General features: G+C 36.9%; 1 protein-coding gene across 1 annotated transcript; it reads right to left on the bottom strand.

The window, feature by feature from the left end:
* Positions 1–43357: 43357 nt before the first annotated feature.
* LOC145003125 (uncharacterized) lies at positions 43358–44302 on the bottom strand. The gene has a single exon (XM_078962266.1). The coding sequence runs from the start codon at positions 44300–44302 to the stop codon at positions 43358–43360; it is 945 nt and encodes a 314-aa protein (XP_078818392.1).
* Between the last annotated feature and the right edge of the window lie 27787 nt (positions 44303–72089).

The raw sequence follows: 72089 nt of genomic DNA, 5'->3' as shown, positions 1-72089 counted from the left end.
TCACAATAATAGTTATTACATAACAAAAGATATTTTGGGAATTCACCGTTCGGGCGCTGACTGATCGTACACACGTTTCTTCCTGGAAAACCCTTTACTCTTAGAAAATTTTGGTTTTTATTTTGAAAATATCTCTTCATTTCCTCAGTTTGAGTTCAAATACCCCCGAAGGTGTACCCGATTCCCTCAAACCAAGGCTCTGATACCAATTTGTAACACTGATTTTTCAAACAAAAATTTTTGATTTTTATAAAAGCATAGTTCCATCAATATTCATCGAAACAACCCCTTTTAATTGTTCAACAAGATATTACAAAATCCCAAGATCAAAATGTCAAGCTCCAAACGTGTGTGTACGGATCAAGCCGGCGCCTTCCCACGGTCGTCACTAGCATCTGAAACAAATAAAATCAACACTGTAAGCACAAGGCTTAGTGAGTTTCCCAAAATACTACATATAACACATATTAGCCACTCGAGGCTATAACTCTGTGGGTCCATGCACCCAAACTTTGCGAACCCTCAGGTTCTAACTCTGTAAACATGCACAGCATCAAACATATAAAGTAATGCAGTACAACACATAACATACATAGCATACAATTACTCTATCACATAACTCTGGTTACCTACTCAAGGTAAAGTATAGTGAGAAGACTCACCTCGTGTGTCTCGGTAAACCGTAACCCTGAAATCGCTAAACACTCGATCTGCCGAGATGAAGTCCCCCTATAGCACAATATATCTCTAATTAACACTTTCCCAACTAGGGTTGACTATACCATAACAGGACAATCTAGGTCAACGCTGGTCAACGGTCAACTTGACCGGACTCGGCGAGTGCACTACAGCGACTCGGCGAGTCTGAGCGAAATCACCAATTTCCCTGGAATCCTCTCTTGACACGTCGAGCATCCCTTCCCAACTCGACGAGCTCCACCTGGCACGAGTTGTGGGGCCACCACGACTCAACTCGCCGAGTCTCAAGAACGACTCGGCGAGTCCGGTTTGACTCGGTCCACCTGTCCATCCTGACCCCCCCTTGACCCACTGAGTTCACTCATCCCAGCTCGGCGAGGCCACTCGCTGAGTGGTCGTGTAGCATTCAAGCTACTCGCCGAGTCTGTTCTTCGGACTCGGCGAGTCAGAGCCATGCACTGACTCAATCTCGCTCTAAAGGCCAGATCCAGTCCACTAATCCATAGATCCAGTCCCCCCATGCTTATTTAGCACGTAAAGTCACAATCTTGATGCATAAATAACCTCTACATGATCACAAATGATGTTTTTGACTCTACTACTTCAACACAAGGCCAAGGACTCCATTTCCACCCATAAAGCTTGATGAGTGAGGCCCTTTGGACCTCTATGGATCCAGATCCATGGTCTCAACTCAAAGAGGGAACAAAAGGGCACCAAATCACCCCATAATGATCATATTAAGCCCTAACTTGCATCAAGTTTCACCAAACAGAAAATGGTCCGAAAATATTACCTTTAAAGTGATGATACAAGCTCCAAATCCACGAAATAGCAACCTCCTTTGCCTCCTCTTGCCTAGAGCCTCCTTCTTCTTGCTAAACAACACTCACAAGGTCAAGATTTGCTCTCAATCCTTCACCAAACGCTCAAGAACTCTAGGGACACACTCTGGGGGTTGGATGAGCGCAAATGACGGCCATAAGGCCCCTTAAATAGGCCACAAATCCGGGGATTTAGGGTTCCATAACACAGCGCAGACTCGCCGAGTCCATACCCTGGACTCGCCGAGTCCAAGCGCGCACCTTCGCTCAATCCCACGTACCTACTCGGCGAGTCTGAGCCCTGACTCGCCGAGTCCCTCATACAAAATAATACAATTAAACTTACATTATACCTGGTAAAAATCCGGATGTTACAGAAGTGGTGTGAAAAGTGTAAGAAAAAGCACTTCGGGAAATGTAGCGAGGATGTAACTTGCTACAAGTGTGGAAAGGTTGGACATTTTGCCAATGAATGTCCGAACAACAAAAGGATGTGTTTTGGTTGTAATGAAGAGGGGCATATTTTGAAAGACTGTCCGAAGAAGAAGGAGGCAGCTAAGCCCAACATTCCACCAAAGCCGAAGGCGAGAGCATTCCAGATGACACTGGAAGCTGCTAAGGATGAAGCTGATGTCGCTTCAGGTACCTTTCTCGTTAACAATTTGCCTGCCCAAATTTTATTTGATTCTGGAGCCAACTACTCCTTTATATCGCATGAATTTGGTATAAAACTAGCTTTGCCTGTTGATAGACTAGATAATGCTTTATTAGTCGAAGTTGCTAGTGGCAAGTTTGTACCTGTTAGCCATCGTATGAAAAACATCTTAATCGACTTGAATGGGAATAAGTTCCACGAGGAACTATTGCCTATCGAACTTAATGGTTTCGGCATCGTGTTGGGAATGGATTGGCTCAGCGCCAATGATGCCGAAATTTTATGCAAAAATAAGATAGTTAAAGTAAACCCGCCTGGAAATGAATCGTTTATGGTGTATGGGGACAAGTGCCGAGTAAATTCTGGAATCATTTCCCTAACGAAAGCCAGAAAGTGTTTGACCAAGGGATGTACATCATATTTAGCATTCGTGATTGATGCTAAGAAGGAAAAGAAGGTGATGCAGAGTATTCCTGTGGTGTGTGATTATCCGGAAGTATTTCCCGAAGATCTTCCTGGATTACCACCTGATAGACAAGTAGAGTTCAGAATAGACTTGCTACCAGGAACCACGCCAATAGCAAAAGCACCTTATCGATTAGCACCAACGGAGATGAAGGAGCTGATGATGCAACTTCAAGAGTTGTTGGACAAAGGTTTCATTAGACCTAGTTCATCGCCTTGGGGAGCTCCGGTGTTATTCGTGAAGAAGAAAGATGGAAGTATGAGAATGTGCATTGATTACAGAGAGCTGAACAAGGCAACGATAAAGAATAGATATCCGTTGCCAAGGATTGATGACCTATTTGATCAATTGCAAGGTTCGAGCTATTTCTCGAAGATCGATCTTAGGTCAGGATATCATCAGCTGAAAGTAAGAGAGCAGGATATAGAGAAGACTGCGTTCAGAACTAGATATGGACACTACGAGTTCTTGGTTATGTCGTTTGGACTAACCAATGCTCCGGCAGCATTCATGGATTTAATGAATAGGGTTTGTAATCCGTTCTTTGATAAATCCGTGATAGTGTTCATAGACGACATTCTGATTTACTCAAAAAGCCAGGAGGAGCATGGCAGACACTTGCGAGAAGTGTTAGAAGTTTTGAAGAAGAAGAAGCTATATGCTAAGTTCTCCAAATGTGATTTTTGGATTCGTGAAGTCCAATTCTTGGGTCATGTGGTCAACCAGGAAGGGATAATGGTTGATCCAGCAAAGATTGAAGCTGTAATGAAATGGGAACAACCGAAAAGTCCCACGGAGATCCGAAGCTTTTTAGGATTAGCCGGATATTACCGAAGGTTTATCCAAGGCTTTTCTTCGATTGCTACTCCATTGACAGCTTTGACCCACAAAGGAGCTGCTTATGCTTGGAGTGAGAAGCATAAAGAAGCATTCGAGAAGCTAAAGAAGAAACTATGCGAGGCACCGATACTTTCTCTACCCGATGGAGTTGAAGACTTCGCTGTTTATAGCGATGCGTCTGGGGTTGGATTGGGTTGTGTTTTAACCCAAAGAGAAAAGGTGATAGCATATGCGTCTCGACAACTGAAAGAGCATGAAAAGAACTACCCGACTCATGATTTGGAGTTGGCAGCAGTAGTTTTCGCTCTGAAGATATGGAGGCATTACCTCTATGGCACTAAGTGCAAACTTTTCACTGATCATAAGAGTCTACAATATCTCTTTAATCAGAAGGAATTGAATATGAGGCAACGACGCTGGCTGGAATTACTCAAGGACTACGACTGCGAGATACTTTACCACCCCGGTAAGGCTAATATTGTTGCTGATGTTCTCAGTTGGAAAGTCAATCTTGAAAGGAAAAGGCTAAGAGCGTTGAGAATTGAAGTTGTCTCGACCATTTTGGAAAGTATAAAGAAAGCTCAAGAGGAAGCTTCTGAGAAAAATGACCGAAAGGAGGAACGTTTGGGTAAAACGTTGGTGTTTGGTACAAACGGTCATGGACTGAGGGTATTCCAAGATCGTATTTGGGTACCTAAGTCAGGAGGAATTAGAGATCTTCTGATGGAAGAAGCTCACAAGACCATGTATTCGATTCATCCCGGTAGCACTAAAATGTATAGGGACCTGAAACCCTACTACTGGTGGCCGACGATGAAGCTTGATGTTGCAAAGTATGTGGCCGGGTGTGTGACTTGTGCGAGAGTCAAGACACAACATCCGAAACCGTACGGGAGTTTAGAACCTTTACCTGTGCCTATGGGTAAGTGGGAAGACATTGCCATGGATTTTGTCACTAAACTGCCCAGAACAAAGAATGGTCACGACATGATTTGGGTGGTCGTTGATCGATTCACTAAGAGTGCGTATTTCATAGCAGCCAATGAGAAATGGTCTATGGAAAAGCTTGCGAATTCTTATGTGAAGGAAATTGTGAGACTTCACGGTGTTCCGCTAACAATTGTGTCGGATCGTGATAGCCGTTTCACCTCACGATTTTGGAAAAGTCTACAAGAGGAATTCGGTACCAAGTTGTGTTTAAGTACAGCTTACCATCCGCAGACTGATGGTCAGAGCGAACGAACGATACAAACACTTGAAGATATGCTGAGAGCGTGTACCTTGGAATTCCTAGGTAATTGGGATGAACATTTATCTTTGGTAGAATTTTCCTATAATAATAGTTTTCACTCGAGCATAAAGATGGCACCTTATCAAGCCTTGTATGGACAAAAGTGTCGTACGCCGTCTTGTTGGCTTGAGGCTGGGGAAAAGCAGTTTATGGGACCGGAGATGGTTCATCAGACTGCTGAAAAGTTGAAAATAATTAGGGAAAGAATGTTAGCAGCTCAAGATCGTCAAAAGAGTTATGCTGACAAAAAGCAAAGACCGACGACTTTTGAAGTTGGGGATTCGGTTTTGCTTAAAGTCTCGCTGTGGAAGGGACTTATAAGATTTGGTAAAAGGGGAAAGTTGAGTCCAAGGTTTATTGGACCGTTTAAAGTTCTTCAGAGGATTGGGAACCAAGCTTACAAGCTCGAACTACCAGAAGAACTGAGTGGAATTCATAACACTTTTCATGTGTGTTATTTACGAAAGTTCACGGGGGAAGTTCCCGACGTGATTCCACTTTCGGAGTTGAGAATCGATGAGAACAAAAGGTTGATTGAAGAACCAGAGGCAATTGTTGATCGAAAGACTAAGAAATTGTGACGTAAGATGGTGGAGTTAGTGCTTGTCCGATGGAAACACACGAATGGGCCAAACCTCACCTGGGAGACGGAGAGTGACATGATGAGTCGCTATCCGCATTTGTTTGTTGATGTGTGATTCCGGGGACGGAATCATTCTAAGGTGGAGAGAATTGTAACGCCTGTGTTTCTGGGCTTTCCATTTTTAGCAATGTAATAGTCTAGGTTAACCTTTGTAACTCAACTTGAAATAATAAGAATGTATTATTTGTGAATTATGTGAATTATGTGATTTATGTGTTTATTTTCTTGATTTTTATAATTTAATGAATTAAGAATGAAATAAGCGTCAAAATTAAAGTGTGAGATATGCCCGATATCTTTGCATAAAGTTGTAGTGGTCGAAACAAGGATTTCGGAGATATAAGGAATGCCAAAATCCGAGTTATAACGAAGAAGTTATGACCTGTCGAAGTTTCGAGACAGAACCGGCACGACGCCGAGTGACGTAAAATATGAATTTAAGATAGAACAATATTTAGCCTTAGCGATCTAAACGAAAGTCGTAGATCTCATTAAACCGAGAGCGTGCATAAAAGGAACGCCCAAATCTGACTTCGTATGAGGAAGTTATGATTTTCTGAAGTTTCGACGTGGCAGTATGCAGCCCGAATACTCGATTTGAGATCGAGCGGTTTTTAGCTGAAACAATCTAAATGAGAATTGAAGATCTTGTTGTTAGTAGCGAAGCAATGAAAAGTTAGGCGAGAACGGACGTCAGACGAAGAAGTTATGAATTTATAACGAAGTTTTTCTGTCCCGGCCTTCTAAAAATAAATAATAAAAATAAAAGTGAAAATTAGCCGACGGAGTCTAAATGAAAGTTGTAGAGTACGGTCTGACCTTCGCGTGGATATAAAGAACGTCGAAAACGGAGCTCGTATGCGAAAGTTACGCAATTTAGAAGTTTGACAAGTCAATTACGCCCCGCGTAATTTGAGTACGCCCCGCGTACTCAGTCGGTTGCAACTTGTCTGATCAATACTCGAGTGCCACCAGTCGACGCACGCAGTGACGTCAAAGTACGCCCCGCGTAACCCGAGTACGCCCCACGTAATTTGAGTACGCCCCGCGTAATCCCAGACCCAGCAGCCTATAAATAGAACTCGAATTGAGCCATTTTCTCTTGTTAAAACTCTTCTTTCTCTCTAAGTTTTGCCTCGTTTTGCGTGCCGTTTATACCCCGAAGCCCCGGTAATATTCTCGAGCCCCGAAGCAAGATCCGAAGCCCCGAGAATCCCGAAGAGCGTTATTCCCGAGCCGAAACGCTGCCCGCGAGGAGCCCGGTTTTGTGAAGATCTTCCAGATCTACGGAGAAACACCTCTTCTGCAAGCCGTAGTGCTGCCCGATCATCTTCTGATCAAGTGAGTGTGTAGTTACTTTCATTCCAACACAATATTATGAAGTATTTCCTATAAAATACGTGTTATGTGTATATACTTGGTTGTTATACGTGTGAGTGTATATTCACTCTCTTCTATCTTATAGATCTGAAGTATTCTCTATGAAATACGTGTTATGTGTGTATGCCTCATATGTTATGTGAAAAATGTTTTGATTGAGCATGCTATACAGGATTTGAAACTACGTATAAAAATGTATATTTTATCTACTAATATGTTGGGTAGAATATGGGTAGATAGTTGGTGTGTAATAAACAGATGAGAGGCCTCGATGTTGTTTTGATCCAGTCATCTAGCGGAATTTAGATGATGACCACGGACTTTTCTAGACAGTCCAGTGGAACGCTAGCAGGCTCATAACCTGTAGGTGTTAATGAACTTGGGTGTTCATTCGCTGTATTCCATCCCCCCCCCCCCCCCCCCCCCATGGTTGCCTTATTTGACTTATATTGCTGAGGAACCCCCGAAGCATGTTTAGTCGCCCCGATGAAATATTCTTAGACTAGGTCCCTTGTGTTAGTTATTTTAGGGACATAAAGTGATAATAACGGGAATGGGTAACTGGGTTATTGTTGGTTGATAATAATTAATTAAATTATTTATTGTGGGTTGAAAACCCTACATGCTCACCAGGCTCCCAAGCCTGACCCACTCAGTTGATTTATTTTACAGGAAGTGGCGCAAGAGCTTAAGATGGGCGAACATCAAGTTGTTTTGTTTACAAGTCTGTATATGTATATATTTGTTGAAAGACTTGTAATGCTATCGTTTATGCTTTATGATCTGTATCGGAACATGACATCCCGACTTTTGATTATGAAATGAAATCATATTTCTTTATGAAATGTTTTGATAAATATCTATTTTATCATGTTTTGTTTTTGGGAACAAATTCCGCATCTCTTTTAAAATTAAAAGGATTTACTCTGAAAATTATTTTAAAAAGCATAAATGAAATCGGTCTTTTCGGGCCGAGATTTTGGGGATGTCACACATTGGAAGAGAAGCTGCCTTAAGTACCTGTAGGACATCAATGATGGCAAGATTAAGCCTTCCTTGGCAAGTATTTATACTATTTTGTCTAAAAATTCATCGAATTCTAATTCTTGGGTCCTTGATACAGGAAGTGGTTTTCACATTTTCTCTAACTTGAAGGTGTTGGGTTTTGAGCATTCTAACACTCCTAAGTGTACATGCAACCCTAAATACCTTGGATCTATGTTTTCTCTATTATACATGCAAATATGAACTTTCCAAGGTATTCTTCCTAACTAGCATAATAACATTGATTCAAATGAATATATCAAGTTAGAATTACATACCTCTTTGATGCAAATTGTCTTCATGAAGCTTGAGTGCCTAGTGCCCCAAGTGTGACACCTCAAATGGTTCACACAACACCAAATACACATGGAATGACTTGAGAGAAATTTACACTTCATGAAAATCGGCTAGCCCTTCCTATCACTCATAATGGCCGATTTTCTCCAAGAATAAGATCATTATATAGTTAGGGTTACACCATGTAAATCCTAATTGTCATGGCCTTTCATTTCCATGATCCATGGGTACAAATACGCCATGGAACATCCATGGAACATCCATGGAGCATCTTATGGGTTTTAGCCCAACTTGACAATCCATGGAGCATTAGCCCACTATATAAGTGTGGATGATTTACACAATCAACCCATAGATTTAATTAGTCTTCTTTTGATCACTTAATTAATCCTAGGTTAATTCTTGATCAATACTAATTAAATAATCTTATTAATATATTAGAACTTATAATATATTAACCAACCTTAAGTGTTATTTTTCTCATTATAGTCTATTCAAAGGCATGATGCCATGCAACCCAAATGGACCATGTCGGGTCGGGTCAAGTTTTACCAATTATAGTTATGGACTTAGACATTAATCAAATAGTCTCCTACTTGGATAAGTCTAAAACTATTATTGTGTATGACTTCAAGAACCGACTGGCAATCGTAGCTCTCAAAAGCTTCTGTCGAACTCTAACCTTGTCGATGAAATCTGACCTTTGTTAATGACTTGTCCATTAGATAAGGGATCATATATTCCTCCATTCTAGATATCATATGGACTGAGACATGCATTATAATCATTATCTCTGTCCATTTTTTATTTCCCGATTTCCGATTTATTACGACTGACTAATTGAACAAATCAAATCAGTCCAAGCCCGGCCGAGCACTTACATTTGTCATCACCAAATCATTCAGGTGCCCACATATATCACTTTTATCCCGAAGGTAAAAGGAATGGATAAACTTTGACTCATATGGCTTGTTCTACTACTTGTTGAATCATACACAAAGGCACGTTTTATAACATCGAGTTACCAAATGCGTTTTCGTGCAGTCAATGTACAACCAACTCATAGTAACAACTCATATCTCTAGGTTTGAAGAATATAAGATATTATCATCTCATGATCACTTGTGATAAGATCCATGAAGTGATTCCAATGAAAGCGGGTTGAATCTAATACTCAGAACTTATGAGCACTCATGAGTGATGTAGCCCTTTGTCCAACATCTTAGACCTCTACAAGCCAACCCATGACAGTCTTAATTCATATCTACTTCCAACATATGACCGACTGTGGATGGTTTGAATAACTTAGTCATCCAGAACAATGACCTAGTTATTCAGGAAGTTAAAACTTGCATAGTGAAACACAATAATAATGGAATCCAATATGGTATCAAAACATATGAACATAAATAAATCACCTTTTATTTATCACCATATGATTACACATTATTCATTATATATTGTTTCACCTATCAACTTTATTCTTGAATTTAAAACAATAGTTGTCCAATGCTCCAAGCATGTACACTATGTTTTCGAAACACGAGTCATACCATACACCAAGTATGCCTACTATGTTTGTCTATGATCTTGACTTTGTGAAATATATCAAGTGAACATAACTCCAATGATCCTCTTTTCATAGTCCCAAATCCTTACTGCAAATGCAAGAATTCCAAATTCATGCCATTTACTGAAATCTATTAGATTCTAAACTTATATGCATTGATCCTCTAGTAATGATTATGCAGAAAGTCAGAAAGACTTGTCAACAACCATTACAAAGCATTCCAAAGGAGATCAGCTCCTTGGAAACATCCTTCTTGCATTAAGTTTCCTAATATTACATAGATTGAATAATTTCTAACTTTGAAACATTTCCAGATTCCATTTTAACTATCACTTCTAAACAAGAGTTTCCTCATTATAGATTATGTCAATATGTTCCTTCCAGAATTATCACTATACTTCCAACTGTCCTTGAGCAACCAATCTTTGGTAAACCTTAGATTGTCCTCGAAAATTGTTTAATCCGTTTAGTCATATCCAATTCTAGACCTTTTCCCTTCTTAATTCCCCAGGCATTTGGAAAATTTTAGAAAGGATGAATATAGCACATGTAATCGATCCTATATTTAAAGCATATGGGACACGATTCATGATGTCTCACATAAAGACTAAACCAGTCTTCTGATATAATATTTCCATTTCTATTTGCCAAGTTCCATGTAATCGATCCTATATACTAAAAGCATATGGGACACGATTCATGATGTCTCACATAAAGACTAAACCAGTCTTTTGCTATAATATTTCCATTTCTAATTGTTGCGTTCTAAAATTCAAATTATGAAAAGGGATGCCGTAATCATAATCGAATTTTAGAACGCAAATAATGGACCCATATACAGAATTTCCTTATATTGAGCCATTCCAACATGAAACTCATATATATATATATATATATATATATATATATATATATATATATATATCCTTGACTAAATACGATTAAAAGCTCAATCTAAGCTTTTAGACTTGAGATGAAGTATAATTTCCTCTTCATTAATTATAGCAAAACAACTCTTTCCCAAATGAAACTTTTGGTTTTCTATAATTAACATTGCCAATTTGAAATACTTATCATAATTATCATGTCCCACTAACATGATGATTATTAGCATAACACTTATGCTCCTACTAGCTTTGACATGTACTCAGAAATCAACTAGACTTCTAGAAATCAATACTTTATTGACTTTCTTACCAAAGTTTAGATTTCTTATACTAGATTGCTTTGATAAAACTTTATCAATATCATATGCCTTATCTTAGATAGCTAACAGGTGTGTCTAAACAATTTTAACAACTATGAAAAGGGATGTTGTAATCATAGTCTCGATTGTTTAGACCTTTTCTACTTCTTACAAGTCCATGTTAGTGTGCCGGTAAACCACAAACGCTCCACTAACGACTTTGAGAATGCAAATATCACAATTGTTATCTAGCTAAAATCTACTTAGTGGAAGTGTTTCCTCACCATCATTTCCATGAATCGGAGAGAAACCTTATGACACTTAGATTTAATGGCGTATGTGTTCTTATCGATGTGAATTGTCAAAACCATAGTCACAAGACAAGGACAATGACAAATCCAAACTCATATGGATTGAACTCAATCTTAATTTCTTGCCACCTGGCAGCTCAAGGGCTTGCCATTGCTTCCAAGTTTTTGTGCAACCAATTGAGAACTCTAAGAACTCATATGCAAAACCAACTTTAATTGGAATGGGCACAAAATATGTCAACACGATAGGTTATGAAACTCAAGTCATGTGGTAGTGAAGAACTTCAGGTTTTATTCTTGATTAGTTCTTGAGACTTTCAAGACCTTTAAAACTTCCACTATCCTCTTGACATATAAGACTTTCTTGTCAGATATTCAAGAGATAGTGTGGATTCTAATTAAGACAAACACTTCACATAATTGGCCTTAGTTGGTCTTTGTTTTATCCAAAACATCACAAGTTACCAATTTCAAATGTACAAGAGTAGAAAACTTTTACTCTTACATTTGACAAGTGTTTTAAACGTTCTTTAAGACATGTCACTCAAGTTACAATCTTGGAGTATAACTCTAAGAATTGTTTTTGAATGAAGTATGACCATCTTTTTGATTTAACCATTTCAACAATTCATGACTCCTCTTCTTAGTCATAAGAATGCACTAAGATGACCTTAGAGGATCAATTGTGATATGGTATCTTAATCATTAAGATGATCATAAACCTGATACTAAAGTACTTTCCCATCTTTTCAGATTTGATAAACTTTTATCCTTCTGCCTAATTTGATTCTTCTCATTCGTTCTGCCATACACTGAAATCTTTTCAATGCTTCAGAATTATACTTAGGCCTGTAAGTATAACCATATTTACTAGACTTAGTAAATCATGACGAATAGTCTTATCCATCTTTTGTGGTGGACTTTGGCCAGTGCACAAGAATGTGTACTCGATCCCTTAGTCCTTCATTGTAAGGATACATAAAATAAATCAAATCAAAAATTTCCTTTTATTTTTAAAACTTCGTGGAAAAACTTATCCTTACAATCGATATGAAAGCTTGTTGTTATCTATTCCTAAGAAATATCTCATAACTCCTAAGAAGTAGCTCAAGACTCCGATCTTCAAACTATGTGATAGAAATCCATCTACGCGATCATATTCAACATATTCTTTCTTTAAGTTTCTTCACTTTTCTTTGATTCTTACAACATCACCATGTGACCCAGTCACATCATGTATCAAGAATCTAAGAATAAAAACTTAGCGAAGTTAGATAGTGGACTTTACCTGATGTAAAGTCAAACTTATTGACTTTAACACCCTTAGGTAAATTGGCAGCTTCGCAACCAATGCCCCTTCCTTTGGAAATTTTTCATATGGACACTTTGGTAATGGAACATTGGACTATCACATACTTAGCCTTTCTCTTTACTATTTGGTCAATCGGGTTGACTACGGTCGATCCCTTTCATTGGGAAGAAAGAGCCTTACTTGATATCCAATGTCATTATTGTTGGATTAGTGTCTAAGTCCATAACTGTTTTGGTATGTACTTGACTCGATGGTGCATGGTCCTTTTGGGTTGCCTTCACCAAAGCAACTTGATTGGAGAAATAAATAGAGAGAGAGGTTATTATGATTTATTAATATGTTATAAGAATAATATATTAAAGGAGAAATCATATTTGCTTAATTAATATTGGTCAATAATTAATTAGGAATTAATTTTGTGATCAAGTGTAATTAATTAAACTAGAGGGGTTGAATTGTAATTATGTGATAGTTACAAAATATGGTAATGGTTATCCTAAATATGGGTTGAACGAATTCAAGGAGATAAGGATCCTTGAAATCGTCCAAAGGATAAAGGATAAGGGTTTTCAAGGCTTATCTTATGGTTGCTTTGTGGATAAGCAACTAGATAAGGATAATGACTGAAACCGTATCTCTACACCTATATAAAGACCCTAAGGCCTTAGAATTCGTGTACTTGTTCCCAAGGAGTCCTAAGTACAAGTTCTAACCTCTCTCCTCTCTCTTTATACCTTCTCCATTTGCTCTGGGTGTTTGTAAGCCATTAGAGGAGTGACACTTGTGACTCTAAGCATTCCAAAGTCAATTCAAGGAGGAATTGGGATTGTTATTACTACATAACAATCAAGGTAATATCTTAAACCCATTCATATGTTAATATCGATTTCATATACTAGAATTAGGGTTTATAGTCTTGGATTCAAAGCATGTACAATAGAGAAACCTAGATCTAAGCTTTAGGGTTTGTATGAGCACATAGGATGCCTTATGACCAAAACCCATCAGTGGTATCAGAGCCATTGGTTTGGTTTCAATTGTATGAACTTGATATATTAGGGTTTATTGCCAATAAACCCTAGGAGGCTAGGGTGTTTTGAGATTAGGGTTTGCAAACCCTAATTTGCAAGAGTTTGAATAAGATCTTCAAATCCTTTCCTTAAACCCTTAAATTTCGAAATCTAGGGTTTGTTATAATCCCTTGATTTTCAAAATTTGCCTCCTCCCCAAGATAAGATCCTAATTTTTAGGGATTTGGATTATCCCATATCTTGTAATTATCCTCTAATTGTTATATATGGTAATTCAAGATCCTGCATTATCCATCCATATTTTCGAAATCTATATAGATATTTAAAGGATTAGGATAACTTAAATGTATAAATGGTAATTATCCTCAATTATTTAGATAATCCCTTATGATTTAATAATTAAATTAATAGTCTAATTCAAGATAATTATTAAATCAAGAGTTTTAATATTTAAAATTTTAATTTAAATGTCATAAATTCGAAATTTGAAGATAGATTAAAACTAAATTGTTTTGAAATGTTTCAAAACTTGCCCTCAAGTTTTGGAATTTAAAAGTTGATTAAAAGTTTAATTAGGAATGTTAAATTCTAAAACCCTAGAAATGTTTTGAAAAGTTCAAATACACCCTTATGGTTTTATTAATTAATTAAGGAGTATAATTAAAAGAGATTTAATAAATCCATAAAAGTTTAGGTTAACCATTTAATTGAATTAAAAGTGTAATTGTTAAAGTTAACCAAATAGTATTTTAAAAGTGTAAAATGCACCCTATACTATATATATAACATTAAAAGTCTAACATTATATATATGTATGAGTAAAAGCCAGTCTTACCGTTAGTAGGCCTCATTCACGAAGCTGGTCTATAAGGGGTGTTTAAAGAAATTGCCTATAATATGGCGATTGAATGGGTATCCACTCTTACCCACCGCACTCTTGACTAGTGGAGGGTCGTTAGCCGAACGGGTAGGATAGGACGAAACCTTCCATTATAAGTATAATGAAATACAAAGTAACTAAATGTTTTTCAAATTCCCAATCTTAGTTACTTAGGCAAAAGTGAATTGATGCAATTCCATGAAATTACACTTTGTGCCCTTGCGAAGACGTTAGTGGAGCGTGTGTGGTTAACCGGCACACTAAATGGTTCTAAGCAAAGGTAGCAAAGGGTGACTCAATGTTTGTCATAGTTCGGTGGAGCGTGTGTGGTTTACCGGCACATCGAATAGGTGACTGTAACATGTGAGGGCACCATGTAGTTTGCATGGTTATTCACACCCGCTTTGTGATCCTTGGCATCCCAGTCACAAACTAGAGGGGCATATCGAGATTTAAACATGCCATTGAAAGTTCAATGAATCTCAAAGGATCTAGGAATTTTCATAGATTTAAAACCTAAATTTCTTTTTCGTTTTTCATGGTGGAAATTAGTGAATCGTCATTCACTTACCTTCAAATATTCTGCAATTAGGGTTACAGCATCCCTCTCCCGAGTTGTAGAATATTGTGTTGGATCTTAGCCTTAGTATTTCATTTGGGTGATTTACTAAGGACTCAATCTATCAACTAACTTGAATTCGTTTTTCTCCCGTTTTGTAGATGTCAAAGTTCGACAACTATGGTCTTCCCAAATCCCGTGGAACAAGCATTCCACATGAAGATGATATTCCACGAGTCGGTCGAGGAACAAGAAATCATGCTTCACTTCCTCCTCCTCCTCCAATTATTCTCCCTAACCCACAAGTTCAAAGGCTTGAAAAGTTCAAGATCACTCAAGCCCTTTTGGCAAGTGAACATAAAGAAGGAAAGTCGGTGTATGCACACGTCCTAGGGATGAAGTCACACATTGATAGGTTAAGAATGTTGGGATCCGTTGTCTGTGAAGAAATGGCTATTGATTGGGTTCTTCAGTCACTTCCTAACTCGTATAGTGAGTTCGTAAGAGAGTACTATATGATGAACCACGACGTGACCCTTATTGATCTCACCTATATGCTTATTGCTGCTGAATCAGCAATGGTTTGGCACAATAGAAAAGCAAAGTTGATTGGTGAATCTACCATCAAGACCTCTATGGATATAGACAATGGCAATGAAAGACATGCAATGATCGAAAAGTTTGATCATAAGAGAAAGGCGATGTCTGAAGTAGTTCCATGTGTTGTTCCAAAAGATTCAATTTGCTTTTATTGCCAAGAGAAGGGGCATTGGAAACGAAGTTGCCCTATTTACCTAAGAGATCTAAGAGATGGGAGAGTCAAAAGTATGACTACGCTTCAGGTAAAATCCACTTTCTAACTCCGTTAAGTTCCTATTCATTAATTCTTAATACAAGATGTGATAAGATTGCATTTGAATGTTTTGAAGGATCGGTGAAAAGAAATGAAGCTTGATAAGAGAGCAAGATGAATCTAATCACAAGAGATGGATCTTGATCGCATGGACTTGAAGATTGGATTTTGAGCTTAGATAGTTATGATAGAGTTGTTAGAAATTTTCCTTTTACATAGTTTTCAATAGATTTTGCATTGTAAGGACAAATATTTTTCCGCTGCTTTTATAAATGAAATAAATTTTGTTTGACTTATTTATTTATTTGTTTACTTCCTTGCAATGAAATCGTTATGAAAATTGATGTTTGCATGTTTCTACAACGAATGGATATGATTCTTAGTTATGTTATTTATGGGAATGTCGAGAATTTACCAAATAGGGAGAGTTTCTCATCGCCCAAAGTTTCAATTGGACTAAAATTTGGAATCACGCAACTTGGTTGCATGATGAATGAGAAATTTCATATTTGGAAATTAGACAAATTCGTTGACAAAGTGTCAAGTGAAGGACTAGGAGATCGAGTACACAAAGTTGTGTGTTGATCAAGTTCACCATAAGAGTAACAAAGATATTCGTGTGATTCTAAATTGATTAAAGGGTTTAGATCAATAGTAGAACAAATAAGAAGAATCAAGTAGGCAGAAAGATAAGAGTTTCTCCACTCTAAGAAGAAGGGAGAGTAGCTTTTATGCTTTATGATAAGTCTTAATGATTAAGAACCATATCTCAATTGATCCTCTAAGTGAGTTTTAGTACAATTGTATGTTTAAGAAGAGGAATCAAGGATTGAAGAAATGGTTAGATCAAGAAGTCTATCATACTTCGTTCCAATAACAAGTCTTAAAGTTAAGATTGTGACAATGAGTGAAAAGTATTAAAGGTTTATAACATTCATAAAATGTGGAAAGTTGTGATGTCTTGAATAAGACAAAGACCAACTTGGACCAATTTATGAAGTGTTTTGATAAAAGCTACACTAACTCTTGAATATTTGGTTGTCAACAAATGTTTATTAACAAGAGAATCTTATATGTCAAGGAGTCAGTAGGAGTCTTAATGGTCTTGAAAAGTTTCAAGAACAAATCAAATAAACCTTATCAATCATCACTAGCACACGAGTTGAGTTTTACAACCTATCGTGTTGACAATATTTTGATTTTGTGCTATTCCAATTGAGTTAATTATGCATGTGAGTCCTATGAGTACTCATTTTGAACGCATAAAAGGCAAAGCACCTTAATCAATGAAAGGTACATTGATAGGAAAAGGGTGAGATGCTTAACTACTTGGAAGACGTGGTGGACAGCTGTGCTATCATAAGGCAAGAAATCAAGATTAAAAAAAAAGGCTCGGTCCATATGAGTTTGAATTTGTCGTAAACTTTGGTTTTAACAAATTCACATGGATAGGAACAAATACACCATTTAAATCTAAGTGTCATAAGATTTCCTCCTTCATGAAAATGATTGTGAGGAAATGCTTTCACTAAGAAAGATTTTCAGAAGATAATGATTGTAAAATTGCATTCTCGAATTCAATCATGGTTACGGTATCCCTTTCCATAATTTGAATTGTTAGGTTTGGCAATTAGTCTTAATTGTTGAGACACACATATGAAATATATAAAGGCAAAGGTGTATAAGTTCAAGAAGCCTTGATAAAAGATTATCAAAGCACTAAGTATTAAAAACATGGACTTAAGAAATTCAATAGGTATTGTCTCTCTGAAAGTTAAGATGTTTATGAATACATGTCGAAGCTAGTGGGAGCATAAGTGTTATATTTTATAGTAATCATCATGATAGTGGGAGCATAAAAGTTATGATTGTATGATTATTATAGAAAGTATTGCAAGTTGGCAATATTAATTATAGAAAAACAAGAGTTATACCTTGCAAAGTCGTAAGGGTTGTAAAGTTGTTTTGCTATAATTAAGGGAGAGAATATTATGCTTCATTTCAAATCTAAAGGATTAGGTTGCGAAATGTTGATAAATTTAGTCAAAGGTACATAGTGTGTTCTTAAAATTTCGATTATGATTACGGCATTCCTCTTCACAATTCGAATTTTGAGAACATAGCAAATAAAACATTATGCGTCGTGTCCCATACGCTTCGGGTATAGGATCGATTGCAAATGCTTTAATGTTTGACCATTCTAAAATTTTCCAAATGTCTAGCGCATTTAGAGGGAAAAAGGGACTAGAATTGGTTTTGACTAAAATAATTAAACAACTATCAAAGGACAATCCAAAGTTCGACGAGGATTGGTCGCTTGTGAGTAGTTGGAAGTATAGTATTGGAAAATATGGAAATGTTTCCATATTGGATGGACCATATCGACATCATTACAAATAGAAAAGATTCTATTAAGAAATAAGTTGTCATATGGAATATATGGAAGCGTGTCCATACTGGGAAGTAAATATTGAAAATCTATGTCTAGATTAGAAACTTTTATGCAAAAGGATGTTCAAAGGAATGTACTTTGAGAGAGAGACATCATATCTAAGGAATTGTCTTGTAACAATCTCCGATAGAATATTTTATAATATCATTGGCAATAGTCTTTGTGAATTTGGTGCAATGATATTACGAAAGAATCATTGCATAGAATGTTAGAATCTAGCATGTTCTATAAGTGGCAAGAATTTGATATTCTTAAACTTACGAAAAACGGATTTGGAGTTGTGAAATGAGAATGATTGGAAATGTGTCCAATATGATCTATTTCACAAAGTAAGAACCATAGGTAAACATTGTGTGCATTCTAGGAGCATGGGACAAGTGTAATAATTCAAGTAAGAAGTTGATTACCCGAAACGACAAATAATGAGTAATCGATATGGTGATAAATAAAAGGTGTTTTATTTATGCTCAAAGGGTTGAGGCCATATGGGATTAGTATTATTCTTGTGTTTCACCTTGCATGTTTTGACTTCCAGAATAATTGAATTTATTAAGAATAATCGAATTATTCAAACGGGCCACAGTCGTTCATATGTTGGAAGTAGATATGAATGAAGACTGTCATGAATTGGTGTGTGGATTGTATAAAAGAGTATTAGACATAAGCAAATGTTTGTTGCAACATTCATGAGTGCTTATGAATATGAATTTGAGCATTGGATTAAATCCACGCTCACTTGGATCACTCCATGAATTGTATCACGAGTGATTGGTGATACGATAACATCTTATATTCTTGAAACCGAGATGTGTGAGTTGTATCTTGCTAATCGGTTCCACATTGATAATATGTAAACGCACTAGTAACTTGGTGTTATAAAACATATTATTGTGTGTAATTTGGTTAGTGAGTGCAAGCAAGCATTGTATCAAAGTTTATCCGTTCCTTTTATTCAAAGAATAAAAGCGATATCTTTTGGGCCCCTCGATGGTTTAGTGATGACAAACGTAAATGCTCGGCCGGGCTAGGGCTAATTTGATTTGTTCAATTAGTCTGTCGTCATAAATCAGAAATCGAGAAGTAGTACAAAGAGAATGATTAGAAATCATATCTCATATAATATCTAGAATGGAGGAATATATGATCCCTTATCTAAGGACACGCGTATCTGATAGGATCAGAGTTGACAGCGGCTTTGGAAAGCTACGATTGCAGATTAGGATCTGAAGTCATACGCATAATAGCTATTAGACTTATCCAAGTGGGAGACTGTTGGATTAGTGTCTAATTCCATAACTATTTTGGTATGTACTTGACCCGATGGTGCATGATCCTTTTGGGTTGCCTTCACCAAAGCAACTTGATTGGAGAAATAAATAGAGAGAGAGGTTATTATGATTTATTAATATGTTATAAGAATAATATATTAAAGGAAAAATCATATTTGCTTAATTAATATTGGTCAATAATTAATTAGGAATTAATTTTGTGATCAAGTGTAATTAATTAAACTAGAGGGGATGAATTGTAATTATGTGATAGTTACAAAATATGGTAATGGTTATCCTAAATATGGGTTAAACGAATTCAAGGAGATAAGGATCCTTGAAATCGTCCAAAGGATAAAGGATAAGGGTTTTCAAGGCTTATCTTATGGTTGCTTTGTGGATAAGCAACAAGATAAGTATGACTGAAACCCTATCTCTACACCTATATACAGACCCTAAGGCCTTAGAATTCGTGTACTTGTTCCCAAGGAGTCCTAAGGACAAATTCTAACCTCTCTCCTCTCTCTTTATACCTTCTCCATTTGCTCTGGGTGTTTGTAAGCCATTAGAGGAGTGACACTTGTGACTCTAAGCATTCCAAAGTCAATTCAAGGAGGAATTGGGATTGTTATTACTACATAACAATCAAGGTAATATCTTAAACCCATTCATATGTTAATATCGATTTCATATACTAGAATTAGGGTTTATATTCTTGGATTCAAAGCATGTACAATAGAGAAACCTAGATCCAAGCTTTAGGGTTTGTATGAGCACATAGGATGTCTTATGACCAAAACCCATCAATTATTATCAATGTCCATAAGTTTTAGGAAGGTGATCATAGCAAATAGATAAGATCATTAAGGGTCTTGTCATAGTCTGTTTCATAGGAGTCCCAAAGTAACTCACTATGTGACTTAGAAAGTAGTTGAGCCACCAACTTTCTCAAGACTTTGACACCCAACTCTCCCGGCTTTTCGATATGTGACTACATCTCCAAGATGTGACCACACATAGACCTTTACTTGCCAATAGGGCTTGAGTGACCTTAAACTTTTTCAAGAACTTGTGGGTTAGGGAGAATAATTGGAGGAGGTGAAAGAAGTATGATTTCCATGGGACATCATCTTCATTTAGGAAAGCTTGTTTTAAGAGATTTGGGAAGATCAGAAATGTCTAAACTAGACATCTTTTTGGGTGATATTCAAGATAGTTGAAGTAAAGTCCTTAATATAATACCCAATATGAAATATTAAGGCTATGACCCAACACAATACTTTTATAACTTGGAAGAGGGATATCGTAATCCATGCTATAAAATATTTGAAGGTAGGTGGATGACGATTCACCAATTTCCACCAAGATAAACGAAATGTATTATTAGGTTATAATTGGTTTTGAAACTCCTAGATCTTTGAGATTCATTGAACTTTTCAATGGCATGTTTCAATCTCGAGTGTGCCCTTCAGATTTTGTGACTGGGATGCCGAGGATCACAAAACAAGGTGTGAAGTAACATTGCAAATATACTGGGTACCCTTAATATTGACCCCTTAACCGATGTGCCGGTTAACCACACACGCTCCACCGATACTATGATAAATATTAAGTTACCCTTTTCCTACCTTGTTAAGTCCATGTTAGTGTGTCGGTTAACCACACACGCTCCACTAACGACTTAAGCAAAGTGCAAATTGTAATTTCATGGGTTAGCACCTTATTCACTTTTTCCTAAGTAACTAAGATTGGGTATTTCTAAAAGGTTTACTTACTTAGTATTTATCATTAATACTTTTAATGAAGGGAGAATTATAGTCCTTGTCCTACCCGTTCGGCTAACGACCCTCCACCAGTCAAGGAAACGGTGGGTGAGAGTGGACACCCATTAAATTGTCATTTATAGGCAATAACCTTATACCCCCTTATAGATAGGCTTCATGAATGAGGCCTACTAATGGTAAGACTGACTTTACTCTTATACATAAATATAAATATTATTAACTTATAATATTATAAAGTATAAGGGTTGAATTTTAACTTTTAAAATTCTAAGGGCTAACTTGGAATTAAAGTATTCATAAGTGAAAACTTTTCAAATTCCAAAACTTGAGGGCAAGTTTTGAAACTATTCAAAACTAATTAATTCCATAACTTATGTGTTTAAAGTAGTTTTAAATAAAAGACTCTTCAAGTTCCAGGACAAGTTATGGAAGACTTTAAACTAATAAAAGAATGTACATTTTCTTTATTTTGTAACTTATGGAATTAATTAAGGTTACACATTTTATTACTTAATGAAGTGTCTCTTGAACCTCCATAACTTGAGGACAAGACTCTTCATTTTTTGTAATCATTGCCAACTTTTATGAGTTTTATGAAACTTAAATGTGATTTTTCATATAACTTGAGGACAAGTTACAAAAACACATTTTAGAATCAACTCTTAGATTAAAATGGATTGAAAACACATAATGAATTAACTTTTCTATTAATCTAAGCAACTCATAAGAACAAGATAATTCAAATCAAACTTTTTCATGTAATTAGCCTAATCACTAAACTAATACAAAACATGAATCTATTGACAATTATCTTTGAAATTGGATTAGCATGAACATTACCACCTCAAAAACAAGTTTATAAGTCCACAAACAGCTTATGGTAATGTTCCTAGTCCAATTCTAGCCAAAAAAACTCGAAAATATGCTGTCTGGGGCTCCAACTCGTCGACTGCATGAACCAGCTCGGTGAGTTGGATGCTTTTTGCCTTGGACTTGTCGAGTCCCTTTAGGTAGTTCTTTAAGTAAACATGTCTTGTTTTCTTCTAAAGCCTTTATTTCATTTTTCATAGATTCTTTCCATCGCTCACATTTTGCAGCATGTTTAAAACACTTAGGCTTATCGCTTGCGTTGATGGCTGCTACAAAAGCTTTGTGTTTATTAGAAAAATGTTCATATGAAATATGATTAGCAATAGAATGTACCGTGGAGGAGATTTGATTGTGCATGAGCTTTGTAGGGTCTATCGACGGGGGCATGTCAACCAAAAAGTATTCAAACCTCTTTGGTTGTGTTCTAGTTATTCTTTCCTTTAAAATATTTTCTGTTTGCTAACCTTCAAAATCTGTTTCACTTGAAAAACTTGGTTCTCCCATGGTCTTATAAGGAATTGGTTCATTGTCAACAATGGTGACAGTTTCGACATCATCATTTCTAAGACTTTCTTTGTTATTGTAATTGACATCTGTATCTTCATCAAATAAATCGTTAAACATGCTTTCATCTTCATCATTGCTTTCAACCTTCTGTGGTTGAGGTATTGAAAAAGGATAAACCTCTTCAACAAACCTTACATCTCTAGACGTAATCAGTTTGCTATCGTTGATGTCAAACACCTTATACCCCTTTTCCCATGTGGATAGCCTAAGAAAACACTAGGTCTTCCCCTCACTTCAAACTTATATCCTTTCGTTTATGTGTTCCTTACATAAGAAAGATGTAACATCGTAAATTTCAAGACAAAATTTTCATTTAAAATAATCATTTTATTCTTAGAAACACTTGTTTAAAATCTCATTCATAGTCGATTTACAAAACATGACTCCATTTTCACTTGCATAGAAAACCAGGATCCTCCAAAATATGACTCTTTCTCTGGTGTGTACAATCAAGCCGGTGCCGTCCCGTGATACTGAAAGAAACCTGAAAAAAACATCACACAAAACACTGTAAGCACGAAGCTTAGTGAGTTCCCCAAAATACCACACATAACACATATTAGCCACTCGAGGCTATAACTCTATGGGTCCGTGCACCCAAACTCTGTGAACCCTCAGGCTCTAACTCTGGGAACCTTCCGGTTCCAACTCTATAAACATGCACAGCATAAATCACATAGAAATAATGCAGTACAACACATCACGTACATATAGAATACAAATACTCTGAACACGTAACTCTGGTTACCTACTCAAGGTAAAGTATAGTGAGAAGACTCACCTGGCAAGCAGAAAGCAGATATCCCCACACTGGAATCTCAAACTCGCCACCGCCTAACACGTAAAGCAAATATTCTCATGAATATAACTCTCGAGACTAGAATAAATCCTCTCATAACACCCTCTCATGGGTAAAAGACTAGTTTACCTCTCTCTTGGCCCAAAGGCCACATCGCTGACCAAACCCTAAAAGTCAACGACCAACCCTTGGTCGAAATCAAAGTCCTCAGTCTAAGTCAACCCCTGACTGACCCTACTCGTCGAGTCAACTCTGTGACTCGTTGAGTTCCCATAATCAGAACTTCATTCAATCTGCGACCTAACTCGCCGAGTCACCCCAAGACTCGCCGAGTCCAACAACTCTGAGTCCACTCGCACTCGACTCACCGAGTCATCCCTCAACTCACCGATTCTCGACTCTACCAGAGAATATTTGGGACTCTTAGACAAGACTCGCCGAGTCCAAATGGACTCGTCGAGTCCAAGGCTATCTTCAACCTACTCGCCGATTTGTTCTTCCAACTCGTCGAGTTCCAAGCCATCTGCAAGCAACTCGTCGAGTCTACCCATGTAATTCGCCGAGTACCACCGTTCTGAATCCATTCAGAAGCACTCCAGGCCATGCAATTGATCCAAAACATAGATCTAGCCTCCTACAACCCATCCATCACGTAAAGTGGCAAACTTTACGTGAATCCAAAGAGATCTAAGCCGTTTGCACATTGGGCTAGGATTTGGGACAAGATGACTCCATCAACCACTCACAAACAAGGACTTTCATGCACTCTAGACCTTCTCCCTTCCAGACCTGAGGTAGCAACCTCAGATATAACCTCTAAACTCCAATACATCCAAAGATATGATCTCCAACATCCCCAAAATGATGCATCTAAGAAATAGCAGCTCAAAAAAACGAGATATTACCTCAAAGGAATGCCCTAATTGAAATGAGACTCGAATTCAAACAAAGCCCCTTGCTCCAAGCCTTCAATCTCCGAAAATTCCTTCACAAATACATTCTCCAAGCTCCACTCCATCCAACAATGGTGCTTCTTCGTGATTTAGGGGTTTCTGGGGCTCAAGGGGTGATAAAGAGGCTGGGAGGGAAACATAATGATCTTTATATAAGGCTCAACCCCGAGAATTAGGGTTTTCTCCACTCAGCGCCTACTCGCCAAGTCCATTACCCTGACTCGCCGAGTCGGCCACTTAACACGCGACCAAGTCGCGACTCTACTCGCCGAGTCCGCACATGGACTCGCCGAGTCACTCTTTCCCAATTTACTCTTTTATCCCTTCAACTCTACTCTTGATATTTCGGGATGTTACAATTCTCCCCCACTTAAATTAGGCTTCGCCCTCGAAGCCTACAGCAACTCAACTCCAGAAATACTCCCACAACGTGCCACCTGGCCTTAATCGGACCGGATCTCACAAGACATACCCATCGAAACTCGAACACACGTTCCCGTTCCTTACGGTGTCCTGACCACTGTCTCGAACCGGGCACCGGATGTACCCTCTGATAACCACACTCAACGATCCGAGAATTACCCATGAAGCATCACTGACCCAAATCTCAACAATCACTTGACCCATAAGGGTTAGAAGCCATGAACCATCGGATCCCCGATCCAAATCCTATCCTATCCAATCCGTGACGACAGAAAGGCCCACTCTTCAATCCCAGAGCAACTCTCATGAGTCCTCTTCTTGCAATCAAGCACCCAAGCCGCACCAACCTTTGCATTCTTGGGTTAGGAGAACCCGTCGCACTGATGACATCTCTAACATCCCCAGGAGACACCACCACTACGCACACGACCCTTGATCAGAATCAAGCTGGGAGTCCCAGACTCCATCCCTACATCCATCCTGAGACTCTTGGCTCTAAACCCGCGGAATCCCTTCCGCATCCTCAGCAGACACCCCATCATAATGTCATTCCATACCACTGCCACAGACACAATGTTCGACCATCATACTCCAAATCATCCATTCTCACTACAACTTCCACTTCCGCGAATCGACACTCTCCTCAGCAAATGAGGGTCCGACACTTCCTCCCATACAACAACACGAAGGGTGGCATACCGATGCACTAATGATGGCTGTTGAAATAGGATAACTCAACCAAGGATAAATACGTGCCGCAACACCCTCCAAAATCTAATACACATGCCCGAAGCATGTCTTTGAGCGTCTGAATCGTTCATTCCCTATGAGGTGTCCTCACACATCATCATGATAGGCTCTAGCTCATCTCATATCCCTCTTCGAGACTGGTCACCAGGTCAGCTTTTGACTCCACAACTGAGCCTCCAAAGGTCACCCAAATCATGATCCAAATATCCCACTAACTTCCTCCCCGTGACCACTATCCCGGCCTCGTGACATGCAAGTCACGAAATTCTCTTTTCCTTATGCAAGAAAATACAATCCAACCGAGGATCGTCTCCACTCTGATCTCTGGTTTTAGCTGCGCATATCCCTTGCGCATCTCACCACATTCCCCGACAGAGACGGGGACCCCAGTCTCGCCCCCGGTCTAACATCCAGGCTCCAAAAACTCAATACTAGGGCTACTCAAGCCCAAAACTCTTCCACATCATACACTGATCGGGGAACATTCCATCATCACACTCTCTTGCCATCTAGTGAGCACTACGGCTCCCCGCGGTATCACAGCACCCTCTGACTAGTGAGTACTACGGCTCCCCGCAGTATCACAACACCCTCTGACTAGTGAGTACTACGGATCCCCGCAGTATCACAACACTCTCTGACTAGTGAGTACTACGGCTCCCCGCAGTATCACAACACCCTCTGACTCCACTAGTTCATGCTCCACAGACTATCATAGGCGGCTACCCATACTCGTCTCGAATATTCATCACAGACTCTGGAGGCAATCGTCATAACAGATGTCTACCCTTACGAAGATCCACTCTCCCAAGTAATCTCCCTGGATGCCCATACTCGAAGGCTCTCACTAGATCCATAGATACCTGATATACCACAAGTCGTCTCAACTCAAGATTCACGAATAACTTCAAAATAAAGATATCAATACCCGGATACCTCGGAACACCCCCACCGAACGTCACAAGATCCCGCCACAACCACAGATCTCCTGCCCCAAGCACCATATAGATGCAATAATATATTCCCTCTGAACCCCATAACTAGATCTTCATTTTTCTCAAGTTGCAACTTCGGTGTATTCAATTTCTCAATTGCAATACGAAGAAACGCTAACACTACGAAATACGCTGATAATTCTCCGAAACCCTTTTTCCCGCCGCTCAAAATCCAAACAAGGATACGCATACTGACCCTGGAGTTGGCTGCCCAATCATTCTTTATCTACTTGCCCCAACACTGACCAATACCAGATTCCTGACTAAAAAAAACACCTGTCGTGGAGACATTCATCCTTCTCAACCAAGTACTTCCCGCATTAACTCACTCTGACCCCTTTCCTCGATCACCGACATCTATGGTCTCATGATTTCTTACCGCATATCTCTATACTCCACTTATAACTGCTCTTGACAAATCTCTGCTTTCTTACATACGGCACCCGGTTCTCCCCTACTTAGGGTTCGAACCATCACCAAATAGCACGCAACTAACCCATAACTATATTCTCCAGCAAAATCGCACCGGCCCCCGGAAGGTGCTACACAACGCCGATTAATCCCCCCTTAAGGAAATGAATCGACCTCATATACTATGAACCTCTGGTGAACTCCTCAAGAACTTCTCGTCACGTCTGCCTCTAGTCGTTCCAAATCTCGTACCAATTTAGTACCAAACAGCTCAACTGCTCGATAACATTCCTGGCTCATAGACTGAACCATAAAATCATCGTACCCCTCACCTCAACTCATCAAACAACACTCCAACACCGTGTTCATCCCAAGAACAGGTACTCACTCCCAGATTCAACACCCCATGGATAGAAAACTCTCTGCACCGCTGAACTCGATTGAACTCCCCACTGATACCACTACAATACCTCCTACTACGCTCAAATAGGTGTAGTGTGGTCCTCACACATCTTAGTCCCAACTGACTATCTGCTCATGATAAATCACTGCCTCGCGGCACACCTGCTACCTGATACTCTGGTGGGAAATCATCATCAATGACGACCTGCAGGGTTTACCCCTAAACCCAAAACCAAAACATCATGCTTCTCATATTTCACACGAGCATAATCAGTACCTCCCAGATCATAGGAGGTGACATCTCCTTTATCGACTGATTGCCCAACACAGATCGAAATTCTCCCTTCTCACTGACTCCTTACTAAAATACTCTGAGGGACTCTCGATCTCCCTCTCACGGGACGCCTCAACGAACTTACTCATGACCGAATAACCGGAGAACCACAAACATACTTCACTACGACCCATGGTACTCATTTCATGACATCTCTTCTCAATATGCCCCGGTGTATGGTACCCTAACCATAACATCACTCCCCAATCCGCTCCGATGTATGGTACCCGGACCATAACATCACTCCTCAATTCGTTCCGATGTATGGTACTCGGACCATAACATCACTCCTCCATCCGCTCCGATGTATGGAACCCGAACCATAACATCACTCCTCAATCTGCTCTGATGTATGGTACCCGAACCATAACATCACTTCCTCAATCTGCTCTGATGTATGGTACCCGAACCATAACATCACTCCTCGATCGGCTCTGATGTATGGTACTCGAACCATAACATCACTTCCTCAATCTGCTCTGATGTATGGTACCCGAACCATAACATCACTCCTCAATCGGCTCTGATGTATGGTACCCGAACCATAACATCACTCCTCAATCGGCTCTGATGTATGGTACGCGAACCATAACATCACTCCCCAATCCGCTCCTTAGAACCTTCAGAATGCTCCTTGTATCAAGTATGGGTCCTCTGCTTTCAGTAGTACGCGCCCATACTACCTGCCACATCTACCCATACTTTCCACACGGACCATCCCAGAGCTTTTAAATAGCTGCTCGACCTGCTCTTTCACCAATCCCATCGCGCGTGCTCGCTCCCCAGCGAAATTCTCTATTCTACAAGCGCACTCACCTGGATCGGGTTACTCCCTAAGCTCTTTCGTTGTCCTCCCACTTCTTTGCTATTAGCTGCTGAAGAGCTCCTAATGATGCCAGCCATCTACCTCCTGAATATCGTCATATTCACTTGGTAGCTGACTCCCATCATCGAGAGTTCCACAAAGCACAAAGTAAGCAGCATTCGAGCATCGAAGAATACATAGGACTCCCTCTCTATGATAACTCCACCTTCTCGGCTCATCCTCGAAAGTACCACCAAACTCTGTAACTCTACCCCTCATGGGTTCTAACTGGATACTCTCACTCATCACATACTCAAAAGCATAACACATATAACAACGAGTCCTAGACTAAGGCATCACAAATCAGGCCACTCTAGTCCTAACATATGAAATACCTAGACTGTCTCTAGCATGCAATATTATCTCATAAGGTGCATCATAAATATCTCATAACACAAAAAAATAAGGGTATTTTGGGAAATCACCGTTCGGGCTCAGGCTGATTGTACACACTGCTCTTTCTTGCTTCCTCTTTGAACCCTTATTCATTTTTAGAAAATTATTTCCTTAAAACTTTTCTTACTTCCTCAGTTTGAGTCCAGATTTACCCGAAGGCGCATCCGAATCCCTCAAACCAAGGCTCTGATACCAACTTGTAACATCGTAAATTTCAAGACAAAATTTTCATTTAAAATAATCATTTTATTCTTAGAAACACTTGTTTAAAATCTCATTCATAGTCGATTTACAAAACATGACTCCATTTTCACTTGCATAGAAAACCAGGATCCTCCAAAATATGACTCTTTCTCTGGTGTGTACAATCAAGCCGGTGCCGTCCCGTGATACTGAAAGAAACCTGAAAAAAACATCACACAAAACACTGTAAGCACGAAGCTTAGTGAGTTCCCCAAAATACCACACATAACACATATTAGCCACTCGAGGCTATAACTCTATGGGTCCGTGCACCCAAACTCTGTGAACCCTCAGGCTCTAACTCTGGGAACCTTCCGGTTCCAACTCTATAAACATGCACAGCATAAATCACATAGAAATAATGCAGTACAACACATCACGTACATATAGAATACAAATACTCTGAACACATAACTCTGGTTACCTACTCAAGGTAAAGTATAGTGAGAAGACTCACCTGGCAAGCAGAAAGCAGATATCCCCACACTGGAATCTCAAACTCGCCACCGCCTAACACGTAAAGCAAATATTCTCATGAATATAACTCTCGAGACTAGAATAAATCCTCTCATAACACCCTCTCATGGGTAAAAGACTAGTTTACCTCTCTCTTGGCCCAAAGGCCACATCGCTGACCAAACCCTAAAAGTCAACGACCAACCCTTGGTCGAAATCAAAGTCCTCAGTCTAAGTCAACCCCTGACTGACCCTACTCGTCGAGTCAACTCTGTGACTCGTTGAGTTCCCATAATCAGAACTTCATTCAATCTGCGACCTAACTCGCCGAGTCACCCCAAGACTCGCCGAGTCCAACAACTCTGAGTCCACTCGCACTCGACTCACCGAGTCATCCCTCAACTCACCGATTCTCGACTCTACCAGAGAATATTTGGGACTCTTCGACAAGACTCGCCGAGTCCAAATGGACTCGTCGAGTCCAAGGCTATCTTCAACCTACTCGCCGAGTTGTTCTTCCAACTCGTCGAGTTCCAAGCCATCTGCAAGCAACTCGTCGAGTCTACCCATGTAACTCGCCGAGTACCACCGTTCTGAATCCATTCAGAAGCACTCCAGGCCATGCAATTGATCCAAAACATAGATCTAGCCTCCTACAACCCATCCATCACGTAAAGTGGCAAACTTTACGTGAATCCAAAGAGATCTAAGTCGTTTGCACATTGGGCTAGGATTTGGGACAAGATGACTCCATCAACCACTCACAAACAAGGACTTTCATGCACTCTAGACCTTCTCCCTTCCAGACCTGAGGTAGCAACCTCAGATCTAACCTCTAAACTCCAATACATCCAAAGATATGATCTCCAACATCCCCAAAATGATGCATCTAAGAAATAGCAGCTCAAAAAAACGAGATATTACCTCAAAGGAATGCCCTAATTGAAATGAGACTCGAATTCAAACAAAGCCCCTTGCTCCAAGCCTTCAATCTCCGAAAATTCCTTCACAAATACATTCTCCAAGCTCCACTCCATCCAACAATGGTGCTTCTTCGTGATTTAGGGGTTTCTGGGGCTCAAGGGGTGATAAAGAGGCTGGGAGGGAAACATAATGATCTTTATATAAGGCTCAACCCCGAGAATTAGGGTTTTATCCACTCAGCGCCTACTCGCCGAGTCCATTACCCTGACTCGCCGAGTCGGCCACTTAACACGCGACCAAGTCGCGACTCTACTCGCCGAGTCCGCACATGGACTCGCCGAGTCACTCTTTCCCAATTTACTCTTTTATCCCTTCAACTCTACTCTTGATATTTCGAGATGTTACAAAAGACATCCAAATACTCTCATGTGTGCATATTCTGGTTTCATGCCAAATAATACTTAAAAAGGTGTCTTTATGCCTATTACCTTGAAGGGCAATGTGTTAATTATATAAGCAGTAGTGGTCACACATTCTCCCATAATTTAGTAGGCCAATTGGCTTGAAACTTCAATGCTCTAGCAGTTTCAAGTAAGTGACGATGCTTTCTCTCGACCACACTGTTCTGTTGTGGTGTGTGAGGGAAAATATGTTTCAAGCATTATCCCTTTTTGAGCATAAAATTCAATCATAACACCTGATGTGAATTCACCACCATTATCACTCCTTATTCTCTTAACATTCTTTGCAAACTGATTTTTGACCATATTGAAAAAATTCATCAAGCATTACTTGCTTCATGCTTATGTCTAATGAGAAATATCCAAACAACATTATTGAAATCATCTACAATGGTGAGAAAATAACGAGCTCTAGATAATGAAGGTGTTCGAAAACTTCCCCAAATAGCACAATGCAACAGATCAAAGCAATCACTTGTTTTAATAAAGCTATCATAAAAGGGTAAGTGAGTATTTTTTTTTCCTTTACACATGAGTCACACACTTTATTTTTCAACTCAAAAGAAAAACTAGTTAAAAATCTACTTGATGTAATTTTGCTTCAGAAGCATGTCCTAGCCTTTTGTGCCAAATAGATGCATCTGGTGTCACCTTCATTGCCTTTGTCGTTGACAATCCCATCCGATATAGACCCTTATCACATTGCCTTGATCCAATCAAGCTCCTCTTCAGCAAATCATGTGTAATAAAGAATTATGAAAAAATGTTATATAATAATTCAGATCCTTTGTCATTTGACTAATGGATAATAAATTGCAGTTATACTTTGGAATGTATAAAACTTTGGCAATCTTGACTCCATTAGGTAAAAAAAGAATTTCCTTTTCCTTTCACTGAAATGTAATCGGCATTAGGTATGAAGACCGTTGACTCGCCATCATCATATATATCTCCCTCTAGAAGATTATAGTCTCCCATCATGTACTCTGTTGCACCTGTGTCAACAATCCAAGTACTAATTTTATCGATTTTACCTGCCATGCTAGCCACATTATTTTTTTCTTCCTTGTTAAAGTGTTTACCAAGCTTCTTGTACTGTTCACTCGTAATTCCTAGTATAGGGATTTATTCCATATCTGCCAAGGCTGCCTTGTATTTTCCCTTCTCCTCCTTTCCTTTACCTGTCCATGTAGCACCTGGTTCCTGGTATGTAAATCTTATTTGAGTATTTTCCATTTTTAGCCTTGGACTCGGCGAGTCATAGGTCCGACTCGCCGAGTAGGGACGAGACCCAGGACACGTTTAAGTTGGCGACTCGGCGAGTCCATATCCTGGACTCGGCGAGTCACCGCTGTTGGATGAAACCCTAAATTTCAAGGGTTTGCACCCTATTTAAACCCTCATTTCCGCCACAAACTCACCCCCATTCACCCTCAGAGCTCCCAACATCATTTATACCCTTATTTTCTTGAGAGATTGAAGTGTTTTGGTGTGTTCTTGAAGATTTTGAGGAGAAAGAAGAGTAGATCAAGAAGAGGAGAAGGAGGCCAGGCATCTTTGTGTCATCTCAACGTTTTCCTTGAGGTATAGCTCGTTTCCCCTCTGTTTTCAAGCTTGTAGTCTCTTTTAGCTTCATGAAAGTCCTTCTTGAGCCATTCCCCAAGCTTGTTTGTGCATTGTGGGTTGTAATAAGTTGTTAGCCTTTAGATCTAGGCATGATTTAGTCCCTGGAGCTTGGATCTAATGCCTTTATGGGGTCATATTGCATGAAAGCCCTAGATCTACCCCTTTTGGTGCACTTTGAGCCCTAAAATCCATATTGGTGAATATCTACATGTAAAGTTGGAAACTTTACGTGTGATTCGTGTCCTAGAAGCCCAGATCTGTGAATGGCATGGACTGGAATCGAGCAAATCGGTGTAGTTAATGGGTGCATGGCAACGACTCGACGAGTCGTTCATGTGACTCGGCGATTCATTCATGTGACTCGGCGAGTCTGCTCGCGAGTCACCGAATTAGTCCCTTTATGCTGTATCGAGTTTGAGCAGTGAGTCACAGGGGGTGACTCGGTGAGTTGGAAGCTGAACTCACCCATGGTAGGACTCGGCGAGTCATGGCCTGGCTCGGCGAGTCCAAGGCAATCTTCATAGATCAAGAACAGACTCGGCGAGTTGTTCATACAACTCGGCGAGTCTAAGCATGAGCGTTCATCGGATGAAGATGAACTCGACGAGTTGTTCATACAACTCGGCGAGTAGGATGAAGAACTTCAATGTCAGTTTAGAAGAAGAACTCGTCGAGTCATAGCCTAACTCGACGAGTAGAATCAGGGACTCAGGACAATCGTCTGGATAGGAACTCGGCGAGTTGGTGAGCCAACTCGGCGAGTCGGGTCAACTGAAAGTTGACTCTGGCTTTGACTTAGGGCTAGACCTGGGGTAAAATGGTCATTTAGCAGTGTTTGATTGAGTATGTTGTGGGAATTGCAGCCGGAGGATTTTCGGAGCAGCAGCAGCAGCAGTCAGTCAGTTCCCGATCAGTTTAGCAGCTACTTTGAGGTGAGTTACCTTCCAGTAGTGGTGGGTCTAAGGCCACAATGCCGGCCCACCAGTAGGAGACGTATGATAGATGATTGTCTTTGTGATATCATCTAGGTTTGCTACTACCAGATATGTTATATGCTAGAATGATACATTATATGCGATAGTAGTAGAGTTCGGTTGTTAGGACCGCAGGGTAGTCAGACACCCCAGAAATGTCTGACAGTATGTGATGATATGTTTGTATATTGGCCTGTTATGTTATGCGATAGAGGTAGTAGGAGGGGACCAGTCCCCGAGGATCGGTTGTTAGGACCGATGGGTAGTCAGCACCCCAGAATGGCTTGACACGGGTAAGACGGCACCCCAGAATGGCCGTATGGGTAGGTCGGCACCCCAGAAAGGCCGTACCGGGTAGTCAGGCACCCCAGAATAGCCTGGCAGTATGTATGTTATGTGTTTGTATGGTATGTGGTACGTTGGGGGAACTCACTAAGCTTTGTGCTTACGTTTTACAGTTTTGGTTTCAGGTACCTCTTCTCCGAAGGGGAAGGAGCTGGCGCGGTAGCGGCACATCATGCACACACTCTGGTTTCCGCATTTACGAGATTTACTGGGATTTGTACTCTGATATTTTGATGGGCTGTATGGTTTGACTTTTAGACATGGTTTACGTTATGTTATGGTTTGATCAAACAATGTTTTTAATTGCTAATGTTTTCTAAAGTAATGTTTTCGAACGAAATTTTCGGACGTGAAAATTGGGTCGTTACTGTCCACCACTCTAGGTAGCCAATCTTTTTGAAACATCCATCCTTATTACGGCTATTCTTACTACATCACCTGCAATGCTCCTCCTTTGTTTCACTTTTCATTCGCTGAACATTAGGCTCAATCTTTGTTTCTCTCCTGCTTTGCGCAACGGTTTGGAATGTTGCAACCTCTTGTATTGGTTTCTTTGTTGCTAAGATTGCTCTTTTTTGTTCATCTTCAGAAACAAGATGATATTGTGACATCCCCATTTTCACGGCCAGAAAATACTGATTTTGTTTATACTTGTTTGAAAATCAAAGTAATATTTTACATAAAAGTGTTGTGGAATTTGTTCCCAAAATAAAAATATGATAAAGATTTATCAAAGCATTTCCGTAGAAATGTATTTTATTAAAAAGACTCGGGATGTCATGTTCGATACAGATTAAATGCATAAAAAGTACAATATAAGCCTTACTACATTAATTCATATCCACGGGCCTATATCCGTAATCCCTCATCTAAAACATCACATCTATGCTCGAGCACCACTACCTGTAATACATGAAACTGAGTGGGTCAGTCTTGGGAGCCTGGTGAGCACATATGGTTTTCAACCCACAATAAATAAGTTATTTAATTTCATCAACCAACAATAACCTGATTACCCATTCCCGTTATCCTCACTTTACGTCCCTAAACACCTATCATAAGGGACCTAGCCTAAGGATGATCATCGGGATGGACACTACTGCTAAGGGAATTCCTCAGTAATAAATGTCCTTAAGGTAACCATGTGGGGGATGGAGTACATCGGTGAACACATCGTTCACAAACACCTACAGGTTGCGAGCCTGCTAGCGTTTCACTGGACTGTCTAGAAAAGTTCGTGGTCGTCATCCATACTCTGCTAGATGACAGAATCAACAACAACAACATCGAGGTCTCTCATTATTTTATCACACATCGTCTATTACATCTACCCATGTTTTACCCCAACATTTTTGTAGATATAAAATACATATACAATTTAAATCATTTAAAACACGAGGGGGTTAGGGATCTTAGAGAGAGAAAGAAGCTAGCGAGAGAAGTGGAAATGCATGAAGAAATCGGCTGCCTTCGCTGCCTTTTTATAGCCTGTGAGGCCTCGGAGTATGCTGCGCATACTTTTTCTCGGGACTCAGGTGTCGTGCCCGTTCCGTCGCGAAACTTTGACGAATCATAACTTCTCCGTTATAACCCGGATTTTGGTTTTCTTTCGACCACTAGAACTTTATGTAGAGATATCGGGTTTATCTCACACTTTAATTTTTTGACGCTTATTTTTATCCTTTATTTATTATACATTTATAAATAAGTAGAAAACACATAAATGCATAAAATTCACATAATACTCAAATAATTGATATTTATTAATTCAAAAAGAGTTACAATAGTTGACCTAGACTATTACATCATTTACTACTGCTTAGCCCTGAAACACGGGCGTTACAGATATGTTGTACCAAGAGTAAGAGTGGGTTTGGATGCAAGAATATGAGTTTTTAAGGTAGAAAAATAATGTCTGAGTCCCATAAGAAACTCATATAATCTTTCATTTTCTTTTGCCTCGCTCAACCTTTTCCCTAGATCACACATGTACTTGCCACATGTACACCTTGGGGTTGGAGAAACCGATTGAATTTCATCCCATATACCACGCATCTTGGTATAGTAGGATGAAATAGAGCTTCAATCTTGTTGCATCGTATAGTAGGATGAAACAAAGCTTCCATCTCTTGCACATTCTTTCCCAAACCTTTCTTTCAAGTCAGCCTATATTTCTGCAGAAGTATTTGCATATTTGACACTAAATCTGATTGTTTTCTCTATGGCGGTGGTGAGCCATCTTTGATCATTGCATCACTTCATGAAATTCGGTGAGCCTTCTTCTAGTGTCTTGATTGTTCCGTACACAAAACCAATTTTGTTACTATAAACAAATTCATTACTCCAAAAACTTGAATTCATTCAATCATTTGGGGGTTTTAAGTACAAAGCTAAAGAAAATATATGAAAATGATAACTGATAATGAAATGATAACAACTAAATAAAGTCAAGTCTAGAAATAGGAGAAAACAAACAAAATCCTTTACAAGATATCTAACATACCGCATGATGTGGACTCACCATTCTTTCAAATTATTAAGAGAATATTTTTTTAGGATATTTTCTATCCAATTTCAAACCATGGTTATTCTATTTTATTAAGTATGTCAAATGTTTTTTGATTAAAAAGATATGAAGTTAGTGATTTATATGGTGTACAAACAAAAAAAACTTAGACATACAAAGAAAAATGAATTAAATAAAAATATAAAAATTATGTCATTTTATGTATATGTTTAATCAACTAAGTGTGTTAAAATAATGCTATACATTGATTACTATTGAAAAATCAAAATAATGAATGTGTTTCTTGTCTTTTATTATATTTGAGTAAACTATATGTTTTTTAACATTGTTGATAAATAAATAAAAGAAAACTTAAGAACAAAATAAAAACGATAAACCTTTTTTTTAACAATTATATGAAATAAAATCGAAAAGTCTCGCAAATAATTAGACTTGACCAATTACAAAGGGCTTTAATCCAATTGACCTTACTCTCCCAAGTTCTACTATTATACAAATTAAAATAACTCAAAATTATGCTATCAACGAGCTCACTTTTAAGCATGCTACCATAATCAATCAAAGTAGAATTCTTAAATATCAAAAGCATCCAACATGTAGGAATTACAATAACTTCCGGTCTCTCCTATCGTCGTTGAAGCATTACTCCATCGTCTTACCACAACAACCATTATGGAATCAAGAACACAAATAAAAGCGAGAAATTGAAATTGAAAAAGAATGGTATTATGAAAAAAAAATTATTAAATATGAATGCTTCTTTTGATTTGTTTAGAAGTATGCATAACTTTTGTGAAAGAACAATAAAATATTTGTTTTCACGATAATATTGTAAATGTGTTATTTGTTTTTTGGTAATTTCTTTATGTATATATAAAAAGGGATGATTAAAAAGGTTAGATCGGATTTATTTGATGGACTTTGAATAGAGATGCATCAAATTGGCTTTTATATTAGTTTTGGACAGGTTCCAAATAAGTTTGGTTTTTTAGGATGTACTGATAAACTCCTCATCTAAAAATTGTTTTTCGAAATAAATAATAATGATATGAACTTGTAAAATGGTTCATGATTATTTTTTCTCTCTTTCATTGGGTTGAAAACCAGCATAATCTAGATTTTGCTATTTTTTATCGGTCTTTTTAGTTACTTCACTAGTTTAGTTCGTAATATGTTTCAATTGTACAATTCTAATCTTGTTGTAATATGTACAATGTGATTCGTTTAAATTTGATTCGATCGGATACGTATTTAAATCAGATGCACAGCTTTGTTCTTTTCTTCTAATTTTAGAGATGAGAAAAATGAGTGGCACCGTACGTTTACAAGTCAAGGTAGATATTTGGACCAAAAATGTCCCATGAACATTTTTTAATTATTGTAATTTTATACGTGATGTTTTAAATGTATATATTACTATAGATAATTGATCAACTTGCGTTGTATTCCATCTACAATACATTAATTTATATATGAAAAATTAAATATCTTTCTATTTTTTTTTCTTACGTATCTTCCTACTCATTTGAAATAATGATAAGTATATTAAAATATTATTAATCTTATCAAAATATGATTCATATAACATTTTATATAGATAAAAAAATAAATAGAAAGAAAATATAGAAAAATATTTTTATATGATTTCTTATGGGGGAATATGAAACCGGTGGTTATGATTATCAAGATGTAAATGCACATTATTGGAGCACATGTTAACTGCTAACCCTGTTTAGAATCTATTCAACTACCTTGTTATTTTTTAAATCAACACAATAATAAATGCCAACTACAAAGAATCATTTCTCTACAAAATAAATAGATAAACAAGTACATTTAGTTTTTCATATTTCATTAAATTGTATTTTATTAGAAAGATGCATGTTCTTTTTTCGTACCGTTTTATTTTAATTTTTTTTAACCGGTAAACTAATCCAATTAAATATTATTTATATCTTCTAATGAGACTTGAATACATAACTTCTCTGTTGAAATAATAACTTCCTCCCGTTAGGCCAAATGCCATTTATCCATTTTATTTTAATTGTATTACGTAATATATAATTACATATTTATTTATTTTGTTAATATATTTTAGTGAATGTAATTATATTATTGATATTAATTATGAAATAATAATTTTATATAGATATATAAAATTATAAAAATATTTTATAAGATAAATATTCATTAAAATCAAATAATATAATGAACTTTACATGCTATTTGGAGAATAAAATTAGAGAAATTTAGAAAAATGGTCCAGTTTGCATTTTCTATTAACTAAGGTCCAAACTAGTTTCAAGTTGACATCTTCTATTTTTGGTCTCGATATTGTACATAAAAATGTTGAAAAAACTATTTTTCCTATTATTTACTTATTTTTATCATTTTAATTAATAAAAAACCACATGATAGACCACAAACACCCCTTCCACCATCATTTTAGTATCATAAACGTCTATTTCTCGCTTCTCATTGAGTTTCCTTCACTCATCGATAATAACATTGTTGTCGATCCTAACATCGTCTCCAACCACTAACCACCTCAACTGCACCTTCACCCCTAACCTCTTGTACCTAATTTCTCTTTTCATCCTTCTATCTTTACTCTCTCTACTTTCTCCATTCTACCACCACATAGTCATCCCCTCCCCCCCCCCCCCCCCCCCCCCCCCAATCATCGACAACCACAATTCTACAAAAATGGCCCCAAAGATTGAAACTTAAAACAAAACCAAAGGTCATCTCTTTCCTGGAAAAACCAGGTTGAACCACTTTCCTAACACACGTTCATCTCATCACATCTTTCTCTCTCTAGCCTCACTCTATATATATTTTTCTATACACCTTTTCGTTTTTTTTAATTCTTTTTTCTAATTTCAAGAACATCTGTGGAAGTCGATAAATTTTTGTGTTCGATTTGATTTTTCCTTCTGTTTCTACCGAGATTCAAACAATATTTGATGTGTTGTTGTTGAAGCCTATGGTAGATCAGGAGGTTTATTTAACATGTGGATCCTAATATCTCCAATGAAATTTCGGTAACTCATAAATTTGATGGTATTGAATTGTTGTGTTCTATCCTCATCGGCAGATCCCATAATGGGATTAAAAAGATACAAAGTTCCTAAACTATAGGAAAAGAAAATGGATAAAGGAAAACGGATAAAGCTAATCTAATCTATCTAGCTCAACATGATAAAAGTTATCAAGAAACTTAAATTAAATTAAATATTATCTAATACTCCCCCTCAAGATGGAGCATGTAAATTAATGATGCCCATCTTGCCAAGTAGGTAGAGAAGATGTTGAGCTCCAAGTCCTTTAGTTAAAATGTCGGCCACTTGTTGTCTGCTGTCGATCTTCATAGGGATGATTTCTTTTGAAAGAACTCTTTCTCGAACAAAAAAACAATCCATCTCCACGTGTTTGGTGCGTTCATGAAACACTGGATTATTTGCTATATGCCTAGCCGCCTGGTTATCACAAAACAAAGGAGTCGAGTCTTGTATGTTGACTTGAAGATCTTGAAGTAACCAACGAAGCCAAAGAATTTCACTCACAGTAGATGCCATGGCACGATATTCAGCCTCAGCCGATGAGCGAGAAACAACAGATTGCTTCTTAGTCTTCCACGAAACCGTTGCACCTCCAAACATTATGAAGTACCCAGTCCTCGAACGCCTAGTATAAGGACATCCCAACCAATCTGAATCACAAAAGGTTGTTAGACTGAGATCACCGCTTTTAGGCAAGAGGACACCTTGCCCCGCTGTTCCCTTTAAGTAACGCAAAACCCTTGTTAAAGCATCCAAGTGGTTTTGCCTTGGATCTGAAACAAACTGACTGAGGACATTAACTGAATAGGTAACATCTGGACAAGTAGCTTGAAGATATAGTAATCTTCCAACAAGACGTCTATACTGAGTAGCATCCACTAGTTTTTCCTTTTCTCCTTTATCAAGCTTCAAATTTTGCTCAATGGGAAAAGAGCTTGGCTTGCATCCCAACATCCCACTGTCTTTAAGAATATCTAAGACATACTTTCTTTGACTTAAAACTAACCCATCTTTCATTCGTGCCACTTCAATTCCAAGAAAGTATTTCAACTCTCCTAGATCTTTTATAGTAAAAGCTTCATGCAACAAGTCTTTTGTTCGTTGAATTTGTTGTAGATCATTCCCCACAAGGATAACATCATCAACATACACCAGCAGAGCTAAATAAATACCATTTTTATTCCATAAGAACAAGGAGTGATCTGCTTTGGATTGCATAAAGTCAAGGCTAAGAAGAAACTTGGTAAGCTTATGGTACCAATTTCTTGAAGCCTGTTTGAGCCCATAAATAGACTTTTTAAGGCGACAGACCCGATCATCACCTTTAACTGAAAATCCCTCAGGAATCTTCATGTACACTTCTTCCTCCAAATCGCCGTCCAAAAAGGCATTGTTGACATCTAACTGGTGAATGAACCAGTTCTTCTTGACTGCCACTGCTAAAAGTGTACGAATGGTGACAAGCTTCGCCACTGGAGCAAACGTATCATGATAGTCAACACCCTCCATTTGAGTAAAACCTTTCGCCACAAGTCTAGCTTTATACCTTTCCACAGTGCCATCGGGTTTGAATTTTATTTTATAGATCCATTTCGAATCTATGGCTCGTTTTCGTTCTGGCAACATCGTTATCTCCCATGTGTCATTTTGTTCAAGAGCCGTTACTTCATTTTTCATTGCAACACGCCATTTCTCATCCTTTGAAGCCTGACTAAAAGATGTTGGCTCACTATGTGAAGTAATGGCCACTAAAAAAGCTTTGTGATTGTGAGTAAAATTATTATAAGACACGAAATTGGAAATAAGGTGTACCGTAGAAGTTTCTTGATTGGAAACGGGTGCATCGTGGCTGACGGAAGGGGGTAGCTTTACTTGAAAATCTTTAAATTTTGCAGGCTAAAATTTTGTGCGAGTGCTCCGAGTTCGATTTCTGAATTTTGTGGTTCAACGAGGTCATCAAAATAAGGTTGATGGATTGGCTGTTCAGTCGGACTCGTGACATGCTGAAACATTGGGCCATCATTATTCACTGGACCAGAATCATTTTCCACATCGGTTTGAGGTGGACTCCCAAAAACGGCGCTTGGGCTCTCGGTATTAATTGAATCACTAGCAGAAGTCTGATCACTTTGGGCTAAAAATTCAGTGGCCTCATTAATTGTTTCAGCGGACCCACCATCAAATATTTGGGTTTCATAATCGTGGGTCATGTCATCAAAAACCTTAGATGGAATTTCATCCAGCTCGTCATTTTCTACAATTATTTCTTTGAATGGGAATATATTTTCACAAATATAACATCTCGGCTAATGACTATTTTCTTTTCTTTTATATCAAAAATTTTGTAACCTTTTGTTCCCGAGGGGTAGCTAAGAAAATACCCGGTTTCCCTCTTTATTCAAATTTATCACCTTTAGTGTTCATGTTTTTGTGATAAGTCAAACATCCAAAAATTTTCATGTGATCATATTTTGGTTTCTCGTTCCAAATTAATTCATAGGGAGTTTTGTTGTCTATTACCTTTGATGGGAGCCGATTGATTATGTAGGCTGCTGTCAAAATGCATTCTCCCCAAAATCTTTTTGGTATGCTTGCTTGAAAATGGATAGCTCTAGCTGTTTCAAGCAGATGACGATGTTTTCTCTCAACAACGCCATTTTGTTGAGGCGTGTGAGGGCATGAAGTCTCTAATAAAATCCCTTCTTTACTATAAAAATCGCGCATTAAATTTGAAGTAAATTCTCCGCCATTATCGCATCTAATTTTCTTAATGTTTTTCTCAAATTGATTCTTAACCATTTTATGAAAATCAATAAGACATTTACTTGCTTCGTTTTTGTGTTTTATGAGAAAAACCCATACTGCTCTACTATGATCATCAACAATTGTGAGAAAATAATTTGCCTTTGTGTAAGACGGTACACGATAACCACCCCATATGTCACAGTGTATAAGATCAAATGCAAATTTACTTTTATTATTACCAACGGGAAATGGGTTTCTAATAAGTTTGGCTCTGGCACACGAATCACAAGTCTTATTGCAAAATTCAATTGAACTACTTTTAAGAAAATCAACATTTGAAAGCTTTCCCTTCGAGGCATGGCCTAACCTTTTGTGCCAAGTTCTTGTAGTTGTCGACATAGCTCGTCTATCTTTATTTGACCTCATCCGGTAAAGCCCCCCTTCCCGTCTACCCGCTCCAATCAAGTTCTTCTTGTAGAGGGCCTGCATGACACAAAAGTCGGGAAAAAAGGTTATAGCACATTGTAGGTCTTTTGTCATGCGACTTACCGAAAGTAAGTTGCATTTGAAATCCGGTACACAAAGAACTCCATCTAATTTTACTCCCCCTGGGAGTATACTTTCACCTTTGCCTTTGACAGGAATGGAATCACCATTGGGTATGACCACTGGTGATTCAAAAGGAGTGTTGGTTTTATTTTTAAGAAGACTAGGAATATAAGCTATATGCTCAGTACAACCTGAATCGATGACCCAGTCCTCTTCATTACTTGATTTACCTGCCATGTTCGCACTTCGTACCGGAGTTTCTTTTTCGTCGTTTGCAAAATGGCGCACAAACATTTGATATTGCTCTTTTGTTAAATCTGGGATTGGGCTAGAGTCTATATCTGCAAATGCAACCGTGGACTTCCCTTTTCAGTCTTCTTGTTGGGCCACCAGTCTGGGTAGCCCACCAGTTTAAAACAACCATCGCGTTTATGCCCTGAGCGATTACAATGAGTGCAATAATCATTCTCCTTCTTCTCTTTCTGGATCTTCCAGTTGTTCTTCTGATTGAAAGTCGGATTTTTCCCTTGACTGGTCTTGAATGCTGCAGCCTCTGGCGCCGATCTGCTTTCACCGGAAATAGATCTCTGTCTCTCGTCCTCTGCAACCAGGTGGTACACCGCTCCCAAGGATGGAATCGGTTTGGTCGCTAGAATCTGGGTTCTAATTACGTTGAAATCAGAGTCGAGCCCCATCAGAAATTGATAAAGGCGCTCCTTTTCTTGGTACTCTAGCATCCTTTTCCCGTTTTCGCAGGTACAATTCTTGCAGGTGCACACCGGAAGTGGTAAGATTGACGACGCCTCATCCCATAAGGACCTCAGATTGGTGTAGTAAGTTGAGACAGTCGTTCTGTTTTGTCGAGCAGCGGATATTTTTTGTCTTAATTCGTACGCCCTTGGTGAGCTTTCTTTGCCAAATCTCTCGTGCAAATCCTTCCACATCTGTGAGGCAGTCGTAGAATATTTGACACTATCCCGTATCATTTTCTCCATTGCGGTGGCGAGCCAGCCTTTCACCATGGCATCGCACCGCATCCACGACATGTATTCGGGAGTCCTCTTTTCTGGTTTTGCAAGAGTTCCATCAACAAACTCTATTTTGTTCTTTGCAAACAGGAAATTTTGCATCTCCTGTGCCCAATCGGCATAATTGGAATCTGTGAGGATGTCGTTGACATGTAGTTGTTTTGGTACGTCAGATGGATGCAAATAATAGGGAGAATTGTGATCGATGGGGTTGCTGGAGCTTCCTCCTTCTGTCTTCTTTTCGCCTGACATCGATTAAGATACAGGTGATGTTGCTTTGCTGTTTTGCTGTGTTTTAGGATTTCTTGAACCGCTCTGATACCATCATAAATTTGATGGTATTGAATTGTTGTGTTCTATCCTCATCGGCAGATCCCATAATGGGATTAAAAAGATACAAAGTTCCTAAACTATAGGAAAAGAAAATGGATAAAGGAAAACGGATAAAGCTAATCTAATCTATCTAGCTCAACATGATAAAAGTTATCAAGAAACTTAAATTAAATTAAATATTATCTTTATTGAAATCTCATGGAGTTGTTGGGTTTTAATAACTCTATCATGGTTGTAAATGTCTATGCTCTTGTAATTCACCTAGCCGAGACAATTTATGGGCCGATTTACTATCTTTTATGAAGAAAGGAATTGTTTAGGGCTTATGATGTAGGATTTCAATGACTAAGGGAAATAGATGGGCATGTTTCTCCATTTATATTACCAAACATAAGTACACATTAATGAGTGAGGATGGGAAAAGATTAAGCAAATTAGATTGTTTCTTTTCTTAAAATTCATTTATGAGTTTTTGTCATGAAGCCTTGGTGTTGATCACTCACCAGTAATGCTTCTTTGGTCTTGAAAGAAATTTGGCCCACCCTTATTTAAGCTCAATAACCTTTGGATGATCATGAAGTGATTTCATGATAATGTAAAAAAGTTTGGGATGAAGCCTTGCCTGGCAATATGATACACAACACGAGTTTTCTGTGTATGAGTTTTAGAAATTCGTGTTTCCTGTCTATTTGTATTGACACAAATTTCAAAATTCGTATTTCATGTGTTACGCATGTCAAACACGAATTTACATGTTTAAACACGTATAGATACAAATTTAATTTGTGTTGACACACGAAATGTATAAATACGTAACACGTAACATGTATAAAAATGTATAAACATGCATAAACACATACACATGAATTAAATTTATGTAAATTCGTGTTTATCCGTGTTTTCATGGTTAAAACATGTCTATTTGTTTCATGTTACATGTCACACGGATTAATTACGTGTTTGATACCCATGACATTTTTAAATTTGTGTCATGTTTGTGTTTATCAAATTTGTGTCATGTAAATTTGTGTCTGGCAGGTATACACTACATGCAGACATGGATCATTATGTATGAATGAAAAAGAATCATAAGGTAAACTTGATAGAAAAAGAATCATAAGGTAAACTTGATACACTACATGTAAATTGTTGGACAATATAATTTGCATTTTATGATAATATTTAGATGGGATATACACAGTAAAGTCCCAATATTTTCATCGATTTGACAAGAAAGTCTTAAACTTTATTTTTTTTGACAATAAAGTCCAAATTACCGGCAGTTTTTGACACTTTTACCCTTTTTTACGGTTAGCCGGTAATTAGGACTTTTTTGTCAAAAAAAATAAAGTTTAGGACTTTCTTGTCAAATCTTCAATTAGGTCTTTACTGTCAATAAAATAAAGCTTAAAACTTTTTTTTGTCAAACCGTTGAAAATATTGGGACTTTAGTATATATATAGTTTTTTTTGTTAGAAATTTAATGGTATGATACTCTTTAAGCATAGAAGTTATTGAAACCTTCACTAATCTGTCAGATCCTATTGAAATCCTTAACGTTTGCTTCTTGTTAAATCGTTTTTTAATCTCAACAAACCGACATTGAAAAAATTTGAGGTAATAAAGAAAGAAAGAAAGAAAGAACCAGGGTTGTGTTGGCTTTTTGCAGCCCTAAAAATGGAGAAATAAGAAACCGAAAAAAACGAAATTGCCTTCTTTCCCTTCTCCATATTCACACACTTTTGACTAGGCATGTGTTGTTTGTGTTTGTATAAAGCCAGTGTAATTTCGTTTTTTTAGGTTTCTAATTTCTCCATTTTTGAGACTGAAAAAAACCAACACAACTCTGGTTCTTTATTCTTTGTTAATTATCTCAATTTTTTTCAATGTCGGTTTGTTGAGATTAAAAAAACGATTTAACATGAAGCAAACGTAAAGGATTTTAATAGGATCTAGCTTATTAAAGAATGTTTCAATAACTCTTATATTTAAAAGAGTATCATACCATTAAATTTCTAACCAAAAAAATTATATATGCACTAAAGTCCCAATATTTTCAACGATTTGACAAAAAAAGTACTAAACTTTATTTTTTTTATGGTAAAGTCCTAATTGACGATTTGACAAGAAAATCGTAAACTTTATTTTGTTGACAAAAAAGTTCTAATTACTGGATAACCAGGAAAAAAGAGTAAAAATGTCAAAAACTGCCGATAATTTGGAGTTTACTATCAAAAAAATAAATTTTAAGATTTTTTGTCAAATCGATGATAATATTGGAATTTTACTATATATATATATATATATATATATATATATATATATATATATATATATATATATATAGATTCACTTTTTAATTCTTATAATCGTAAGGTAAACTTGATAGAAAAAGAATAATCAATCATTTTTTCAAACAAAAAAAGTTGTTCATGACCTACAACGTCATTTTGTTAATGATAATATTAGTATAGATGTTCATAATACATGTCCACAACTTCAAAACAAAAAGTCGTATGGAAATGCCAATTAATGTTTAATCTAAAAAAAATGATATTCAAATTTATAAGTGATAAATTTAAATTTTTTGATTAGTGATCCCCATACCAACTTTATAAATCAAAGTATATTTTTACCATAATAAGATTTAATAGAGGAAAAATATGAATTGTAGTAAAAAAAATTAATATATATAAAGCTATAAACCCTTTATTCAAAATTGCTAGCTCCGCCCCTAACAGTGGGTTGAACATCAACACTACGGGAGAGATGAATAACGAGATCATGAAAAAAGAGGTTTTCGAAAGAAACAAACAATTCAATACTTCCAAGAATCTAACGAGGTCATACGTAATTATCCAACTGATTGTTTAATAAAACTGATGTGGGGGACAACTTTCTAGAGTTTAAGTTCTCAAACAATAAGATTAAAGAGTCCATTTAGAATTATGCTAGCGAAAAAGCAACGAGACTCGATGGATTCAACTTCAAATTTTTCAAAGAACTTTGGAACCTCATTCAGCCGGAGTTCACGATTGCCATCAAACGCTTCCAAGAAATAGAGACATGAAGCCGAGGATGCAATTCTTCCTTTATACCTATTTTCCCAAAATGTAGGGATCACACCACCCTAAAAGATTATCAAACCAAAGATCTATCTCGCAAGGCTAATCTAATCAATTGTGATATCGGTTCTTTCTCGTTTACTTACCATGGAATCCTGATTGATATGAACATGAAGCTTGGGAAAAGTCGGAATCCAATTATTGACCGATAATATAGGGTGGGGATATTTCCCCATTGTTAGTTTACGCTTTTTTAATTACCTTGTACTTATTTTTTTTGTTGATATCTCTTGCTACTTTTAATATAAATCTTCCACCATTCTAGAAAAACTTATTTTTCATATAAAAAACTAAATATCCATTTTTGCCATCTATATAATTTGCATTGAAGTTCTCTGCAACTCACATTTCCAAGAAACATTAAGAATGGGCAGGTGATGAAGGATCTTGAGTTTAATATATATATATATATATATATATATATATATATATATATATATATATATATATATATATATATATATATATATATATATATATATATATATATATATATATATATATATATATATATATATATGTATATACACACACATGCATGCATCTAAAAATAACTCTTTGACCCTAATATAGTAGTATCGTTTAACCTTCACAAACTCAAATTAATTATATTGTAAATGTATTAATATTAATATTAATATTATTATTATTATGCATCCATTCCATCTAGCAAAAAATGTGTTGTTTTAAAAAATATATATACTATCAAAATTAATTAGAATAATATCAAAGATGATATTGTACTTATCGACTGTCAAAAAGACTTCGATGTTAGTAAGTATTAAGTAATTCAAAATTTTAACCCATTATTATTTGTTAACCGGTGGATTGCAGTCGTTAGTATTATGAACAGTTGATCTTATGTTTACATTGCCTACATAAAAACAAATCTTTTTTAGAACTAATAGAAATTCATTAAAAAAAGAAGAAAAGGGTAGTAAGAATCTGAGAATACAAAGGAAAACTAAAGTACGTGTGCATCATGTATGCATATTTGAAATAACACAAAATATGCATATATGTAGATTTCCAAAGAAAATTGTTTTTTTTTTTAATATTTTTGTATTCTTATTTTCTTTCTGTTCCCATTTATCTTATTATGCATAAAATTATAATACGTGAAATTCATTAAGTTTCTTATTTAATTTTATCTTTTAGTTTGTACATTAGTATCGATCGAAAAAAAAGATGTTTGATAAAAAAAGATGTGTGATTTCTCTTAAAACTATAATAGTTAATTTAGTTATTGAGTATGGATTGGGCCTTAAGATCAAAGACTGAAATTGTGACCCACACGTCGGCCAACTAATGTGGTATGTGGGACATATATTTATTTCATTATAAAAATAAGGGCACACGGAACTCTTTTAATATCCAGAATTGCTTTTGTTCAAATTGTGGAAATAACTAATAAAATGGATTAATGAACTTATTACTTTTTATAAAATTTAGTTCTTTTAAAAACGTAGCGAGATAAACTCTCAGAAGAAGCTTAAGCGCAACCGGCCAACCCCATGGCGAGCTAAACAATAAACATGAACATAAATGAAATCAAATTATAAAATCATTTTTCTTATCATGAAATAAATGCACGAATGGCTTTCCTATCTTAAAGCATGGGAAATGAAATCATTGTCAAAAGTATAAAATAAAAAAATAAAAAGTATAATGTATATTTTTTTCAGTTGGAACACACATGGAAATATAATAATTTATATACGTACTTTGTATTTAGCAAATATTAAAATTAAAGAGTTCTGAAATGCTATTGTATTTTATACGAGTTGTAAAAAGATGTGTTTGGTTTGATAATAGAAGAAGAAAATGTCAGATTTAATGTGATGTTCCAAAAAAATGTTAAAATTAATTTTGATACTAACTAAAAACTCATTAATAGGAACTTAGTCTTTAAGCTTCAATAGATGGTATATGCTTTTAACCTTGTGTGCCCTAGAGTGTGTAAGTTAGGGATGTTTGGTAACTTTTTTAATCGGGCATTATTCAGGGTGTTTGGCACAACCTGTGAAAGATCTTTGAAAGAATCAAAAGTCTCGTAACTCTCTTTGAACGATTATGCAACATTACTTTCTCTTAAGTCTTAACCATTAAGAAATTGGAAACATTCAGTTTACTTAACATTCAATAAAATATAGCAAACAACCCTTAGAGGTGGAACATAATTAAATCTTCAAAAACTTTTGAAAAAACATCGTTGATCCAAGTTTGTCGTCTATATTCGAAAGCCTAAATCCCCAAACTTATACAATGTACAAACTTTATTCCATATAATTTAAGTTGTTGTTTTGTTGTGACCCTAGATTAGAAACTCATGGACAACATTTCAAAGGCATCAAAAACATATAATACAGAGTTGGGTGTTTATATGCATATTTCAAAGATGATCATGTTATACCGAATATTCAGAATCAAATAATCTGTTGCAATATAATAAGGTTGAAAAGTAACGTTTGGATGTGCTTCTCTTGTTGTAATGATATTATATTGGAACATTCACTAACTCTATGTAATCAATTTATCATAATTTTGATCGGTAACTACTTGATTAGGTTATTTTACAAGATCTTATCTCTAAAACTTGTAAAAATACAATGAGATCTTCGATAAAAAAATTAACAATCTAATATTTAAATATATCATAAATTTATTAATCTTCTATTTTTTTTTCTAATAAAAACTTATCTATTTGTTTTACAAAAATCCATATATAATGAAAAAAATATTGTAACACAACTCAAGAAAAAAAAAATAATGCCTCATATAAGTGGGTGCCCATGCTATTTGGCTCCTTCCTCCAACCCTCCTTTTGTCCATTATTACTAATGCCAAATTAAAGGTACATAAAATTATTTAAAGGGTCAATATCAATAATGCAATCTACACCAACTGGGTACCACATGCATGCTTCTTGGCCCTTTATAACCATCTAAGATATTAAAAAATAGGGCCAAAATCGTGTGCCTAAATGACTTGTACGTTACACAATGCACAAATTACCATGCATGCATACAAAGATGGTGAAGACGTTGGCGCCATGCATGATGCATCTATACACTATTATGTTTCCATATAGGAACGACAGATATACCATGTAGGTTTTGTTGCAGAATATTTTTCTCATAAATAGTCTCAATCAAGGTTGAAATAGTGGATACAACTTTGTCAAATCAATATTAATTAGTCTTTATGGCTTTCGAGCTCTTTTCAATGAATGGGAATTTACTAGTTATATACGGAATTTTTTATTTTCAAAAAAGCGTACCAATTACAGTGACACCAATAGCATCACTGAACGAGTGACGTCACAAATGCTCACCAAAACAAGATGCGGAAAGTTTCACCCCAAATTATCCGGTGTCGGCTCAAATGCTTAGGGTCCAAACAGATAAACCCTTACATTGACGCCTTCAGCTGTTGACGACTTGTTTGCAACCACCACCACCCGTTTCAGAACCCTAAAAGGTACACCACCACCTCCGATTTTGGGGTGTTCTTTTATTTGACAAGCTCATTTGTTCGTGCTAAATTATTGATAGAATATGTTTTTAGTGTTTTTCTAGCTCATGTGCTCTTGTTAATTTGTTGCTAGAATCTCTGTTTTCATATTGATTTTGAGATTAATGGAGTATATTTTATATGGATTCGATTTCTAAAACTTGAACTGTGATATGGAATATGTTTGAGATGAATTTAGTTTCTAGAATATAGACTTAGATATGTATTTTTTGACAAGGATTCAATTTCTGGAATATATGTTTTTTTATATGGATTTTGATATACTTAGTTTTACATTGTCTAGTTTTAGATTTTCATAATACGCGACAATGTACAAGTATAATGTGTTTGGAAATTTAAGTAAAAACTACGTTTTTCTAACTTTGGACACACACACATAAGGATGCCCTGAAAACCCTCTAGGATCTTACTCTGGGTGCCATGGTAACCCCCACATGGTCTTAGCCTAAATACCATGAGAACTCCCACATGGTCTTAAGTAAGGATGTCATGGAAACCCTTGAAGGTCCTACACCCTAGTGCCTCGGGAACCTCCCTAGGTCTTTACTAAAGATACCATGGAAACCCTCCAAGGTCTTACACCTAAATGCCTCAGGAACCCCCGAGGTCTCCCATGCAATTATCACAAATACAACTAGCATACCACAAACCAAATAATAAACTAGCATACCACCTAGCAAATAATAGGCCGACCTTGGTGCCTTCGATCCATTGGTATGGTAAGGAGACTCACTTCTGAAGAATGTTTAACTGATCATATAAGTCCCAACACATAGTTCCAACTCAACTGCCTATAATCATCATGTGACTAGTTTTGTCAAAAATCTGAAATACCAAAAATACCCTCAAAGTCAAACTTGGTCACTCATGGTCAAAGTCAAGTTCAACAGTCAGAGTCGACAGTCCATGTTGACTCAATTCGTTGAGTGCATCTAGCAACTCGTCGAGTCTCTTCAGTGTCCAGAAAAACCGGGAAAAACCCTAACCAACTCGCCGAGTTAGTCATCAGACCGAAAACAGGAAAAACCCAATCCAACTCGCCGAGTTATCTTATCAACTCGTCAAGTTTACTATGAAGACCAAAAACGGGAAAACCTGATCAACCTCGCCAAGTCGCCAAGGCAACGTTGAATTTTCCCTTCTCCTAAGATAATCGGTCCTTTCAGTCGAATTGAAAGCTCCATAAAACAAATCCTTAACCATAGAGACATCTAGAAGGGTAAAGTTTCCAACTTTACCCCCAAAGACCATCTAATATGCCTTAGACTCAAACCCTAGCTCCTTTGAGGAAGGTCTCGACTCATTAAGCCTTTAAACTTTCATCCCATCGACCCAAAACGCAAATCTGATGTCCAATGGTGGACAAATCACGTAAAGTTTCTAACTTTATTCCCATGCATGCGTGAAATACTCTCCAAGATCTATTTTAGCCTTCATTGTGGACATAATGCATGAATGGGACACGGAGGCTATTAAAGTTTGCAACTTTAATCCTTTAGAGGTCTTATAGAGGCCAGATCTACAATCATAACCTCTAGAAGCCTCTTATCTTGGGATATCCAACCAAAAGTTCCAAAACAAGCCCTAAAATTCCAAAAGATGAGATCTAAAACACTACATGTCAAGATCACTTCTCCAAAATTGCTACTTCTCTCTTCAAGTCTTCCTTCAAAAATCACACCACAACACTCAAAACTTCAATGAACAAGAGGGGGAGGTGGTTCTAGGGTTTCTCTGAGTAAGGAGGCTGGTAAGGAGGCCAACCTTAATGGTTAAGTTCTTTAAATAGGGTACTAAACCCTGAAAATTACACTTTTCCTTTACAGTGCCTACTCGTCGAGTAGACCCTAAATCCCGCGTCCAATATTAATCTCTACTCACCGAGTTGGGATCCCTAACTCGTCGAGTCCCAGTGAAAAACCCTAAAAACTTTTAAAAAATTGATACCTAGAACAAGCGTTACAAGGCGTCCTTTATTGCACAAGATTTAGCCTTCTAAACACTTATCTATAAGTTAATACATAACTTTCCTTATATTATGAATAACTCCAGGACCTTAGATTGTATTTGAGTGATCTTCTAGTAACGTTAATGTAGAAGAAAGTGTGTACATGGGATTCCTTTGAACCATGCACAAGTTCTTGACCAAAATAAGCTTGTAAGAAGTTAGCATTTAGGAATTAACTTAAATGAGCCTCGATTTTGGATAAAGTTGGAAACATTATCCATTAAGTGTTTAATAAGTTCTCTATATGAGAGTTTAAGCCTTAATCTAAAGGGATTGAGGGCATAAATCAAAAATTAGAATCTACTTTAGGAAGTGTGATACGACCAAGGATATGTCGCGACATAAGAATCAAATGGGTTTCCCGATGAGTTTTTTTGTGATGTAATCTCTTCACGACCTATAAATGGGCCCGATATGTTAACCATTGATCATTGACTTTTGGTTAATCTTTGCGGGATCTAAGTTGTAGACATAGGTTTATCCTCTGATTGTTATATAGGTGGTTCGTGTTGCGGATTCATTCTAGTGTGAAAGTGTGTGATTGTTCACCTCTTTACATTTAGGTGAGTCTACTCAGTATATTGTGTATGACATTGTATGTCCAGTGTGGTAGGTTGGATTGGTACAATTAGGGTACAAATGTGTGCTTAGGCTGGTTAGTCTATTTTCTTGGTATGTATTGATCCTATGGGAAGTCGGTTGTAAGCCTCTAAGACCACTAAGAGGAGAGCTATAAGTGTAACATGTATTTGGGATGAGGTCCTGGTGCCAATAGGGCCATTGAAGTGTTTACTATGAGCTATCTAGAACTTTAACAAGTCTTTGGGATGAGGGATATGAGCCTATAGGACCATTGATGTGACATCCCTGATTTTCTCAGCTAAAGAATACCATTTTATTTATGTTTGGTATTTGAGTGTTGCACCGGGTTGTGACATATGCGAATGGCGCTTTCAAAATCACAATACAAGGGGATTTGGTTCATATTGATGCCATAGTCACGAAGCTGACTTTGAATCCAGATAACTTGTGAAGTAGAAGAGGCAACAACTATGTACTCTGCTTCAGCAGTGGATAGGGGGACGCAAGTTTGCTTTTTTTGATTTCCAACTTACGAGTTTTCCATCAAGAAATTGACATCCTCCTTTTGTACTTTTTCGATCTAAACTACAACCTCCGAGATCAGCATTAGAAAACGATTACACAAAGAAACCGGAACTTGAAGGGTACCATATTCCGAGTGAGGATGTTCATTTGAGATACCTGAATATGTTCTTGACAGTGGTCATGTGGGGTTCGTGAGGATTCGCTTGAAACCTGACACAATAGCAAAAAGAAAACATGATGTCTGGATGACTAGCCGTTAGATACATTAAAGAACCTATCATTTGACGATAGAGTGTCATATCAACAGTTGGTTTGTCTAGAGACGGTGTTAGTTTCGTTCTGAATGCCATTGGAACCTTCACCTTCGAATCACCCATTATTCCAAACTTAGAAAGTAAGGTCTTTTTGTAAGCCTCCTGGTTGGTAAAGATAGCTTCCTGACTCTATCTTATGTTCAAACCAAGGAAAAAGTTAAATGGACCCATGAAGCTCATCTCAAAATTAGTTTCCATCAACTTTTGGAACTCAACAGTTAAGTCTGGGTTAGTTGATCTGAAGATGATGTCATCAACGTAAATTTGGACGATCATCAAGTGGTCACCATCTTTCTTGCGAAAAAAGTTTGGGTCAACCAATCCTTGTTTAAATTTTTCTTGTTTTAAAAAGCGAGTAAGAGTTTCGTACCAGGCTCTTAGAGCTTGCTTCGACCATAAACCGCTTTCTCCATAATGTAACAGTGATTGGGATATTTTTCATTAATGAACCATGGTGGTTGTTCCACATACACTGTTTCTTTCAGTTCCCCGTTCAAAGAGGCACACTTAACATCCATTGAATATACTTTAAAGTTCTTGTGTGCAATGTATGCCAATAAAATGTGAACTGATTTCAGTCTTGAAACTGGAATCTATACCTTCTTCTTGGAAATATTTCTTAACAACTAGTCGCGCCTTGTGTCGTATCACATTTCCCTCTTTGTCCATCTTGTTATGAAATACCCATTTTAGTCCTACGACAAATGCATCCTTCGGAGTAGGAATCAGTCTCCATACCTTGTTTCATTCGAAATCATTGAGATGCTCCTGCATTGCTTGCACCCAATCAAAATGATCAAGAGCAATTTGAACATTTTTAGGTTCAATTTTGGAGATAAATGAATTGAACATGCAATACTCTACTTTAGAGAATAGAGCCGTCTGCTTCACCTTTTATTGTACCCTTGTAAGAAATATTAAAGATGATTCTCCTATTACTTGAGTTTTTGGATGATCTCTGGTCCATTTGGTCAAAGGAGGATAATCTAGATCATATGTTGGATCTACTTCATCATTTACATCCACAAATTTTGATTGCACATCCGAATCATCATTAGTATTTTCACTCTCCCCCTCGAATGATGGATGTTCTTCTTCATTCAGAGTTGAACCGTCCCCCTGGAGTGTTGATTCTTAAGTTTCTTGATGAGATGAGGGCTCCCCTTGAAGAGGTGTACTAGGTGTGGAGGTTGAAGTAAAACCCTCCCCTTACGGTGAACATTCGCATCTTTTGATTGAGACGGAATTGCAGAGTCTTTCGAAATGGGGTGCTCGTGTTCAATATCTTCCGCAGTGCCATCAATGATTTTCTTCATTTCGTCTTCCTTGTTTTTTGCTACTTTGGATTATGAGGAGATTGCCTTTTCTGGCTCGTAGAATAAGTTCATGAACTCCTCATAAAGGCTAGAAAGTGGAATTGTCATTGTATTTTTCACGAGAAATATTTCCTTTGACTTTGAATCAACCTTTTGATACTTCTTAAGATAAGTGTCATCAAAGGTGACATAGTAGGTCTCTTCGATTATTTTTGATCTTATGCTTAGAATCCAATAAGCCTTCGACGTTAAAGAATACCCAAAGAAAGTAACTTCGTCAGTTTTCGCATCGAATTTGTTCCTTTTGTTCCTTAGAGTTGAAGACGAAGCACCTGGAACCAAAGACATGGAAGAACTTAACATTCGGTATTCTATTATTAAGAATTTCATAAAGGGGTAATAGAAAATCTTTTATTTAGGAAAGATCAGTTTTATGTGAAACAACCTATGCTGATAGATTCCGCCCAGAAGTAGAATGGCGGATTTGCGAATGATAGCATGGTTCTCGCAAATTCGCACAAAGATTGGTTTCGTCTTTCAATGACCCCATTCTATTGAGGAGTATAAGAAGCCGAAAAGTTGTGAGTTACTCCTTTCGTAGTTAGAAATTCTTCAAACACTTGATTTTTGAATTCCAACCTGTTGTCACTGCGAATGTTGCGAACCAGCTTTCACAGTTGTAGCTCAATCTGCTTTATAAAATCCTTGAGTTTGGGAGTGGCTTCGGATTTTTGTTTAAGAAAATGCACCCAAGTGAATTTGGAAAAATCATCTACAATTATGAGTATATATATGTTACCACCAATGTTTTCAATTGCAAAAGGACCACAAATGTCTATATGCAAGAGTTCAAGTGGTTCTATGACTTTCGTATTCACAAATTTTGGATGATTCTTCCTGCTCTGCTTCCCCATTTCGTAGGTTGCACATGAGACGTTCTTTATTAAACTTCAAGAGAGGAAGCCCTCGCACATGATAACCAAGAACAAGCTTGTTGATGTCTTTGAAATTGAGATGCGAGGGTCTTCAGTGCCATATCCAGCTATCATCAGAAGAAGCATTAATAAGTAGGTAGATTGTCGGCTTCCCTTTGATGGGGTTTATATTTAGCGGATACATATCGCCTTTTCTCTTAGACTTCAACAACACAGTTTTTGACTTCTTCTTAATTATCTCTGATCCTTCATCTTCGAATTACACTTTTAAGCCTGTACCTATAACCAATTGTGATACACTGAGAAGGTTGTGTTATAGGCCTTCCACGCACGCTACCTTATGAATAGATCATTATTCATTCGTTATCATTCCATATCCTTTTATTTCGCCAAGGGAGTTGTTGTAGTATTTTACTTTCCCTCACATTTATGTACCATTCAGAGTCAAACTACTCGTCACGAATCACCTACAAAAATTAAAAAGATTTAGGTACCCAAAGTTGTTTGGGTCCATGTGAGCGTTTCGCAGAAATAGGAAAAGTAATAGCAACATCAACTAAATAAGATCTTTTAACCAAGGTGTTGCTATCTTTCTTAGTAATTTGAAAAACAGTGAACCTATTATCTTTTAAGTTCTTATCCTTTTGTGGATATGTGTTGGACAAGGTGTCTAAGTCATAACTATTCCTGGTATGTACTTGACCTGGTTTTGCATGGTCCATTCGGGTTGCATGACATCATGCACTTGGGTAGACTAAAATGAGAGAAAGGACACTTATGGTTTATTAATATATTATAAGTTCTAATATATTAATAATATTATTTAATTAGTATTGATCAAGATTAATTTAGAATTAATTTTGTAATCAAAAGGAGATTAATTAAATATATGGGCTAATTATGTAATCATCCATTTCTTTAATAGTGTGCTTGTAGTCCATGGTGTATTGAGTTGGGATAAAACCCATGAGATGCTCCATGGTTATTTTGAACCCATGGATCCAAGAAATCATAAGTCATGTCATTTATGGTTTACATGGTGTGACCCTATTTGTGACACACTATAAAAAGGATATGTTAGCTACCAAAATTGGCCACTAGTAAGAACAAGAGGGCATAGCCGATTTCTAAGTGTGTTGCATTTCTCTCAAGGTTATTCCAAGTGTATTTGGTGTTGTGTGAAGCATTTGAGGCATCACATTGGGGGTGCTAGGCTCACAAGGATCTCAAAGGAATTCCAGCAACAAAAGGTATGTATCTCTTGCTAACTTTTATGTTTAAAAGTTCCCCATGTATGGTAGATAGGTTATGAACCTTGGAAAATCAAATTTTCATGTATCATAGTAAAACATATATCCATGGTTTCTAGGGTTGCATGTACACCATAGGAGTGTTAGAATGCTCAAAACCAATCAACATGTTGTTTTATTTATTTCGGATTTGTTGCTTGACAACTTTCTTATCAATTTTCTTCTCAGACCTCTTAAATGGAATGTTAGGCTCCGAAACAATCTTTCCTTTACCCTTAACATTAGAAGAATGTGAAACACTTTTTTTTAGGAGAGAAGTGAGACTTTTTCTTCTCCATAGGTTTCTTTTGATTTGAAATGGAGGAATTTTGAAAAAAAAAATTGTTTTAAAATTGATGGAGTCTGAAACTGAGTTCGAGAAAAACTCGTGGGGTTCACATGTGAAGAGATTTTCACATTTAGATTTGATGATTTTTCTTGACAAATGAAGTTAGGATTTTTGGATCTCTAGAATTGTTGTCTTTCATTCAGATTTTTGTTATATCTCGCATTTCTTTGACGTTTTTGAGCTGCGAACGGTTCAGAGGATTTATGAACATTAGCCCTAGACTTCGACTTTCTAATGGGAGTTTTGGTCTGTACTGATGATGTTTCACTTGGAACATTCTTGGTTCCACATGGACTCCCTTTTTCATAACTTGAGTTAACTTTGTTCAACAGTTCTACTACATATCTACACTTCGTTTTCCAAGAGGTCATTTCAGAGATACCTTTGGTTTCATCTGCATTGTCTATGGGAGCAGACCAAAAATACTCGTCGCGTCCGTCTTTTTTGTCTTCTTCGGCCAGGCACGTTAGTTCAACTATCTGGTATTTGTTCAGTCCCTTAGTTGCAAAAATCTGGTTAGGAACAGTTTGAATCCTTGGAAAAACAGTTGCTTTCGCTTTCAAAACTTTTGAATCACTTTTAGAAATGCATGCAAATTCAACTGAATTTTTAGAAATTAGAACTTTCGCAAGTTTAGTTTCGCTTGTAACAAATTCTGAGCAATCAACCTCATCCTCTACTGAGATTTCACTCATGTCACTATCATCGTCAAATTCAGATACATTTTCAACATCAAGTTTATTTTCTGAACTCAACTTAGTGCTTAGATAGCCAAACTTCTGTATAGTATCATATTTAATTTTCACTTTGTCATTTTCATCCAAAAGTTGTTTCAACATAATTTTATGATCTTTAGACAGTATGTAAGATTCAATTTTGTCCAGTCCTATCATGTAAGCATTTGAAACTTCGTCAGATGAGACGATAGATTCGCACATGTAACAACCAACATCGAATTTGTCCTCTTTCAATTCAAAAAAGGGCAAAATCATCTTATGTATTTTCTTTCCAATTTCACAATCAAGACGTAACTGGGTAATATTGAAATAAAGTCTTTTAGCAATTAAACAAAAAATGTTTCTTTGTTTCAACAACCCCAATTTGTCTCGTTCCGAATAAATTAAATCGTCCCTAGACCTAGAAAACTTTGATTCTAACTTCTCAATCCATATGCGCCAATCTTCACTTTTGTTCGAAACCCTACCGATTTGATTGGTTAAGTTAGCATTATTCAAACGGTTTTTTTTTTTTTTTAACTTTCACCTAAACTAGAGACTGTAAAATTTAAATCACCCATTCTAGTTTCATACCGAGAGATAGGGATTTTTAGAGAATCAAGAATAGAATGTACCTTGTTGATCATCCTCTCACATTCACTTATCTGCTATGGGACCAGTTTCACAGTGAAACAGCCATCCGAGATTAGCCACCATCTGTAATGTAACCCCTTTGCTCTGAGATGTTATTGCTGACCATCAAGCATCTTCCACCGAACTGTGAAACATCATCTTTCACCACAAAGCTTCTCCCGTGAGTTGGCTTACAAACCTCCTCGTCCTCAGAGTCAGTCGACCACACTTCGACTCTACCAAACTCCTGCTCTGATACCAATTGATGAGATTAAAACTTGAGTGATCTAATAGATCCAAACATGTAAAAGAATCAACACATAGAATGAAGATCAAGTTATGTCGAATGATTAATAATCATAGCCTTAGAAGAGCTCGATGAAGAACTGCTACTATAAAGGTTGTGTAGGGTTCACAAACTTAGACGATTACAAGATACAGTGCATGCATGCACTTAAATAGCTAAACCCTAATAATAAATAAGTGGGTGGACAGACCCAATCCAGATACAAAATGGACTAATCTACATATCTACAACGACTCAACACTTAAGACCCAACAAAATGAAAGCACATCAAATCAAACCCACACTTCATCAAGAAAATAACACTCCAAAAAGTAACTATTTCACAATAAAACCTAATAACTACTCTACATTAAGAACACACTCTTTTAAATAGTATAAAAGAGATACAACACCTAAAAACTACAACAGATGCATAGATATAATTATAGGGTTAATGCCATTATAGGCCAATCAACTTTTTGATTTTGGTTTAGATGGTCCATGAAATTAATTTCTTGCTTTATAGGGGTACAAAGTTCATATTGACTTGCTTATTTGGTCACCATGACATATTTGATTCGGGTGCCCCTTCCACATACTCATTTATGCTGATTTGGTTGATTATTCATCGATGATGTGGCTACTTAGTTGAATGACATTGTTTACAGCTTGACTCTCAAGCTTCTCATTGATTTTGTACTGTGAATCATTCAACCTACATAAATGCATCAAATATTGTATTGTACAAGTATACCATCGATTAACACGATATGTACCAAGTCATCACTCGTATTGACAAATAATCAAACACTTGGTGTGCAATTTTTCCCCTCATATGAATACTACAATTCAACAAAACCATTTCCTTTGACATCTTGATGATAATATAATCGTAAAACTATTTCCAACCATCATCATTGGCAACAATTTGTAACACGAACACGTTACTAAAAGAAGTTGGATTGGATCAAAGAAAAACATACAATTCAACTTTGAACTATAGTTAAAGCTAAATGACGGAAAACTATTAGAGATTTTCAACTCAAGCTCATTATCCTCTTCAATGGCAGTAATTTGCTTCTTGGGGACATGAACCCTTGAATCAACGATGACAACCGATGGAGAATTCCTACACAACTGATATCGTCATTACTATTTTAGCTGGCTCTACCGATGACTGGAAAAGCAAGGACATTGAATTACTATGAAACTGTATATGAACACATTCCGTGTGAAAATTTATGTTTGCATTCGGGTAAAATCCGACCCTTCTCACCCTATTCAAACTCTGAAATATATATAGCACATTTCATCACATTTCCATAGGTTTATGATAAGTACACAAACAAGGGAATTCCCTTCAATACAGACGCATCAATCACGCCGGTGGACACATCCAGGTTATTATTCAATATTCATGTCAATGTAAAAGACAATACAGGTGGAACCACTGTGGTAATTACTTCCATCAGTTCTCATTACGATGAAGAAGGCAGAGAAGATACCATTGTGCGTAAGGTGGAGAAGAACCAAGAAAACAATGAGAAAGGATATGACAATTATTGAAGAAATCATGATCTTACTATTGAGAGCATGGTTTTTGGAGAAGTTTTCTTCTTCCGGATAAAATTATGGTTTGATTTTGGCCATCTAGGCCTAATGTAATAAGATTGAAGACATGTGCACTTCCATTAATGAGATGATAAAGGGGTAACCAGTTTAACCCTGCACAATTCCAATAGGGACATTTCAAACTAGTAAATATCGACTTTCTTCCCCTAGAAAGGAAGAAATTAAGTTTAGAGATCATTTATACCAAAACCAAAAAGTTGATTGGGCTATAATGACATTAACCCTAATATATATCATATAATTGTCCCAATTAAGATGTCCATAAAAGACCCCAAACAAGAAGAAGTTACAAGGCAAGAACTAAAAGGGGTAAAACACTAGGATGCCAATAAATGATTAGTAGTTTGACCCATTTTTTAATCCAAAAAAGGGAAGTCTCTTTGCTCGTGGGTGACAATTGTTAAAGACCATATCGTTCATCGACTTCCAAGTTAACCATAAGTTAGTTTAAATTACGGTACCTATTAATTTAATTTGAGATTTTGATTTTCTCACTGATTTAGAGCCAAGAAGAAAGGAAGATAAAGTGGTATTAAGTGAAAAAGAAATGGTTGTTAGAGAAGGGTTTCTAAATATCAATACAACTTGGATATATTTTAGGGCCATGTTATAAAACTTTCTGAAATCTATAATTCGACCCAATTACATGGGATTACACGCACTCAGACTTCAAATAATCCAAAAAACAAAACTGAATTTCAAGCAACATTCGAGATTAAAAAAAAAAAAAAAAAAAAAAAAAAAAAACATAAATACATTGCTTTATTTTGATGTTTTGGGAGACAGAAATTCGACAAAGTAGGAATACGCTTTTCATTTGTGTCCTCTCTAGAGAACCGAACATCTATATAGAGAGAGAAGTATATGGAAGTTAACTTCGATTATTTTTAGAGGGAAAAGTCGCAATTGTTCACAACAGTTGAAACGGTTGGTTTTAATGGAAAAATAATGATCGAACTGATTTGTTTACTTAAGGATCTCATTTTGGGCCAAGGCCCTACCCCATGGGCCTCATATGGGGTGATTTGACTGTATACTTTTCACCTCCATTCTCGGGTTATAGTCCAAATTGAACTTATCATGTCTTAAATTAATTCTGATTATACTAAATGGATTGATGACATTATTATCAAAACATTCGATTTTTTTTACAATAAACATAAACTTAAAAAATTACAAATATATGATCATAAACAATGAATGACTTGTTGTTACGGTTTCTAATCTTTTAGTAGTTTTTATATTACTTTTTCCTATGTAACCCCCTTACCGAATACCAAGTAGATTTTTAGATGTTACCTTTTCATTCCTCTGTTACAGTATTGTTAGTAGAGGTTTTAAAGTTAGTAATCAACTTTAGAGTCGGTCCAGAGATAGCTTAGGCCCAATAGAGAAAAAAAAATCTCCATTCTATCAAAAAATTTGAAAATATTTTAATTTAAAGTCAGTTATTATAAAAAGTTTACTATGAGATATGAACCCAGTGATCTGGATTGAAAACGAAGATAAAAGACAACTCAACTACTGCAATCTTGTTTTTATTTTGAAAATTTTGAAACAGTTTTTTATATATACACTAAAAGGAAAACTTTGAATAAAAATAAGGTAAAGATTAAAGCAAGTGTGGTTTGTTCTTAAGTCATATCCAAAATGATATTAACCAAAACCATTATTTGTCATTTTTATTTAAAATTTGTATTACATAATATATGGTAACGAGAATTTACAAAAATTACTTTTTCAAAATATTACTTTACAAAGTAAATACCGATACGCATGTAAGATGAAAGTGTTTATTTTTCAATAATTTCAGTTAATGATAATTTACACAATAGCTGTTTATCGTTTCTCTTTTATCAACCATGTAGAATCCGACGTTAAGTTTTCTAAAACAAGAAAACAAATGCCTTTTGAAAGTTTTGGGTTGAACAAGGAATAAGATAAGATGGTACTTGTCTACTTGGTGTCGGTGGGCCGTTGTCCTTAAAACATAACGTATTAGTGATATTATTATGTACAGTTTGGGGCCCAAATGGCCCATAAAGATTCCAATTGCACTGCATGTACTTTGTGAGTGTAAAATTTATCTATCTAGGGTTCAGTTTTCATTAAAGGTATAATTTGAAATAAAATTAATCATCATCATACTGATAGTCGTTTCATGGATGGTCGATAAGTTTATGATTTACGAAATATTACTTTTTGATTTTGATGTTTATACACTTGTCCACTTGTTCTTTTGACCTAGTCCTATAGAAAGAAAACATATATGACTGGATTTTATTACCTGATCTAGAAGATTAACCTTCCTTGAGAGATTTTCTCTAAATATAATTGAAAAAGCAAGTTCGATATGTTGTAAAGGTTCAGACACTAAAATATTGCTTCCATTTGAACTATATGACGCATCATTCCGTCCCATAAGGAATTGCATGTCTTAATTGTTATGAAAAGCTCTTAAAAACTTTTGATGCATTATAAATGCAAATATAAGGTTAGCAAATAAATCAAATTATTTCCATAAACCATTTAGATCATGGTAATAATCTGATGCATTATCCCATTTTAAGGCCTTAAGATCATCATCTTTAGGTTTAGGCTAGGGCAATCCTTAGTAAAAAAGACAGGTGTGTTTCTGACCATAAATGTTAAGTTGGCCTTATCAGGTCTAAAACAAGTTCCGCCCTGTTTATTTATTTATTTATTTATTTTTGAAACAACAAAATTAAATATCTCTTCTGTGTGAGATTGAACCCAAGACCTCCTAGTTAGTTGTTAGATTAAGAACCTCAATGTTAGCCAAGTGGGCTAGCCCCAACTTATCTCTATTTATCTATTCTTGGAGTTTTGTCCTCCTATATGTTCTTAATATGTCGATGAATCATCACATCGTATCATACATATCAAAATAATTGGCTCATAACTACACTTGCACTGAATTTTTCAATATAAAACTTGAGCTCATTGCATGTTTTTATCGGCATTGAAGTCGTTCAACATAACTCCTAATGTTTCATGTCCCAAAAATAATACATCAATGATAGTTTGCATTGCGTCGATTTGTATGATGCTAAACCAACCTCCTAACTAATGTCCTCCATTAATGACATTCTACTAAATCCAATGTCTAATACATTTTTCTTTTTTGCCAAATAGAAATGTCATATTAACAAGATTGGTCAAAAGATCGACGTGGTCTCATTAATCAACCATATAAATAGTTACATAACATAGACAAATATTGACATAAGACTACCCTGACTAATAAACAATTTACATAACTGATACAAAGGTTTCCTAGTATAATATACCCCATCAGTCTAAGGAGGAGGATGATGGATGCTTAGACTAGACCGAAAGTCGTTAAATAACACTCGTTGTAGTCCTTTAGTGAAAATGTCGGCCAATTTGTAGCGTTATGGAACATGCAAAACACGTATATGACCTTGTTGAACCTTCTCACAAACAAAATGAATGCCAATCTTGATATGTTTAGTGTGTTGATGTTGAATCGGGTTACCAGACATGTAAATAGCACTAATATTATCACAATAAACTATGGACGTCCGAGTGGGAGGTTTCCCTAGTTCCAAGAAAAGGTTTCGCATCTAACAAATTTCTACAACAACATTAGCCACGCCCCTTTATTCGGCCTATGCACTAGATCTAGAAATGGTAGTTCGTCGTTTTGAAGACCAAGATAGAAGGTTGTCACCAAGGAAAATGCAATAGCCTGAAGTTGATCTACGGGTGTTTGGGCAACCAGCCTAATCGACATCAGTGTAGGCGATGAGAGTGGTCGGAGTAGAACCTCGTATGTATATTCCCATTGTGAGTGTGCCTTTAACGTATCGTAGAATTCGTTTAAGGGCATGAAGATGACTCATACGCGGGGCATGCATGTGCATACATATCTGTTGTACTGCATAAGAGATATCTAGACAGGTGAATGTTAGCTATTGTAAAGCTCCTGCAAGGTTGCGATAGGTGTTAGGATCGTCAAGAAGGTCACCATCCAAGTTACTAAGCTTTTCTGTTGTGTCAACCGGAGTTTGGACCGTATTGCATTGAGTCATATTTGCACGTAAAAGAATATCGTGATCATATTTGTGTTGTGATAAAAATAAGTTAGTTGCATCACGTTTAACCGATATGCCTAAGAAGTAAGTGAGAGGGTCAAGGTCCTTCATAGCAAACTCAGATGACAGATGAGTGAGGAGAGACTATTTCAAAGTCAGTGACGAGGTAGTAAGGATGATATCGTCAATATATAGAAAAAGATAAGTAGTATTCTAACCATGATGATAGATGAAAATAGAATGGTCACATGCACTATGTCGAAAACCCAAGGTGGTCACATGATCTGTAAAACGTTGGTACCATGCCCGGGGTGCCTGTTTTATACAATATAAAGACTTTTAATCTGCAAACATGATGGGGGAAGGAAGGATCTCTGAAACCAATAGGTTGGTGCATGTAAACTATTTTTGATAGATGTCCATGTAAGAACGCATTTTTAACGTCTATTTGACTAATGTCCCATCTGTTAAATATGGCCAAACTTAATACCGCACGTATAGTAGCTGACTTAACAACCGGGTTGAATGTTTCGTCACAATCCACCCCCACCTGTTGAGACCTGCCATCACAAACCGAACGTGCTTTGTATATTTCAAGGGAGCTATCAGCTTTAGTTTTATATTTAAAAATCCACATGCACCAAATAATATTCATAGACGGAGTACGAGGTACTAAATTCCAAGTATTATTATCAATAAGAGCATTAAACTCATCAGTCATGGCACGTTTCCAAAGAGGTTGGGTTCAGGATTCAATTGGGTTTTGTGGAATTGGTTCAATGGAGGTAGTGGTATGTAGGTTGGGATTAGGGTTATTGTATGGGTTCAGTATTATGTGGAGAAAGAGGTGTAGAGGTTTTGGTTGGAGGGTGATGAGGGGTGTTGGTGTGGGTTTTTGTTCTACGACTATAGGTTCTAAAAGGAGTTGTGGGTGGTTGTTGAAAAATTGGTTGGGTAATGACATCTGTTGGTGATAAGGAAGGGGGGTTATGGATGTGTTATTTTTGGTTGAGGGTGATGAAGATGTACTAGGAGTGACCGAGTCCCAGAAAGCTGGGTGTAGGTCTGATGAGAGTTATATAAAGAAACTGATAGGAGGAAGGTGAAGTGTTTGTTTTAGCAAATGGGAACTTAGTTTCAGCAAACACAACGTGACGAGAGATAATGATTTTATGGGTGGATAGTTCATAGTACTTGTACCCCTTATGATTTGAGGGGTATCCAAGGAAGTGGATGGGATAAGAGGATAGCAGAGACAACCAAAAGTGCGAAGATGTGTATAAGATGTGTGTTTGTGATAGAGGAGAAAGGTGGGTGTGGTGTTATTTTTGGTTTTGGAAGGAAGAATGCTGAGGAGGTAGGTGGCCATTTGTAAAGCATGATGCCAAAAGTTAGATGGTAATGAAGCATGGATGAGTAATGTACATACGATGTTGTTAATTGATCTTATTTTTTGTCCAACTTTTCCATGTTGAGAGGAAGTGTGTGGGCAAGAGAATCGAAAGACCATTCCATCTTTATTGCAAAAATTGTGAAACAAATGGTTATTATATTTCGTTCCATTATCACACTGAATTAATTTTATATGTCATTCAAATTGTGTTTGTATGAGCTTATGAAGGTTAAGAAAGATGGAGAATACATGTGATTTATTGGTTAATGGAAAAGTCCACAAACAGTTCGTGTAATTGTCTAAAAATAGGATATAATAACGTTGGCCTCCCGAACTTTGAATCGGGAAGGTCCATAAACTAGTAGGCAAAATATCAAAAGGTAAAGAAGTAGAAGACATTGAACCATAAAAGGGAAGTTTAATATATTTTCCAAACATGCAAGACTGACATAAATGTTTATCAGAAAACTTGGAAATAGAAATAGACTTGTTTATTTAAAACACGCAAAATGAAGATCTTGGGTGACCCAAACGATGGTGCCACAGATCTTGGGATAAAGCAGTGAAGACAGAAGGACTGGTAACTCTAATGGATGGCAACGAAAGTGGATAGAGCTCTCCGGTGCTGTCACATCGGAGGATAGGAATTCGTGTCTGGTAATACTTCACAAGAAAACCAAAAAGGTTAAATTCAATAGAAATCAAGTTATTTGTAGTAAGACGAAGAACAAATAGTAGGTTTTTGATGAGTTTGGGTGCATGAAGGATATTGTTGAGTTTTAAAGGTGGATACGGTGATTTAAGGATTGTATGACCAGTTTCATGGATTGGTATTTGGAAATAGTTACCAACAACTATATGGTTTTGTATACTATTATTAACATAATTGTAGATGTTACTTGTAGTGTTGGACATGTGATTGGTGGCTCCTGAGTCAGGATACCATTGCTGGTCCGGATTTAGAGTCATGATGTACATTGCCTGTTCAATGTTGGTAGGTATGTATGAATAGTCAAAAGCAAGATATGTCTGAGAAGGTGATGCACCGAAGATCCCTGGTGATGTGTCACGGTGTGGGGGGGGGGGGGATTTGTGGGTATAGTTGGGTATGGAATAAATGGTGAAGTCCAATTCATCCAAGGCTGGTTGTTGTACCCGTAATTATAGCTAGAGAAATTGCATCCGCGTCCGCGACCATGCCCCCGACCCCGACCACCTCTGCTAGTGTTGCGTCCACAACCATAGTGATCAGAATAGCCACAGTTTCCTGTCCAATTTTGCTAATAAGAATCTCTTCATTCGCAATTTTGTGATGATTGTACCTGGACAACAACATTGGTAATAACCGGTTATGGAGTGGCACTAGTACTGCCGGCGGTAAGAGCAGTGGCTGCCGAGTGCTGGTTGGCTTTCTTGTTTCCTTTAAAATTAATTTGGACCGTGCAGTATACAACTCAGGGAGTGGCGTAGATTGTTGTAAAAGAGTGGCAATATTTTCATAATTATCATTTAAGTCGGCGATGAGTTGTAGAACCAACCGATCGTTAGTGGTAGGGGCATCAACATTTGCAAGTTGTTCTGAGAGATTTTTGAGTTCTTGACAGTATGCTGACATATTTGGAAAAGAACAAAAGATCAACGTGATCTCATTAATCAACCATATAAATAGTTACATAACATAGACAAAATATTGACATAATACTACCCTAACTGTAACGCCCGTAGATTAGGGCTAGTCAATTTAGAGACGACAAGCATCAAAAATGTCTTTGTGATAAGAGAGTGTTTAAAATGCATAATCATAACCAAGTTGTAGTATATGTCACAAGGTTTCCGTGCATATAAAGAACGCCAAAATCCGAGTTATAATGAAGAAGTTATGACATGTCGAAGTTTCGCGACGGAACTCGCACAACACAGCGCGACGTAAATAGTGAATTTACATTAGAGCAATATTTGGCCTTAGCGATCTAAATGAAAGTCGCAGAATACGTTAAACCAAGAACGTGCATGAAAAGAACGCCGAAATCTGACTTCGTATAAGGAAGTTATGATTTTTCGAAGTTTCGGCTTAGCAGTGTATAGCTCGAAGTTCGAATATGAGATCGAGCGATATTTAGCTGAAACAATCTAAACAAGAATTGAAGATCTCATCGATAGTATCCCAACGTTGAAAAGACAGTCGAAAACAGACGACACATGAAGGAGTTATGAAATTCTAACGGAGTTTTCCTGTCCCGATCTACTAAGAATAATATATTATAAATAAAGTTAAAATTAGCCAACGATGTCTAAATGAAAGTTGTAGATCTTGTTTTTACCTATGCGTGGATATAAAGAATGTCGAAAACGGAGTTGGTATGCGAAAGTTTTGAATTTTTGAAGTTCGGGGCGCCAAACCCCAAAACTGTCAGAGTTCACGACGTGAACTCAACATTTATGACTTCTGGAGTCTGACAGGCGCAAATAGCGATGACGCATGCAGCGAAGACTGAACTCACGACGTGAATATTTGATATTCACGACGTGAATCCAGAAAAATGGCCCTATAAATAGAATTCAAGAGGCAGCCGAGTTTGGTTGCTCAATATCTTCTCTCCCACTCCTGTCTAAGCCCTATTTTAACCCCTCTGAAGCCCTGGTATCATCCTGAGACCCAAAACAAGTCCTGATGTTCCGAAGATCCCGAGAAGAAAAGAGTTTCCGAGCTGAAGCTCTACCCGCGAGAAGCCCGGTGTGTGAAGAGATCATAGTTTCACCGAAGAATACTACTTCTACACGCCGTAGTACTACCCGGTCATCTTCTGATCAAGTGAGTGTATAGTCACTTTCTTCTTACACATAAATATTAAGTATTTGCTATGAAATACATGCTATTTGTGTATATATTGTTGTTTATTTAAGATGATTGTGGAATGGATGAATTATATAGGTTTTAATGAGTTAAACTGTATATGTATTTTGTACTTACAAATATGTTGAGTAGATCATGGGTAGATGAGATTGTTGGTATGGGATAAAAGGTAAAGAGATAAACTTGTTTTAGATCTGGAAGTATGAATCAGATCAGGAGGTTAGTTTTAGATCCCGGAATATGGATTAGGTAATAAGGTAAATTTTAGATCTGGGAGTACGGATTATGTATTTTTGAACTATGTGTTCATTCGATAAGGTATCATATGTATAGTCCCTTTTATGAACGTGATTTTAATACGAGTATTGATTTAAGTACGAAATATATATGTGTGTGAAATATTTGCTATTGCTCAAAACATGTGTTATATGTATAATTGATGATGTACAACATGCGAACAGTTATGGTCCAATATGTATTAAGATGTGTATATATGATATTATTACTTAAAACTGTGTTAAGTATACACTAATTAGCGTTTCCTAAACGGAGATAGTATCGAAAATTGATTATAGGCATTGTAGGGTTGCCAAGTGTACAAGCTTCATTTCACAACACTAAACTCATATCCTTGAGTTTAATTTGGGTATTATAGATGTTCCAACAAGTCGTTAATATAAATATGAAGTAGATTCAAACTGTAACGCCCGTAGATTAGGGATAGTCAATTTAGAGACGATAAGCGTCAAAAATGAAGTTTTGATGAAAGATTATTTAGAATGATGAATAATCTTAACTAAGTTATAGTATATGTTACAAGGATTCCGTACATATAAAGAACGCCGAAATCCGAGTTATAACGAAGAATTTATGACCTGTCGAAGTTTCGCGACAAAACCGACACAACACTGAATGACATAAAAAGTGAATTTACGTTAGAGCGATATTTAAGCTTAGCAATCTAAACTAAAGTCATAGAGTTCGTTAAACCATGAGCGTACATAAAATGAACGTCCAAATCTGAATTCGTATGAGGAAGTTATGATTTTTCTAAGTTTCGACTTAGCGGTATGCAACCCGAATACTCAATTTGAGATCGAGCGGTTTTTAGGCAAAAAAATCTAAAAGAGAATCGAAGATCTTGTTGATAGTAGTGCAACAGTAAAAAGACAGACAAAAACGGACGTCGGATGAAAAAGTTATGAATTTAAACGGAGTTTTCTTGTCCCGGCTTACTAAACATAAATAATAAAAATAAATTCAAAACTAGCCGACGGAGTCTGAATAAAAGTTGTAGAGCGTAGTCTCACCTACGTGTGGATATAAAGAACTTCTAAAACGGAGTTTGTATGAGGAAGATATGAATTTTTGAAGTTTAATAAATAATTAAAATATTAAATTTAATTATAAATTTCGATATTATCCAAAGGGGGGAGTCAGCGACCTTATCCGGGTTACACCTAGCGTAACTAAAGATTACTCCCAGCGTAATTCGGGGTTTCAGCCCCTATAAATATATGTCGAGTGTAGCCGTGTTTTGGTGCTCCATTATTCCCTTTCTCTCGCGTTTTTACCTCGTTTTGCGTGCAAGAAATACCCCGAAGCCCCGATATCATTCCCGAGACCTGAAGCCCCGAAGATCCCGAGAAGTGAAATTCCCGAGCCGAAACTCTACCCACGAGAAGCCAATTTTTGTGAAGATCTTCTAGATCTACCGAAGTATACTACTTCTACAAGTCGTAGTGTTGTCCGATCATCTTCTGATCAAGTGAGTGTATAGTTACTTTCTTTTAACACATAAATATAAAGTATTAGCTATGAAATACGTGCTATGTGTTATATATTATTTGTCTATTTGATATGGGCTTGGAATTGATGTTTTTATACGGGTGTTAAATGATTTAAACTGTGCTTGTATTTATATCTACAAAAATGTTGGGTAGAACATGGGTAGATGGAATAGTTGGTGACGATGCAACTTCATGCCTATTGAGTAAGCCTTGGTGAGGATGCGACTTCGTGCCTATTTGATAAACCTTGGTAACGATGTGACTTCGTGCCCATTGTGTAAACCCTGGTGACTATGAGATGTAGTACCTATTGTATGAACCCCGGTGACTATGTGACGTAGTTTCT

Source organism: Lactuca saligna, chromosome 6 (assembly GCF_052625555.1).
Source record: "Lactuca saligna cultivar CGN05327 chromosome 6, ASM5262555v1, whole genome shotgun sequence".
In the NCBI taxonomy this organism is placed as follows: Eukaryota; Viridiplantae; Streptophyta; class Magnoliopsida; order Asterales; family Asteraceae; genus Lactuca; species Lactuca saligna.
This window is presented reverse-complemented; position numbering and strand designations above follow the sequence as displayed.

Coding starts and splice junctions, on each gene's coding strand:
- LOC145003125 (XM_078962266.1), bottom strand. CDS start 44,302: ATGTCAGGCGAAAAGAAGACAGAAGGAGGAAGCTCCAGCAACCCCATC.